Here is a 71864-nt window from a genome sequence, read left to right on the forward strand (position 1 = left end):
GAGCAACAGTCCAGTGCTGCTTCTCTGTAGCCCAGGTCAGGCGCTTCTGCCGCTGTTTCTGGTTCAAAAGTGGCTTGACCTGGGGAATGCGGCACCTGTAGCCCATTTCCTGCACACGCCTGTGCACGGTGGCTCTGGATGTTTCTACTCCAGATTCAGTCCACTGCTTCCGCAGGTCCCCCAAGGTCTGGAATCGGTCCTTCTCCACAATCTTCCTCAGGGTCCGGTCACCTCTTCTCGTTGTGCAGCGTTTTCTGATACACTTTTTCCTTCCCACAGACTTCCCACTGAGGTGCCTTGATACAGCACTCTGGGAACAGCCTATTTGTTCAGAAATTTCTTTCTGTGTCTTAGCCTCTTGCTTGAGGGTGTAAATAGTGGCCTTCTGGACAGCAGTCAGGTCGGCAGTCTTACCCATGATTGGGGTTTTGTGTGATGAACCAGGCTGGGAGTTTTAAAGGCCTCAGGAATCTTTTGCAGGTGTTTAGAGTTAACTCGTTGATTCAGATGATTAGGTTCATAGCTCGTTTAGAGACCCTTTTAATGATATGCTAATTTTGTGAGATAGGAATTTTGGGTTTTCATGAGCTGTATGCCAAAATCATCCGTATTAAGATAATAAAAGACCTGAAATATTTCAGTTAGTGTGCAATGAATCTAAAATATATGAATGTTAAATTTTCATCATGACATTATGGAAAATAATGAACTTTATCACAATATGCTAATATTTTGAGAAGGACCTGTACATTATTTGACTGTTTTCTGATGGGGTTGAAACATTACACTAATAATGTACCATAACTAATATAAATATAACTCTCCACACTTTCATCCAGCTCAACTTAAGACCTACCTTTCATTTCAAGTCACAAATCTACTTTAGGTAGTTAATGTTATTATTGCATCTATTATTATGCTAATCAAATCAGACAGACAGCTAAGTAGCATTTTTCTATTTATTCATTATTTTTGTTTGCTGCTCTATATCAGAGAGCAATATATTTAGCCTTCGACATACATTAGCCTGTAATGTTAACTACCTAGCAAAATGATTGCTCAACTGAGAGCTTCTTGAGAAAAAATGACTTTTACCTACACAGAACAGAGTTTTGGCCAGCATGCTGTAATTCTAAAATACTGCATGCTGGTTTCCATTGTCAAGACTTTATTGTGAGTTACTAGACATTCAGGAAAATGGTTGTGGCCATGCTTTTCTTTTCTTCTTCAGGCTTTAACACCAAAATAATTAAGTGGAATTAGTGAAATAGTCTAATTTGTCTGTTTGTATATCTCCCTCTCTTTCTCTCTTAATTAAACCTGAGAAACATCAATCAACAGTTGGATACGGCTTTGAAATCACATTGATTTTATGAGTACAAAACATTTAGGCAATGTGTTATGCAGTCATGCATAGATGCTGATTGAAAGAAAATGCAAGCGTTTTTCATCAGGTGTCAGGCAAAAATGCCCCCCTCTCCAGCCCTTTATTTGGAGAAACATTGCGGCCAGAAGTCGCGTAATGTTTTTACCGGCGCTATAATCTTAAACATTGTGGTTATTTTGCACCAAACGTCTGTGGCAGCGGCTGCACCCCTCCAGCACTATATGCGGGCTAAAGGGCAGAGCATGGTCGTGCGTACTGTGAGCAACGTGGACTGTCCGTGGATGTTTTCAGGTGTCATAGTCAAGCATACCAATTTCCTATATTTCTGTGGACAAATTCCTCCATTTCCCACACTTTCTGTCATGGCATCATCGGACAGGGAGGCAGGTCTAATTTCCCGGGGTAGCTTTGGAAAAACAAAAAGAAAGGAAGGCGGTGTTAAGGCCATTAAACCACTCTATGGACGAAGAAGAGGAATAGACTGGTCAGTGCGGCGCACAGCGTGACCGTGACGCTGTGCGTACTCGCCACCGGCTGCTTGGAGCTGCAGAAAACAGTTCCATATGGAGGCCTTTTCAATTTCAAGTCACAGATTAGTTTAAATTAGGATCACATGGAATGGACTCCCTGAATTGATTTGCACTGATAAAAAAACATTCTCTTGTAACATAAGATACAATGCAGCCACGCCATCCTGTAGGCCAGTAGAGACTGTTTAGCCTTGGGGAGCTTGTCTTCACTCCAATGAGGAACAGGCCCTCTGATGAGAAGGTTGAGGAGGTTCTTGATTTGAGACATAACCATTGGTTATATACAGAGGTATGTGTGTGTGGATCATGTGCACTCAACTTCTCTGGTCGACCATGGCTAGGACTGTTGTGAGTGGAACCTGTCCTGTTAAACAGCTGTATGGTCTTGGCCATCGCTGCTGCTCAGTTTCAGAGTGTTTGCAATCTTCTTATATAAGCCTAGGCCATCTTTACCTACAGTGACTCATTCTTTTTTCAGATCCTCAGAGAGTTCTTTGCCATGAACCTTCAGGGTTTTGTGGACAGCACACAGGGTTCTTCAGACTGTTTGGGTGAAAGAATAGGTCAAAATCACACCTGAGCGATACATCCCTGTTTTCTCCATTCAAGAGGCATCTAGACTTTGTCCTCACCAACAAAGTTTTTCGTACACAGTTTTTTGTACACATTTAAGTAAGCATTTTCAATGGTTTTTTGCTGTGTCATTTCATTTTATAACAATTTAGGGACATCTATGGTTTGATTTATTTTCCTTTGTGGACTGGATTGTTCCTAACATCTGGTGAGAAGTTCATGTCAATTGCAGCTTTAGAAATATATTTATTTAGAAAATTGGTGATTTGTTCAATAGTTATTTTACCCACTCCATATACATGTATACATCGTCATGACTGTCGCTTCCCTGATTCCTCCAAACCCGTTCTCCTTTTCCTTGTTATGGTTGTCTCTTTATAATTGTTATGGCCTGTCCTTCTTGTTCCCTGAACCAGATGAGGTCCATCAAGTCAAATCAGAATTATTTAGAAGACATATTTAAAGATATTTAGAAACAACAGTTGACCAAAGTACTGTACAAGTCATAAAACACTGTAAGGCGAAAAATGACATCTGACAATCAAATACATCATCTTACTAAGGTTGGAAACCCAGTGAAGAAAAATGTGCCATTTAATATGTCTTAGAAATGTGTAATGTGGCAGAGCCAGTAATATGCAGGGGCAGCTTATTACACAGTTTAGGAGCCTATAAGCCTGGTAATATCCCATATTCTCCGTTTTGCAGAACAAATCCGACCTGACATGGTAAGGCAACAAGATCCATTGTACTGTTTGTCTAAAGTGGTAGGCCAGGACACAAACAAATTACAAATCAGAATCAGCATTTTTGGCCAAGTTTGTGTGCACAAACAAGGAATTTGACTTTGGTTTCCAGCTTTCATAGTGTGCCAACATTAACTATTAATATACAAACTTTAGAGGAAATAAAAATAATGATTAAGGAGCAGTATGTGCATGTACAGTTTTCTTTGGTATACAAACAAAAAAAGAACGGGTGGTTGTGATAGAGTAAATATGGTTATTTTTGTTTCACAGCAGAGTGGTTAACTACTCTAGCTGTAAGGTGTTCACTGTGTTCTTCAACGGCCTGATGGAAGAAACTATCACTGTGGTGTCTGGTAAACTTAGATGAAAATGTTTTGTTTTTTTTAGCCAGACCAAACAGAACATCAGATGTATGGGTAAAAATGTGGAACGACTGTAATAGTGACTTAAGACAGTCTTGTTCACATTATAAAAAAAGAAATGGTAAGAAAAACTGAGGTTTGATTTCACTTTCTGTAAAACATGACTTTCACCAATTAAATGTGTATTTTTGGTATTAAATACTGTATGTTATTGCATCTTTTTTTTTTTTTTACTTTTTGTTGCTGATTTGTTTTTTGCTCAAGGTTAAGCAGTTGGTAGCACTGTTGACTTGCAGGAAGAAGGTCCTGGGTTCAAATCCTGGCCCGCGGGTCTTTCTGCATGAAGTTTACATGTTGTCTCCAGGTACTTCAGCTTTCTCCCACGGTCCAACAACATAAGTGTTATGTAATCGGAATCTCTAAATTGCCGTAGGTATTTGAATGTTTACACGGTTGTGGTGCCATTTGTTTTAAAGTGATTATTAAAAAATGTTCTCCTGCACTTTCCAGTGTATAATTGGTGTAATTGCGAACAAATGTATACACAGACCAAATATAAATATCTTCATCATTATCATCCTGCAGCATTTGTGGAACTGTTCTTCTGAACATCACCATCATCTCTACACGTGTTGTGAGGTGGGAGGGGCTTTGTATCGATCCAAAACGGACTGGGAGGCGCGTCACTGAAAAGCTTTGCCCGATCAGTCGTGCTCTCTAAGTCAGAGCGGATATGCCGACAGCGCTACTTTTAAACTCCGTATCTAAGGATTTTCTCTTATTTTTTTCCTCTGAGTGAAACAAAAACTGGACCGCCAGTGCTGGAAAATGAGAAGGTTAGGGAGAGGAAAAAGGTGAAACTTGTTCATAGTTTTTTTCAAGTATTGCTACGCCGGTTAGAGGTAAGTAAATATTGTTTATTGTAAGTTCTTGTATGAATCATTTACTGACTCCGATAACATGATGGCAGAATAAAAGTGAGTTTTTTCTGTTAATCTTAATATGATACCACTCTGCTGTGATGTTTGATATTTTTATGAAATGTCTGCCTAATCTAAAGGTAATTTTATGTGTCCACAGGAACTGCAAGAAATGAATGGGATGAAGCTGTGAGGGTTTAGTACAAGGCAGCATCATGCACTTTTCTATGCATCATCGTTATGTGCCGTACGAAGTCATTGTTTCAAGAAAACAGGATTTTCACTTGTCTGGAAATCTTGACTCTTCTCATTAAACCCTGTCGTGGTAGAAAATTCCCCTCTGACAAAACATGAACGACAGCTTTGTTCCAAACACATCATGCCACAACACCCCCTCTATTATGGGCTATTCTGGCAAACCAACAACAAGCATCATCATGTTTTTGGCTGCAGTGGGGGGAAACCTGCTGGCTCTCTTCATCCTCGGAGTGCACCAGAAGGAGCACCACTCCAGGTCCTCAGTCTTCTGCATCCTGGTGACAGGACTGGCCCTCACTGACCTCCTGGGAACCTGCCTGCTCAGCCCACCTGTGTTCCTCTGCTATTCCCAGAACACGTCCTTGATAAGTCTGGGTGGTGATAGACTGTGCAACCTGTTTGGATTTGCGGTGAGCTTCTTCGGGTTGGCGCCCACTCTCATCCTGTGCGCCATGGCCCTGGAGCGCTGCTTGGCCATCAGCCATCCGTACTTTTACGCGGTGCACATCCGCCGCAGCTTTGCTAAATTCACCCTTTTCTTTATTTACCTATTCTCTTTGGCCTTCTGTCTCTTACCGTATGGCGGGTATGGTAAGTTCAGGCAGTACTGCCCAGGGACGTGGTGCTTTGTGGATATGGATGCCACCGGGGATGACCGTGCCAACTTGGTGCTGGCCTTCTCTCTGTCCTACTCATCGCTCATGGCACTGCTGATCTTCATCGTGTTCGTCTGCAACGGCTCAGTGATTGTTAGCCTGTGCCAAATGCACCAGAACCACATGGTGCGCCGTGGCTCCGTGGTGTCGGTGGCACGGAAGAAAAGGCTGAGCTTGGCCTGGTTCGGACGTGGAGAAGAGGAGATGGACCACTTGGTGCTGTTGGCGCTTATCACTGTCATCTTCGTGGTGTGCTCCCTGCCTCTAACCGTGAGTATTACACATGATCTTCGGTGTTTTATCGCTTCTACCCAGGGCCTGATTTAGGAGGATGTGGGCCCCTTGGTGAGAGCCAGTTGTGGTGCCCAAACAAAAGAGAAAAGTAGAGAAGAAGGTAACAACCTAACGTTATTTGATAATCTAACACAAGTTTGCTTCAAACTCAAAAGGCACATTTAGACTTTGCTATCTGGAACAGTTTTCTGTTCCAGATAGCAAAGTAATCTGTAATCTGCATAGTAATCTGTAATCAACTAAAAACACCTGCAAAGCTTTCCTGAGCCTCTACATGGTCTTGGTCTGGGCCAGTGGGCTACACAAGAGACTGCTGACTGGACAGAAGATAGTCATTGACTCCCTCCACAAGCAGGCTAAGCCACAAAATATTATTGCTAAAGAAGCTGGCTGTTCACAGACTGCTGTATTCAAGCATATTCATAGAAAGTTGAGTGGAAGGAAACAGTGTGGTATGAAAAGGTGCAACAGGGATAACTGGAGCCCTGAGGGAATTGTGAAGCTATATTTTTTAAGAATTTAGGGGAGCTTCACAAAAAGTAGACAGAGGCTGGAGTCAGAACATCAAGAGCCAGTACACAGTGACAAATATTACACATGGGCTTCAAGCATCATACCTAAGCTAAGGTGAAAAAAAGAACTGGACTGTTGCTCTGTGGTTCAAAGTCCTCTATTCAAATGAAACTGAAGTTTGTATTTCACTTGGAAATCAAGGTACCAGAGTCTGTAGATACAGTAGCTGCTAATAGCTGACACTGGCCCAGCATGCTAAAGCTCACAGAAAGTGCTGGAAGCAATACCAAAACCTTTCCCCAGTATTATGCAATGCTGCTCTTAAATGTTGATTGCCTGAAGAAAAGGGTTAAAGTGGCTGCATTTTTGAGGAACTGACTGGTTTTCTCACATATTGCACAATCTGTACTAAATTAACACAATCTGTCAATAGTTTTTATATATTTATTATCATTTATAAGAAGATTGTTAGATTGTTAGTATGGTATGTTACGTAACATTGTTCGGTTGGAGGTAATATTATACCCAGCTGTATTTTGGAGTTTTTGTAATGACTGAGTTCAGTTAATGATCCAGCACTCAACAACAGTCCCCCTAACTCATGCGGTCCTTTGGGAAATTAACAGTCCATTGCTGGCTTAAAGCTTGCGGTTGTCCCCTCTGACTTGATTGGGTCGGAGATAGGTCAGAAGTGGGGATGTGGCATCATTGTTTTAAATATCTGCAAATTGGTTGTCCACATGAAAATCCAGCAAATTAAAGCACCAATGTTTGTAAAACATGATTCATTTTATACAGCACAATTCTTGGGGTGCCTTAAAACCTCTGCTGCTGCAGCACGCCTGTCTAATGTTCGGCTCTGGTTCAAACACTGACTCATGATTGTCACCACACCAAAACGAAAACATTTCCAAAAAGGTGACCCCATGGCTTGTATAAACCAGAAGCCCAACTTGGAGTCTAAGCGAATTCAATAATGTTTCTTAAGAAAATGAAACAAATTAGGTATATTTCCTGTGGTTTTTGCTGGTGACACCAAAGCAGATGTATGTTCCCATCTGTCCTTGTCAACTCTCTCATTCTTAATTCATCATAATTACATTAAAAAGATCAGTGGGCATGGAAGCTGTTTTGTAATGTGTTTGTAGGCACTGTTTAAACCTCCTTAACGGTTGTGTTATGTTCTTCTGGTTTTGGGTTTAGGTGTGTCTGAGAGTGCAATGCACATGTGTGAGTTTGTCTTGAGCAGTTGTCTGCTTAGCCACATACTTATTCTTATTTAAGAGGAGTGTACCTAACTTGAAAACCCTGGAGGACAGGTCTGGCCCTGCCTCTCCCCAAGTGTAAAAAGTTGCTTTCTTTTAGTTAGATCTAAGGTCAAATCTATTCCATTAGCCAGGCACACTAAATAATGGGTTAAAATAATGTGATAAATGTGGGTTACATAGGATTTGTTAGTTTTATTGTATTATTACCATTTGTAGTGATAAGGTAATTTACAAAAAGCAGTAAAAGGGTTCATGATCTCACCGTTTACTCATTTGGAGTCTGTGTCTGTATGCTCTTTGGTAAAATAAAGTCTGAACCTTTGACTCATCTCTGGTTCATGACACTATTTGACCTAAATCACAGCTGAAAAAACCCAGTAAAGAAACGTATAGCAATGATAAGGTGTTCACATCAGTCTGAGTAAGACTCCAGGAAACCTCAACTTTGCTGCCTGCAAACACATTGTATATGCAGGGGGTGAACTCTGCTTGCATTCTGCCAATGCAGTGAGGTAGTGAGTTATTGTTTTCATTTTAAAAGATAATCAAATGTGTCCCAGTCAGGGTTTTTTATTTTGGTTTGATATTGATTTATAGTGTTTAAGAATATGTATTTACTACTAAAGTCACTGATACCTCATTAAAGTTAATAACGTCAGTGTGCTTTAGAGCTCAGTAGCTTCAAAGTACAGCAAAACAGCAGATTACATTTCATCAATATCACACTTAACTGTCTTCTTGACAATGACAGACATTTTGTCCCAACGGAAGTTTCTGCAGGGCAGCCTTAATATGCTGCTTCAAGGCAGCGTTAGTTCCGTGAAGAAAGCAGCTACAATGCTGTGAAAAAGTATGTGCAACCTTACACATTTATTTCTGTTTGTATTTTGTCATCGCATTTAAATGTTTCAGATCATCAAACGATTTTTTAATATCAGACAAAGATAACCTGGGTTAATATAAAAAGCAAGTAAAACAAAATTAACCGCCCCCTAAACATAATTAATGGTTCTGCCACCTTTGACAACAGTGACTGCTATAAAATGTGTTTAATAACAGGCAGTGTCTTATAAATGGACTAATTTTGGCCCACTCTTCTTTGCACAATCGTTGTGATTCAGCTATACTGGTGGGTTTTCATGAATGGCCTGTTTAAGGTGATGTGAAAGGATCTCGATCAAATTTAAGTAGACTTTGACTTATCTAATGCAAAACCATAATTTTTTAAGCCATTCAGAGGCTGGTGTGCTTCGGATCATTGTCCAGCTGTGCAACCTAAGTGCTTTTTTGAGCTTAATGTCATGAACTGATGTTCAAACATTCTCCTTCAGGATTTTTTGATAGAGAGCAGATTTCATGGTGCCATTTGTTTTTTTTGTTTTTTTTATTAACAGTGGTTTTTGTCTTTGAAATCTCCTATTAATTTTGTTTTGTCTCTTTTTTATTGTTGAATCATGATCTTTACTGATTGATGTGGTGCCTGCAGTGCTTTAGGTGTTGTTCTGGGTTCTTTTGTGGCCTCCTAGATAAAAACGTCTACGCACTCTTAGTCATTTTGGTTTGTTGTCCACTCTTGGGGAGGTGCACTAAAGTTTTTCCATGTGTTAATAATGGCTGTCATTGTGGTTTGTTGGAGTACCAAAACAATAGAAATTGCTTTTTATTCCTCTTCAGACTGACACATTTTAATTTTGATTTGAATTACTCTAGATCAGGGCATGATTTGTTGGTTTTTGAGATATTTTAGCCTACTTCATGTTGTCAGGTTGGTTCTATTTATGTAACTTCTTGAGTCTATGGGTCTATGAGTAATCAGATCTTAGCGTTGCAAGTGCAACATAACTTAGCTTTCCAAAATTGTGGTTAATCACAGTTAGTTCATGTTGTAACAAGGGTAACATTACTTTTTTACACAGGGCCAAGTAAGTCTGAATAGCTTTTTTTTCTCATAATAAATGAAATCATAACTTTTTAACAGTTTTTTTGTGTTTGTCCAAGTTTTGTTTGTCTGATATTGAAATGTGTTTTAAATACTTCTTCACCATACAATATGATGTACTGATGATACTTACCCAAAGACAAGCATAGCTAGGCTAGAGTGCTTGCCCTTTGTTTTAAAAATGATTCATTGATATTTTTGCTCTTTACATATTTCAGTGTATTTTATGCTAATTGAGTACAGATTAACCTTAAAGAAAAGAGAGCACCTGCGTAATTTCTTCATTTCCTGCTTTTGTATTTGGGTTTTGTTCCACCGTCTATTGCGTTCAAGTGTTTTATATGATTGATATACTGTTGATCAGTCAGAGATACACAAATTTATTTAACTACCACGTACACTTTTATTGTTGTTATTTTCAGTTTTTATGATATTCTATTTACTGCTTCCAATCTTAGCCAGAAATCACTTTAAAAGAGATTTTAAACCTCAACGGGATTCTCCTGGTAAAATAAAAATCAGATATACTCAGCATTTTATTTTGAAGGTAATCAATTTATAGACTAGCAATTCACTGCTATCTACCCTGCTCGCGCTTCTAAAATGAAGTGCTATTTGGGAAAAATCTGAGCACAACAGGCAGCACAGGTCAAAGCAGCTAATACAGTCTCTCTTACACTCTGAATGCGATTGTAAAAGGTGAAAAATGCCTTGATTCTATGGAGAAAACATGGATTTGACTAACAAAATAACGTGCAAGGCCTTTAGTACAGATTTGCTTGCTGTGCACAGGTTGTGGTTTAAAGATGGCTCTGCAAAACATTGTCATGTGGGTGGCTGGGGTGCAGCCGACACAATCACAGACAGTGTCCCAACAGCAGGTATCAGGACTTGATATGGATCATTTTTTTAAAAAGCCTTGTTTGGGACATCCCTAAGTCACAACAAAGCGATTTGAACTATGTAAAATTTTAGGAAAAATGTTAAAAACAAAGTCAAAGACATAATAACTAGTCTAGAGTTATATTTCCACTGCATGTTGTGTATTTTTCTAAATAATTTAAGACTGTGGTATCACAAATGGTTAGGTTTTTAGATGTTTCTGTGCCTGTTTGTACATCTTTGTGGTTGTAACAGTCATGCTGTGAAGCCTGATATTGCATGTATAAGCAACTGTGACCTCCTCCCAGACAGATGTTGGCCGGTGATTAACACCAGTTGGCTTGGCTCACAGCACAGCAGATGCCGGAAAGGAAGTTAAAAAGAGGTCTGATTCAGTCTGATGCGGTACTATCAGCGAATTGCTCACATTTGATATATTTCAACATGTTATTTTGTTGACATGCACAGGGAGGCTAAAAGCTGCCTCTGTATTTCTAGCTCTTAGTGAACACATCAAGACTAAAACCACAAAAACATAATGCTTTGCTATCATGTGTTTCCGGTTATTAAAAGCAATTTTATGTAATCCAATATTCCTCAGAGAGCAAATATAAGGAGTCTCTCAGTCAAATAACCAGGATTTGCACCAGTAGTGTCGTCATACTGATACATGATAGTCAAGTAAAAATCATCAGGGACTGGAAGGTTTCTTCTTTAATATGAGCTTGGCAGCAAGTATTAATAATTGTATGATCAGAGAGAACTTTTGTTATTTTGTTCTTTGGCTCTCATCTATGAGTAAAGTTGTTAGATATCGCATTTAGAGCTCAGGTTTCAACAGTTCCTTATTTAAGTAGTGACTCTTGGAAACTAGAAGACATCTCAGAGGTATGCTTTTTTTTGGCAGTTGGGGAAGATTTATAAGTGTTAAAGAAGTGAAACTTCACTTCCTGTTATGATGCATTGAAGAAAGTAGCAAAAGACACTTGTGGCAATGGTGGTTGTGAAGCGAGTGTTGTTATAAAGAGTAACCCATAGACTGCAATTATTTATCTTCTATCCTTCCAGCTTTTCAGGTTTGTCACTGTATGCTGTCCATCACCTCTTTGTAATTATTGCGGAATGACTAGCTGTACTTTCTAAAGTGCTATAGAGCAGTAAAAGTTAATGTGATGAATTGAATTACCTGAGGGAATCTGTGAAAAATCCATTTAATTTGTTTGTTGCCGGAAGAAGTCTTTGATGGTTTGTACTCAAGTTATTGACATTTCTTTGAAAATGCATTACCAGAGGTAATATGTGGCCACTGCTTGTCAATTTTTTCAAACTAATGCTTTAAAAGTCAATCCTCATTTGCTGTAGATCACTAAAAGACTTATCTCCTTCCAAGAGTCTTTAAAGTAGGATTTTACTGAACAATTTTGACAAAATAACATGTAAACAAATCTCAGTTTCTTTGTGTTATTTAAAGTTGAAGCAAATACCAAAAGTTACAAGCTTGTTGAATAAACAAAAAACAAATATCCTCTCTTCTTTGCTCCCCTCCCCTCCATTAAATGTTACCATGAGAACCACAAAGCGCCAAACAAGCCATAAATTGGTGATCAGTACCCCGATCAATGAAGTGTTCCTCTTAATATCATTTGCTTTTGGAAAGAATGGGCGTTTTAGCTCCAGGTTCTTTCTTTTGCAACGCCATTAAAGGACAAAAATATATAAAATGTAGCAATTGTTAGGTGAGCTTAATCCCTCTAATGCTTTGACTAATTCATCTAAGTTTTCCGTTAGTGTGTATTTAACTTAGTCAGCAGACATGCAATATTGACCGGTGCGTACATCAGGTAAAATGTCAGGAAGGCTCATATTGATCCATGAACTAAATACTAATTCACTGGCTGGAAAGGGAAAGAATTACATGGACAAGAATAGCTTGAACACTTCTGTTATGCCGTACTTCTATTTCAGAATGGGCATTCACAGACAAATGTTCTGGAACACATTATTTCAACTATTTATAGGTTTTATTTAGATATGAAAAGGATATGATTGCTACGCAACGTCTAGACAGCATTTATGGATCCATCTGGTCTTGAAAAGGCATCTGTGGTGAGCTTTGGAAGAACTTTATGAGCACTGGAAATGAAAAATCAATGAAGGTTCTGAGGAAGCAGCAGACTTTGTCATTTAATTTTCTTTTACTACCAGCTGATATCTAAGCATTCAAAATGCATGTGAAGGCAGTTTTTAATAAGTTTAGTTTGTTACTCAGTATTCGGGAAATGTATTTTTCTCTGCTACAGCTCCTTCCATCATTGTTATGATCTTTTCTGACAAAAAATGTCCTTTTTGTTAATTTCTGTGTCTCCATTTTTCTGTGCAGTCACTGCTGCTGCCAGTGGCACCACCACAGGGTGGCTAGGGAGCAATGACCACCCCTAGATGACATCAACCAAATCTGTTTAGGCATCTGGACATTGTGAAGATGTAATAAAGTTCAAACCGAGCGTCAGAATGGGAAAGAAATGGGACTTAAGTGACTGTGTGGCATGGATGTTGGTGCCAGACATACTGTTCTGACTGTTTGGGCTGAAAAAGGGGGAAGAAATACAGTAAACAGCTGTTGTATGGATAGATAGGTGTCAGACTCTCTTCCCCACCGTTTTTTCTTTTTAAATGCACACTACAACAACACGCATCAACACCACATTTGAGCTGGCGGAGGCAGGCTTGGGCGCCAGGCAGCGGTTGGCGGTCGGGTGGGTGGGGCGGCGGACCATGTTTTGTGACTGCACCGGGGTGGCTGGCGGGTTGTGCTTGGCCTGGAGCGGTTGGCCTGCATGGCCCCGGTACCCGGCTGGTGCATGTATCCATCTCGTGGACTGGTGGGCTGGGGTTGCTGGCGCTGTCTGGGGGGGTCGGGCGGGCTTGGCGGTGTGCTGCTCTGCTGACTGTCGTGTCCGGGGGGGGATTGGGGCGGTGGGCTGGGGATGGCGTGGAGGGGTTGTGTCCACTTCTAGGATGTGGGGCTGGGCGGCGATGGTGGAGCTGAGCTGGTGGTGGTTGGAGTCTCTGCTCGCTGGTGTGCTTGTGGTTCTCGGTGTTCGGGGCTGGGTGCTTTGGTGTGTGCTGGCTCACTCCCGGTGGCTGCTTGCCGGGGCCTGGCCCTCTGGGATCTGTTGGGCCTCTGCTTGGGGGGTGGTGTGTCCCGGGGTCTTGGGTCTCTGGGTCCATGGGTGGATCTGCTCGGGCGTGGACGGCTGCCGGCAGGGCTTGTGGGCTCGTCGCTGCGGCTCCCTGGGGCTTCTGCATTGTCGCTGCTGGGTGGTTCCCCTGGGACTCTCCACTGCTCTTCTCTGGGGGGGTTGTGGTAGTCCCGACGGTGGTTCTCCCGGGGTTCCTGTGCTTTGGGGGGCCTTTAGATGTCTGTGGCTCGGATCTCCTCAGTGTCCGTCCAGGGACCATGGGGCAGGTCTTTGGGTCCTCATACTCGCTATTGGATATTTTTGTGGAGAAACCTTGTATACAAAAGTGCGTCCACACCCATACTCACAGGTGTTAAGCTTCAGGTGTTGACAGATACACAGATGTTCTATATTGGGCTGTACCTCTCACTAAGTACATTCATAAATATCATGCACTATTTTGTAAAAAAAAAAAAGAAAACAGCTGCAGGTGTATAAGCAAGCAGAGTGTAATCTTTTATTCTCTTCGTCCTTCTTTCTCTCCTCCACTCTTTCCTCCTTTTCTCCCCTTTTTCCCTTTTGCCCCATCTCTCTCTTTTTCAAGCTTCTTTTTTCCTTTTTATTTCAGTCTCCATGTCCTTAACAATTGAAATATTCCCAAAGAAGTTTATAATAAAGTTTCTTTTATAAATATCAAGCAGAGCTTTAAAGCATTAGCTGTGATGCTCTGCTTGTGAAAGTAAATCTGTGGGGATTTTTCTTGGCACTCAGACAACAATTCTGAGCGCTACTCTGCCGGAGAGGACACGGTAAAAAAAAAAAAAAAAAGATTTACCTTCTTGAGATGCTCTCAAATAAAAATTTTTTTATTATTATTTCCAGACCAGATACTTCAGAGATTTTGAATCTTTAAGCAAATATATATATTAGAATTTTGGCATCTGAATAAAGGATGTGTTACAAATAAAAACAAGGCTTCTGTGATATGGGTCGTAGAATGAAGACACCAAGCCAAGTCCAATGGGGTATTGCTGCTGGGAACAAGATAAGAACCAGCACATTTTTATTTGCAGGACAATGCCTATGAGACTGAGCAAAGAAAAAAACAAAAACCTGTCGAGCGAAGCTTCCTGGGACAAAAAGAACATAGAGAGGCAAATACCTATGTGTAATTAACAACGCTGCTTCTAGATCCAGCTTCACTTTGTTTATACATAATGACCATTTGTTTCCCTGTTAACCAGAACACATATATTCATCATTACAATAGTTCAAACATGGCCTGGAGCTCTTAAGGTCCATTAACAATAAAGTCCCCACCTAAATGCCTGTGGAAATAAGTAGAGTCACAAGATGACGGCACCCACAGCCAACTGGATCCGGATCAAATGAATAAGTGGGAATGAAGAGGAGGACTCTCCAAATCCGGAAAGGTCTAAGATGATTCGAGACTGAAAATATTCTGATTGTTGGCAGAAGAGAGTGTAGATGAGTCAATTTTCAGCCACGAAATGTGGAAAAAACAATTCGATTTGACATTAGTAAACTGGTGATTTTTTTTTTTTTTTTTTTACAGTTTCTCTCATTTAAATGCTTGTCAAAAACAAAAATGGACATTTAGAATCTGACAACAAATTGCATTTAATTACTGGGAAAGTCAAATAGAACACATCTGAGCTGTAAATCATGAAAACAAATCTAAATGTGAGCAATTATGTTTTGAAGGTCTGCAGCTGAAGTCAGTTTGTTCAGGCTTGTGTTGAATAACAACTGCAACTACGGGTGTATGCTGGACTGGAGCTGAGTGTTTTTTCTGAGCCAGCCAAGAAGAAATGTAATGTTCAGAAAACCATAACCATAAAAGAAAAACATTTTCTTTTAAAAAGATGTAAGGAGCAAAGAGCTGTTCCAAACTCTACATCTCTGCCAATATAACAAAAAAACATCTTCAAATGCTTTAAATAATTTTGCAAGCAAACATAAAAAGCAAATGAACAGTTTTTTATTCTTTTTTCACTTGGTAAATAATAATTAAATAAATCAAGTGGCGGAAATAATTTAGTTAAAGGTATTTCATGAATGGATTTCCAGCTCTAATTGCCTGTTTCTATAGTGTTTACAGTAATAAATATCAGGCTGGGTTATGACTGCAAATAATTTCCTTTAACAGCCCCATAGGACTTCTGCATCCTCCATATATTTGAATGACTGGAGCATCCTTGTTGATGCAGGACGAAAAGCTAATTTTAGCTCTCAGCAGAGGGAACACAATGGAAATTGAATCCTTTCACATGGTGGAGAGTATCCCGTGACCTTTGCTTGGACTAGGTTTCGGATATCGCTATACGCCATGGGAGTGGTGCAGCATAGTTATAGAAAAACACACATGCTATGACTGCTTTGTGTTCTAATTTGGTTTTATGTTCCAGGTGCTGCGACTACTTAAACCCTCAGTTAGGCTTCCCTGGAAAGATGATGCAATAAGCAGCCTGCTTTGTGATGGGAAACATAAGAGTTTATTTTCTTAATGGATGGAGGCATAATCTTGAATGTTCTTGTTCATGTTCATGCTTACGTTTAGTCATATTTTGGTTGTCCTCAGGTTACAACACTGCCAGTTTTTTTTGTGTACAATCTATTAGTTTGACTTATCTTCTCGGTTTACTTGTTAAAATCCACGCATGAGAAAATGAAGCCAATAGGACCACATCATCCGCAAAAAGCAGATCCTACTGCCACCAAAACGGATCCCCTCAACACCTTGGCTGTGCCTAGAAATTCTATCCATAAAAGTTATGAACAGAATCGGTGACAAAGGGCAACCTTGGCGGGGTCCAACCCTCATCGGAAACGAGTTCGACTTACTGCCAGCAATGCGGACCAAGCTCTGACACCAGTCGTACAGGGACCTAACAGCCCGTATCAAAGAGCCTGGTACCCCATACTCCCGGAGTACCCTCACAAGATTCCCAGAGGGACACAGTCAAACACCTTCTCCAAGTCCACCCCCTATAGTTGGAACACACTCTATGGTACCAATCAGGTTTAGCTCTGCACTTCAAGTGGGCCATTTCAGGACCTCAATACTTTTCATATCCAGTCATTTGTTTTCAGATTTGCTGCTGTGCTTGTTTTAACTCCTGTTGCAATGATAGATAGACTTATATCTGATTTATTAAGATTTTGGTAAACAGAGGGATTCATGTCTGACTGTAAGTTGCTGACAGACCTAAGCTAGACAAGGCATGTTTATTTAAATAGCACCATGCATACACAAGGCAATCCAAAGTGCTTTACAGTACTTCAAAGGGGAGACAGAAAGAAAATAACAGAGCATAAAAGCATTTCATAAACAAAAAGGTAAAAAATTGTAATATCCAGATATAAAAGGCATTAAAGTAAATGTTTCAAACAGTTAATTAGTCACATTCTTTGATCAAAGGTTGCTGTAAAAAATGTTTTCAGACCCGATGCAAGGAAGCCAACTGTTTCTGCATGCTACAAACCAAGCATTATAAAGATAGTGTAGTCAGTAGTAAACGCATCTCAGCTTTATGACTGACTTGACTGACTTCTTTTCAGTTTATTTCGTCTTCTTCTCCTTTGTGTAAACTAATGGCAAATCAGCACAGGATCTTCCCCTGTGAAACTGTAGAGAAAACATATATCTCTAAATGAAACGCAGTGTTCCAGCTGAGAAAAAAGGGCTTTAAATATGGGTGGCTGAATGTGTAAAGGTTAAGTAGCTACATCCATCATTTTTTTATGCCATCTTAATACTTGCAGGGTTGTAGCTCATCACAGGGCAAACCATGCACACGCTTCGTTCTAGGGGAAATTCATTCATGCATGTGGAGAACATGGGAAATCCATGCAAAATGGCACCTAGCAGGGATTCAATCTCAGGACCTTCTCGCGGCAAGGCAACATGGCTATAACAGCTCCACTGTGCAACTCTTAACAATTACCAAGACATTCGCCAGAAATCAGGTGTAGCCTTGTACTGCCTTTTGGTTTCCTGTCATGTGTGCCAACAGTTGTTTTTCCTTGCTATCAGCAGCTTTCCACCTTGCACAACATTACATGAATTATGTCTCAATCTTAGGGCTAGGACCCTTTTGTTGAGTCACTTTACATTATAGCTCAGGAACAATTTTAGGCATAAACATGTTAAAAAATGTGGAAAAAAAGTCTACTAAAAGTCTAGTTGCCTAATTCTTTGTAACTAAGAAATGTATGAAATATTGAATATGATCATATAAATAGTGGACAAACATATTCAATACAAAGTCATTGGATCATATAGCTCCACAGCTGCATTACCACTGTCAACCCCTGAGAAATGACAGTAAGCATTGGACTATAATCGGAAACTCTTCTTTGTTTGTCATTGTTTAATAATAGAAATTACATTTGAGCTAAATGTATTTACCCAGCACACAATGTCACACTTGTTTCATGCTCCACCTTGGGGGATGGGGGTGGGGGGGTGCAGACGTTGCAGACATCACAATTTTTCCGAAAATGTTTATGCTCAGCAAATGAAGCACATTCTTCCTTCAAAGAGCCCGAGTAGCATTGACATTAACAAAATAATTGCTGCCAGACATGGCAAAGTTGCTGGTTTGGGATTTTAGAGACCCGTGTGCAGTAAATGTTGTTTACTAAAAGTGATAGGAAGAAGTTTCCACTGCCTTTCCATTGTTCTGAGTGTCCCCTGACCTGTGCTAAAAATATATTAGATCCTTAACCTGACAATTGCACTTGTCCCTTCTTAGGTTCTAAGATTTGTTCCAACTGTATTTGAATTGAGATTTTGTTAGAGAGACAGCTATGATGCATATTAATAAAAAAGATGTGGATTAATCTTCATTTTAAAATACAAGAAAAATTGTCAGAAGAAATATTGATGGCGTCAGCCTTTGCACATATCTCCCAGCACTATAATAGACCCCAAAATAGGGTAAGTCCCAGAATTCATGAGCTCTGTGCTTCAAAACCCAAAGGGAATCTTGAACCTACATGTGTCATTTTTAACCAATGAGAAAACAACAATTGTAATTGTAAAAAATAAGAAAACATTCTATCATTTTGTTTAGCAACATAATAATGGTAGAATGCAATCATTATTTAATATTCTAAATCAAAAATTATTAATCCCACATATTTCTGACGGATACTCCTGTGTTGTATAGAAAGTCTAAATTAAGTCATTGTTGTATGCTTGTATAGGCCTGTTAGGAACCAACAGTTTTATTTTTCTGTCTCAATTTTGAACAATACTTCTGAGTTTTGGTTTGAAATCCAAAATGAATTCTTCACTGATCACTTTTCTAAGCCCATTAGGAACTTGAAACCTGCTCTAGTGATAATCAAGCATATATATAACTTTCTTATTTTAAAGGGTAACTTGTGTTGTCAGTAATAAATGGTTTCACTATGCAATGCACTGCTCACCATTCATCCCTACAGCAGGCACGATTAGACTGTTAAGGATTAGAGATTGTGGATAAACTGTTAAAGAACAGTTGATTTGATATTGTACATTAGGCAAGTGCTGTGTATTGCTGTTTTATGCTCTTGTGCAGACTCATCAGATGCATTTTCCTGCTTTTTTTCTGTTGCTCAATTAAATTTGCGTTAATGCAGTAAGAGTGCATTTTCCCTCAGAGTTGGTAGTGTTTAATGACTTTTAAATTAAAATACAGCTTTGGTTTTGGTTTAATAGTCTGATGCAATGTGTACTTATAGTCTTTAGGATTAAATGTCCATTATACTTGGCACAAGCTGGCAAAATTACTATTAGCTGAAAACTGGTTATGCAATAGAACATCAACTAAAGAACGATACATCTCCCAGGTCCTATGTCAAATCTTTGTTGAATGTTTCACCTTATGTGTCTTTTTTCTGTTTTCCACTTCATCACTTTCCTGTTCGTCTTCGAGTACACACTCGAAGATTATTCATGTATTAAAAGCAACCAGCACATGCTAATGAACATGTCTATTCAGTCTATTATGGTAATGTCCCAGAGGCTAATTTCAAACTGCAATGGTAACATGGAAAAAGAAGTCAACATTTGCTTTGTTCCATAACTTTTGATATAGTGAGGAATCGGGGGAATAATGTTTGGAATTTGGTTTGTGTGCCTAATGATGACTATTGTTGAGCACATATGTATCACTGTTACAGGGATCCATCTTTGTTATTCTGGTTGCTTGCTTCTGATGCTGCTTGGTGCTGTTCCCCAGCTGATGCTCCCCGATTAGTCAGCCTGGGACACAAACCTGTGGATCAGATCACCAACAAAACCCTCAATTAGATTATGACCTGAAACAAAACTGGACATTACTTGGACAGGTTTAATTAAGAAAAAGCAACCATCGACAAACACAATTTTAGGAAAAGTTTATATTTGCAAGCATGATTTTGGTACTTTTGGTTGTTTGTATGTTTACACCAAATATATTAAGAGGAAATGTACAATATACAGCAAGTTAATACTGTGAAAGACAAAAAATAATGTTTAACATCCAACAAAGCATTCAGATCTACAACATTGATCAGACCCAAACTGTTTTAGGAAAAAGTCTTAATTGTTACCCTTTCTGTTTTTTGGCTAAGTGTAGCCATCATAGCTCCATTAAATTAAATCACAAGGCAAAATATTGATTGTTTTGCAACTAGATTCTTGTATTATTCTACTTGAACATTTTGTCTTATATTCATTCGTTTTTCATGCCAAATTAAGTTATAACAGTTTTAAATGTTTCATCTCTGTCTTATTTTCTCATTTCAGAAAAACGTGACATTTTATTATGTCTATAGACTTTTTATGTCCACTGTACCGATCATGTTGAACAGAATTGTATTCTGGTTGTGGTTAGCACCACTGTGCAGTAGACTAGAGAAAAAGAGAGAGTTTATTTGATTGTTTGCTTGCAGAGCAGAAAGGTTTTGTACAAATGTTATCGCATCCTTACAACTCACCAGCTGTTGTTCTAAGTGATTAGAATGATGGATAAATGTGCAAAAATAGGAGTTGTGTGCCACAGTCGTTTCAAGTGGATATTATTTAATGCGAGTGAAAACAAAAAACACAGTTTATAATGTTCAAATAGGATGATAAGGTGCACACATGGCAGACATCCAGGTGGATTTCTGTGGGAATGTGCATCTCAACCAAAAAAAAAAAGATTTTAGTCAGCTCTACAAAGGCTGACCAGTGTTAGAAAGCCATTCCTTTTACTTGTCAGATAGCCTTGTTTTTCGTCAAAAACAGCCTTTATATTGAATCTACCACATCTCTTAAAGTTTGCATTTCATGCAGACATTTCCCCATGACACATCATGAGCAACACCGAGCTCTTTTGCAAGACATTTTACAACATGCTCAACTATTTTCTTGCTATATTGGCACACAACTCTATCAAAAGTGGGGGTTTCATGCTTTGACATTAGCTTCCCCTTCTTTTTCTGTGCAGCTTCTTGTTTTTGGTTTCATTTGGTCAGCAGATCTACGGCTTCTTATCTCATGCATGTTACAGAACTAACCATTGCCCTTGATTCTTTAGCTTACGTTAGAGAGCAAAAGGCTGCTAATTAAAGATTCTGCCTTAGAAAGTGTTCACTATACGTTTTTTCCAGAAACTGAGAAAGTCTTTGCATACATCAGTAAACATAATCTAGAATGGGTTCACTTATATTTTCAGGCAGTTAATTGGACTGAATGACCACAGCTCTTCTCTCTGAAATCCATTTTGGACATCCTTTGTAAATCGATATAGTAGCTAAAGAAAAACCCACTGCAGATTTGAGCTTATTTTAGAGGTGGAAAGTCACTAATGGACTTTCAAACGTAATTTCCTTGATGGAATTTGTCAGAAAATAACCACATGCTGTCTCTAAAGAATCTGCTGTATTTTTTCTTAAGTCTTGGGTTTGTTGCACTCTTATACATCCAATGTGATGGGTGCAAATTAACAGATAATGCTAACAGAAAGATGCCATATTTATAAAAAAGTCATTACAGAACCCACAGAGACGACACCCACTCATTCGTCATCACTGTGGGTTTTTTTTCCAGCACCTCAAATGTCACAAAATGTCTTTGTGGCTACTTCCTAAATGCAGCATTTGCAACGGTGAAAATTTCCCCAGAGTCTTGCTTTGGTTGCTAATGTTTAAAATGTCTGCATTACATTTCTCCACCTGCATGATAACCGTCTCCTTTAGGAACTCAATCTGCAGCAGAGATCAACATCACGAGTAGCACTATGGGTAAAAGATATGTTGCAGAAAACACCTGATTTGTACACTCACTGGATTCCTTTGTGGAAATGCTGTAAGTTGCTTTTGTTGCTGCACATCAATGTGTCGAGATGGAACAAAATGCTGCTGGTTACCTTCTATAAGCTGCAAAAGCTAGGATATTTAAAAACGTAGAGGAAACTGAGAATCCAGTATAAGGCTCTAAAAAAGGACATTTATAAAAATGTATATGAACAGTGCAGAAGAGCAAGCAAACCCCAAAATATTTGGCTGTATAACTCTGTACCATTTATTACAACTCTGCAATGTGTTATTGTCACTGATTAATCAACTTGGGGCGAGTTGGACGTCTCTTTAATAGTATTGCAATAGTAATACTAGTAAAGGTAACATTAACAAGTTGCAGTATTAGGGATACTGCAACTAGTGTAATTAATGAGTAAAATAATTTGCAGCCTTTATGGAAGTACTTCAAGTTAGATGATGATAAACTGGCGGCATGGATGCTATGTCAGGGTTTTGGTATGAATTTCAGCAGCATAAGCACCATGCATGATGAGCAGCTGAAGAGACGACACCCAGAGGCTACTGATGACACGACAATAAAGAAAACCCCAGCTCTTTGTGAAGTTAGACACATTGTCTGTCTGCTACATTTCCCCCCGATTCAATGTTGGAGGACAGCTTTTCTCCCACATTTGAATAATGTACTCTGACTGTTTAATGTGCAGACTTTGTAGAGCTGACATCAATTTTACTGCATCCCATTTTGATGTCATTTAATTGTGGAGATAATGTTAACATCTAGACGAATCATATTTAAACCAGACAAACTCATAAATAATACATCAAATTTGTTTATATTGGAAAACAAAACATTTGTAAGTTAATGGGAAACGTCTCTATTATTAAATTTTAAGTTGTAAGTTGTAAGAACGCCTGGACTGAGGCCTATTTCAGTCACCCCAGCCTCTGTAACACAACTAACCTTCTCTGGGAAAATCCATCTCAAACTTACAAGAAAGAGATCCTACCTGTTCAATCCAGTTGCTCATTACCTCCAGCCATCTGCAGTCACTAATATCTCTCTTCCTCAGTGCACCGATCTGCTGAAACCAGACCTGGCATCTCTTCCTCTACTGGTGTGACTGGTAGTATCATGAGGTTGTTACTGAATGTCAATAGAGGAGGATTCTGGGTCCTGATAGATGTGCCAATGCACCAGCAAAGCATTCAGGGATTTGTAGTGCTAGCGGGGCATGTACTTCCTATAGGTGGGCCACCTCTAGTAGACATTTGCAATTATCTCGTTGACCAAATATGACTTTGACTCCTATGACTGAAGTCAAGCCTTACTCTTCAATCTTTTCCTAATCATAATGACATGAAGATTAGAGCTTAACATGCTAACTGAGGCCTGTAGTCTGAGATTAAGATCTTTATTTTTTGCAGTTTTTCTGAGCATTTGTGGTGTGACCATAAGGGGAATTTTCAGGAGCCTCACTTAGATGTAGACACTGTCTTCAATGTTTTACTTTGGTGAATAATCTTTCTCACTTTAGAATGATGGACCAAAGTTAGTTTGAAAATAAACTCGTAACCCTACACAGATTGTTGTAAAGCAACAATTTCTTCTCTTATCTCCTTCCTCCTTTCCACTGTGTCAACACACTTTTTGATCCACACCTGCAAACTGCCCAAACGCCTGCTTTTAAAGAGGTGATAAGTCAGTTATTCCAGAGCATTTAGCGTTGCTCCTGCTTTCCATCTTAATTCTACTAAAAGAGCCAAGAGCACTCTTTCTTTTTTCCAAGGCTGTCTGTATCCATTTATCACCTGTGTAGGATTCTACTCATTATTCTGAACTAACTAGAAAACACATTAAACGTGTCTCCGGAGATGTAGAACTTTTTTAGATGATCAGTATTTCTCTGCAATCTCTCTGATAGGTCAGCTTTCCTACTGTCATGCAGTGTGTAATGATCTGGCACCGCAACAGAATCAGAAAGCCAGCAAGAGAGAGAGACAGTTATGAAGAGCCCACCAGGAGAAGTGGATGGAAAGTAATGAGTCGCAGAATGTTGGCATCCATTATGTGGTCTGTTTCCTGAAGCATGCAGCAGGTATCTGTCTCTAATAGCATCTTATGTGTCTCTGACAGGATGTCCTTATTTACACCAGACAAACTGGGTCTATATACACTCACTGGCCACCTTTTTAGGTACACATGTCCAACTGCTGGTTAACACAAATTTCTAATCAGCCAATCACATGGCAGCAACTCAATGCATTTAGGCATGTAGACATGGTCAAGACAATCTGCTGCAGTTCAAACCGAGCATCAGAATGGGGAAGAAAGGTGATTTAAGTGACTTTGAACGTGGCATGGTTGTTGGTGCCAGACGGGCTGGTCTGAGTATTTCAGAAACTGCTGATCTACTGGGATTTTCACGCACTACCATCTCTAGGGTTTACAGAGAATGGTCCAAAAAAGATAAAATATCCAGTGTGCGGCAGTTCTGTGGGCGCAAATGCCTTGTTGATGGCAGAGGTCAGAGGAGAATGGCCAGACTGGTTCGAGCTGATAGAAAGGCAACAGTAACTCAAATAACCACTCGTTACAACCAAAGCATATAGAAGAGCATCTCTGAATGGGCAACACGTCGAACCTTGAGGCAGATGAGCTACAGCAGCAGAGGACCACACCAGGTGCCACTCCTGTCAGCTAAAAACAGAAAACTGAGGCTACAATTCACACAGGCTCATCAAAATTGGACAACAGAAGATGGAAAAACATTGCCTGGTCTGAGGGGTCTGGATTTCTGCTGCAACATTTGGATGGTAGGATCAGAATTTGGTGTCAACATGAAAGCATGGATCCATCCTGCCTTGTATCAACGGTTCAGGCTGGTGGTGGTGGTGGTGGTGTGGGGGATATTTTCTTATCACACTTGGGTCCCTTAGTACCAGTTGAGCATCGTGTCAACGCCACAGCCTACCTGAGTGTTGTTGCTGACCATGTCCATCCCTTTAGGACCACAGTGTATCCATCTTCTGATGGTTACTTCCAGCAGGATAACACACCATGTCATAAAGCACGAATCATCTCAGACTGGTTTCTTGAGCATAACAATGAGTTCACTGGACTCAAATGGCCTCCACAGTTACCAGATCTCAATCCAATAGAGCACCTTTGGGATGTGGTGGAACGGGAGATTCACATCATGGATGCAGCCGACAAATCTGCAGCATCTGTGTGATGCTATCATGTCAATATGGACCAAACTCTCTGGGGAATGTTTCCAGTACCTTGTTGAATCTATGCCATGAAGGATCAAGGCAGTTCTGAAGGCAAAAGGGGGTCCAACCCGGTACTAGCAAGGTGTGCCTAATAAAGTGGCCGGTGAGTCTATGAATACAGACTAAAATGGTTTAGGAAAGTGGGGAAATGTTTGGTTTAATAAGCAGTTCAGCTTAAAGAGTGGATTCTGACTAGATCGTGACAAATCTTAGAGATTTATGATAATTAGTCAACAGTCCCTTGCAAAAGCATTTATACCCCCTTAAACTTTTTTTATATTCTGTCAAGTAACCACGAAAATCAATGTACTTTTGGGGGGGACAGACCAACACAACATAGTGCATAACTGCGTTTTTTGTATGACATCCATTTGTCTTCTGCCCTATTTACTTGAATGCCCCTAAATAAAATCAAGTGCACCCTATTGCCTTCAGATGGCACTAATTACTGCATTAAATATTTTAATTGGTTAAACTGCAGTATAAATAAGAGTAAATCCAAGCAAAGAGAATATTCCTGAATAAACAGCACCATGAAAACCAAAACAGCAGTTGTAAAGAAGTTTAAAGCCCAATTATTTTATAAAACAATATCCTCAAGCATTGAACATCTCAAAGAGCTCTGTTTTAACCCATCATCTAAAAATGGAAAGAGTATGGCAAAACTGCAAAGCCACCAAGTCATGGCCGTCCACCTAAACTGAGGCGAGAATTAAACAGAGAAGCCTCCAAGAGCCTCGTGTTAACTCTAGAGATGCTGCAGAGGGCCACAATTTATGGAGAAGAATCTGTGGGCAGGACAACTGTTAGTCCTGCACTCCACAAATCTGACCTTCATGGAATAGCAGTAAAACAGATTAACTGCTAAAAGGAAGCCAAAGGCATTTCCATCTGCAGTTTACCAAAAGTTGTGTAGAGGACACAGCAAACATATGAAAGAAGGTACTTTGGTCAGATGAGGCTAAAATGTAACATTTTGAGCTACTTGCAGAACCCTATGTGTGGAGGAAAACTACTCCTCTGAACAAACAAGGCCTACTGTGCTCATATTGTGGGGATATTTCTCCTTAGCAGGGACAGGGAAGCTGGTCAGAGTGGATGAGAAGATGGATGAAGCTAAATATGGGGTAATGCTGTAGGAAAATGTATTAGAGGCTGCAAAAGACTTGATACTGTGGCAAAGTTTACCTTCCAGCAGGAAAACCCTGATCTAACAAGCTCTGCAAACTGCAGATGGATTGGCCTTATAAGTCCAAAAAATGACAAAGAACTTTGCAGTGTCTCTAAATATACAAATTACCAAAAGAGATACTTTTCTTAGTTTTTCTAATCTACAGATACTACAAACTTTTATTCTATAATAATTAGTTTCGGATACAATTAGTTTGTTATATTTTTGTTTTAAGAGTCATGTAGACAAGTCATCAAGACAAATTTTATAGGAGTGAGGGAAACAGTTTGTGCATGATTGAGGATTTTTGGCAAGACTCGAAAATTGCTGTTTACAAACAAGCTCTGTGCCCCTTTGGACTGAGCTTGCGCTATTCTGAAAGTAATTCCAGTTATTTTAGCCGTAATTGCAGCAAAAGGTAGTTTCTACAGTATTGACTCATAGTTGCTAAGAATAAATGTCACACTAGATTCCTGTTTATAAAAACAATCTGAAAACCAAATATCATTTTCGTTCTACTTTACAGTTAATGCACTGCTTTGTGTTGGTCTATCACACAAACAACCAATAAAACACAGTGATGTTTGTGGTTGTAAAATGTGAAAAAGTTCAAGGGGTATGAATACTTTTGCAGTGCACCGTCTACAATATTGGTTAGGTTTTCTTTTACTCAGAGGTCTTTCCATAGGAAATATACTTGCAGAAAGTCAACAACTGTCAGTTTAATGTATAGGCTGTTTACATAGTGCATGTGTAAGCCTATTTGCTTTTGCAGGCCTAATATATCCATAAGCATATTCATAATATGGACATTTAAAGTTCACCTCCATGACCCTGCTTTCTTTTCTGTTGCACTCTGCTTCTGCTCTGCTCTTTAACCACTCAGTGATACATTATTATGCTCCTGTTTAAGGAGATCCTGACATGTCATCTGTCTTGGCCCCACACCCTGGAGTGCTTGGAGAGAGTGGCTTATGATTTGCTGTACCTTTCCATGGGGCTTAAAGCTTGCAGAGAGCACCATAAGAGGCAGGGTGGCATGCAGTAGCAGAAGCCAGAGCGAGGGTGGTAAAGGTGGAGTGAGTAACGGCAGAGATGAGGGCAGAGCGCATGAGCGTGCATGTGTGTTTGAAATGTTTTTGGCAGTGCTGCGTGATTAATTAGTCGGGAAGATAGCTTTGTGTGGAAATAACAAATGGCTGAACCAGAGCAGGTTCTTGATCAAAAGCCAAGGCTGTCAAGGGATTACTCGCTATTGTTCCAGAGTACATCTTAGATATAAAATTTGTCTGATTTTATTAGACTGAGATGTTTTTTTTTTTTAGATTTAATCAAATATTTGCTTTTTGCTTTTGTCAACAAAGTACTTTTTTCTTTCTGATTTTAGTACCGTGACACTCCTCCCTTTTCTTCCACGGAGCAGAGTTGGTTGTATACAGACATATTACTCTCAGTCACCCTTGAAGAGAGAGCCTGTAGAATCTCATAGCAACATACAAAGCAGATTGGGTACAGGCTGGTGCTCATCAAACTGCTAGAAAAACAGCTTTATTCTCTAATGTTTACATTTCTCTTGTATGTCATTTGCCCAGTAATAGGTGACACATCAATTATTCAGCCACACTTTCACCATGAGTCATGCGCTGAACCTGCTTTGGTTATTAAAATCCCAGAGCACAGATGCTAAACCAGAGTAACATAACTTGGTAATTCATCTGCCACCTTATTGCTACGGGCTGCACGGTGGCACAGTTGGTAGCACTGTTGCCTTGCAGCAAGAAGGTCCTGGGTCCCAGCCGGGGGTCTTTCTGCATGGAGTTTGCATGTTCTCCCCGTGCATGCATGGGTTCTCACCGGGTACTCCGGTTTCCTCCCACAGTCCAAAGACATGCCTGTTAGGATAATTGGTCTCTCTAAATTGCCCTTAGTTGTATGTATGAGTGTGTGCATGGTTGTATGTGTGTTGCCCTGCGATGGACTGGCGACCTGTCCAGGGTGTACCCCGCCTCCCGCCCATAGACTGCTGGAGATAGACACCAGCTTTCCCGCGACCCACTATGGAATAAGCGGTAGAAAATGGCTGACTGACCTTATTGCTATGACAACTTCAATTATTGGCTTATTTCATGCCGCATTTGTTTTCAATTCTTTATCTAGGAAGGGATTTAAAGAGTGATAATATTTATGAGGAATGAAACACTACTGAACTACTGGTTCGCTGATTTTTTCTTATAGGATTCTATCATTTCAATTTATTTTTCATTACTTTCTTTTAAATACAACATGTTTTATGTAATGTGTACTAAATATTTCAAATTTGCAACAAAACAAAAGCAATACAAGTTTTCAGTACCCTTGAATGCAGTATGATTTAAAGTTCAGTTTTGGAGTTGAAATAAGGAGTGTTCATTCAAATGTGGTATGCAGTGCCATGAAATGGTATTGGTTGCCCTCAAACGTTTTCACATTTTTCCACAACCACGAACCGCAATATGTTTTATTAGGCAATTTTCACCAGCTGGTGAAAAGCCTCCTCACAACATGAGGGTGTCACCTCCATGTGCCACAGTGTTAATGGTTTATTAAGGCTGACAGAGTTAGGTTTCCTCATACATGGCTTGTAACAACCTGTAAACCAGAATTTGTATTGCTTTCATTTTAAATATGGCCTTCTTCCACCTGAGCTGTGCATTGTCATAGCTCCTCAAGAGTTTCTATGGGTCTTTTGGCTGCTTCTCTGATTAATGCCCTCATTACTTGGCATTTCAGTTTTCACGCAAAACCATGTCTTGTTAGGTTTGCAGCTGTCCTTTTTTGACTGAATAATCCTCTGTGAAATGTTCTAAGCTATGGATATTGTTTTATCACTGAACCCTGGCTGTCTGGTGTATGGTCCTTCTGATGCTGTTAGTTTATTAGCAAAAGTTATTTTATTTAGAGCAAAGGAGGCTAGTTGCAAAGGCATTAATATGTTTATAATATAAGAATTAGAAAGTCATGTATCCTTTACCTTCCACTTAAAACTTTGTTTTTACATAAAATTCCAATAAAATAAATGTAGGTTTTTGGTTTCAACATGACGAAATCAAATAGGGGCCAAGAAGAAAACCACCGATTTGTTGAAAATGTTTCAGTGTTTCTCAGTTGGTGCTGATATTGGCCGGCAGGACATACTCTAAACTATAAGGCGGGGAAAAAGTGAACTGCTTTACTCAATTAAAACAAGCATTAGATTTAGCCTCTTTTCCCTTCAGTCTTGTATGTCACACCCTCATGCTTAAAGTTACATTAATTTGTTTGATGTTGCAGCAACTATTTTTAATTTGCATGGAACCATTTTATATTGCGATATCAATATGGTTCAGTCCAATGTGACAGTACGTTGAGTTTGAACCTTGGAAACAGAAGAACACACAAAAGTATTTACAAAGAGCTGACTTGATTACGATGTAACTCCCTGGATGTCTAAATCTCTTGCTATTTATAGCAGTAAATACAAAAACTGAAGGATGAAACAGCACCAGGTAAAAGTGGGAGATACTAACTTGGCTTGGTTTTTGCTGTCTTTCTTCTAATTCACATATTTAAAGTGAATACACGATATGTTGTGCAAAGAATTGCGCAAAAACTCTTAAGTGTGTTAGGTAATCAGTCTGATGCATTCTTGGTTTTGCAATTAAAAAAATTACACAGTAATACTTAGTAGACAAATCAACAACATCTGGCTATTCATTTTGTTCCACTTTGTACTGTGCATGTTTTGTCTTTTATGTCAGGTTGTGGCCAAGGCTGAATTAAGAAAAGGTTTGACTCCAGAAGCAGTTGTGAATCAACATAAAAAATGAATTACTTCTAAGCTGAACCAAGTCTTTCTTGTTCTGAAATGTTCTTTGTACCTCATTGACTTCGTGAACAATCATTCGCACAAACAAACACCTGAAAAGGATTTAACTTTGTCCTCCTCTATGATGATGATGTTAATGCTGTTAAAACATTTATGTTAAAATCTTGTTCAACATCTACGTTCAAATTACCTGATGATCCATGTAGCTTAAATCCTGGCTGGTCTCCTGCAGGTGTCTCTGTGGGTCAATGCAACCAATCCCCTCTGTGTGAGACTGATGTGCAGGTAGAAGACAGTCAAGTCTGTGGTAGTTTCTTTTGTCCTCCGTTTGTACTCCCTTTGGTCCTTCACACATTGTCTTTAGGTTATTAGATTTCAGTCCAGGCCCTAGCAACAACAAAACATTTACAGCAAGGGACAAGGGCTCTCAATCGACACAGGCCATTAATTGGGCTACTGTTTGTTGGCTATAATGTTAAGAAAATGGAGTATTGTTGATAGAGAAGAGAAGCAAGGTGACAAGCTTCCTGGGCCAGCTGCTGCTTCTCTGCCTGCCTGCCAGCTGCTGCGGTTGCTGTCTCGGATGCCTGTCTACAGTCTGTCAAACTTCAAATGTCAGTGCAAAAGGAAACCTTGTAGTTAGGTATTGCACAGTCATGTTTACCCGCATTCAGGACATGTTGTGGTTGTGAAACAGTATTTTCACAATGTGCATGTTTTATTAAAGCCACATGCTTGTATTTGGTAGCGCTGCCTGCCATCAGAATTAGGTGAACAACAGTCTGAAGGCTCACACATACTGAACAAGCAATCATGCTATCTTGCTATAATGCAGGGAAATGTTGCATTGTATTTACTGTGGCAGACAATCAGCTTTGATAAAGTGCCTTCTACAAACAATATTGTTACATGCTTTAAAACATGTGAGAACTGCAAAACAAAGGTCAATTTATTGTTCTTTACACGTTTTCAGATCTCTCTGCAAATAATGATCTTAAAAGTGTGGCATGCATTTGCATCCCATCTATATGATTTAATAGTTTGCAGAGCTGTCTAACATATCTTCTTTCGGAATTGTCCTGCATTTTGCTCCATCCATCCTTTCATCTACACTGAACAGCTCACCTGTTGCCAGCGCTGTTTCACAGTGGGTATGGTATATTCGGTGTTAGGTTTCTGCAACATGTAGGTCAAAAAGTTAAGGGTTTGTCTCATCTGACCAGATCTCATTATGTTTGGCATGTCCCCCACATCACTCCAAATTAGTTTTTTATTTAGCTTTATCTTAACAGTGGTACTATGCTTGTCACTCTTAGAGGCCAGTTTTGTGGAGTACACAACTACTAGTTGAGCTGTGAATCTCTGTAGCTCCTCAAGAGTTACCATAAAAAACTTGGCTGCCTCTCTGATTAATACCCTCCTTGCCCGGCCTGTAAGCTGAAGAGCACGTACATGTCTTTGTAGGTTTGCAGTTGTGCCATACTCTTCATTTTTAAGATATGTTTTCGGCACTAGTGGCCTTTATTTTGTATTTTTCTTTGACAGTAGGTAGACAGGAAAGAGGGGTAGAGAGAGGGGGAGACATTTGGCAAATGTCGCCAGGTCCGGGACTTGAACCCAGGACAGCCGCTTCGAGGACTATAGCCTCTGCACATGGTGGCGCGCTTTCACCCCTACACCATCAGCGCCACGCCCTACTCTTCATTTTTAGATGATGGATTGAACAGAGCTCTATGAGATGTTCTAAGCTTAGGATATTGTTTTATAACCTAATTCTGCTTTAAACTTCACCACAACTTGTCATGTTCCTTGGTCTTCATGATGCTCTTTATTCACTAATATTCTCTAACAAACCTCTGTGGCCTTCACAGAACAGCTGTGCCTATACTTAAACATATGTGCTTGTACATACAGGTCCTTCTCAAAATATTAGCATATTGTGATGAAGTTCATTATTTTCCATAATGTAATGATGAAAATTTAACATTCTTATATTTTAGATTCATTGCACACTAACTGAAATATTTCAGGTCTTTTATTGTCTTAATACGGATGATTTTGGCATACAGCTCATGAAAACCCAAAATTTCTATCTCACAAAATTAGCATATTTCATCCGACCAATAAAAGAAAAGTGTTTTTAATACAAAAAACGTCAACCTTCAAATAATCATGTACAGTTATGCACTCAATACTTGGTCGGGAATCCTTTTGCAGAAATGACTGCTTCAATGCGGCGTGGCATGGAGGCAATCAGCCTGTGGCACTGCTGAGGTCTTATGGAGGCCCAGGATGCTTCGATAGCAGCCTTTAGCTCATCCAGAGTGTTGGGTCTTGAGTCTCTCAACGTTCTCTTCACAATATCCCACAGATTCTCTGTTCTTTTCGTGCTTGTCTCAACTTATGTCTTTCATGTTGACTGAGGTGTTTGCTATTGAGACACACCCTAGGCATTGCTGCACTAGGTAGAGACACATATAGCTCACATTAAAGACTGCCACTGCACCCTGGCAAAAGGAAGTTGGTGCTACAGTGTAAGGACGCACTTTTTAAAATGTACATTCCTCATCCAAAAACACTGGTGACGGACAGAAGGGGGACACCTCATAAATAATACACATACATGACATGACTTCATGTCTCACAGAACATGCTTCATTTTTGTCATGTTTAGACCCATGTCAAACACTTTTTAAAATATACTACCATAATGGTTGTCACGTTGTGGTTTTGGATCGGACCAAAGTGCAGACAAGAGCTCGGCAGGATCATCTTTGTAATTCAAAGATTTATTTATAAGGTCAAAAAACGTAGCAAGATCACTGCAGGTTTCCCAAGGCAAGGCGTGGCAAAAACAAAGCATAATCATGGACCAGAACGAGGTGTGACAAACACAAGGAGCCAGCCACGAACAAAGACACAAAACCAACTTATAACAGGTGTGACAAGGAGGCAGGGAAGCAGAAGGACCAGGTGAAACAAATACAAAGGCTGAGGATGGGCAAAGTAACTAATAAACAATAAACAGAAACACAGACCAAGCAAACCTATAGACAAAGATAAATAATCAAATGGGGAATAAGAAAACTAGAATAATCATGAACTAAAGTAAACAGAGAAACTAGAGGGAACATAGGAACAACAATAACAACCTGAGAACAAACAAAGAACCCATGAAGAAAACCTGAATACAAAAGTAAACAAACCTAACCACACTGACTGAATTAACTGGAAAGGAAACAGAAAATAAACTAGTAAACAAGAAGAGTGCAAAGGAACAAATAATAAAACAATTAAACGCAAAGATACTAAAGAGAAATAAAACTAGAGAATCCAGGGAAGACCAAGAACTATAATAATTACAATAATAATAAACCATACAAAGTAATAAGAAAACAACCATAAAATAACTTAAGTAGTAAACACTAGGAGGCGGAAGAGGGAGAGTCATGAGTCTCTTCCACTGTTATTTTGTGGGTTTGACTATAAAACATTCAGGAACCATTGAGAAATAAACTGTATGACATCAGCTAAAGCTTCATAAACTGAAACAGTTGTGGTATAACAAACCTGTCTGGGGACGTTTGGCTGCAGTGAGTCTTTGACAACTTTTAGTTGCAGTCAGATAACCTGGGAAACTGGCAATAATCTTAATCCTGGGGGAAGACATTCAAGGAGGGATTTCAATAAAGAAGATAGAACATTATCTGAAGACATTTCCCTCAGATCTTAATTTATACTTTTCCCAACTTAATTACCAGGTAATGTACAGAAAAGACCAGAACTGCAGGTCTTCATAAACAAAGATTTTAGTCTGGGTGTTTTTAAATAATGCGATCTCACATGTTCGTGCATTGATATTTTTAATCAGTGATAACCAAAATCTGTATCTAATCATAACCTTCTCTTCTCCTCAGATTGCTGGCTTTATCAATGCCATTCATCCATTTTCTGGAGACAAAGAAAACTTGGCAGCTTTCCGCTTTTACGCTCTCAACCCCATCGTGGATCCCTGGGTCTTCATCATCTGCCGTAAGTCTGTGTTTCGTCACCTTTGCTCTCTGCTGAGCTGCCGGTTCGGCAAAGGAGCCATGAAGACAACGGCACACTGTGCTTTGTCTTTACCGCTTGATAACACCATACCCCGCAACCCTTGAACTTACTGACAAAAATGACTCTTTACCACAACCCAGAGCCTTAGCTGGGAATGATGAAGGACTCCAGGCAGAGACTGTCCTGTCTGAAAAATTGTTTAACAAATCTCTGAAATGAAAGGGATCTCGAATGTACAGTTTGTATTGAAAGAGAAATGGTATTCTGAATGTGTCTGTCACCTTCATTCTGTTTCAACACTGTAAAGGGAACTGTGCCATAAAACAAAGCCCAGTACCTTCGCATGGATTAATGCTTTGAATCATATCAAATAAGCACTCAGATAAACTGATGTGGATATTTAACATGCATGACTGCATGCCATCGTTTTCTTTTCAGCTAACAATTTTCCTCAACACACAGAGTTAACCTTTTATCCTCTACAGCATGTATAATATCAGCTCAAGATCACTTGAAGCGTTTTAGCTCATAACGTTACCCTTATCAGGGATAGGGAACTTTCAGATAGACATGTCTTATTAAAGTGAGGTATAGGTAGAAATTGGTGGGCAATAACACAGTTATATTGGGAACATGTACAACAAACTAAAGTATAAAAGGTCTTAATCCAAAATCCCAACTCAATTCTGCTTGAGTTCAACTAGTCTGCATTACTTTACGTTACATTCTGTTCAGTTAAGTTTATGTTGCACAACGTCAGCCTATGACACTGTACAAGATAAACGGGTTCGATTCATATCCATAAATATATAATTAAACGAATCCAACCATGTAGATACATTTGAATTTGTACCTACAAATTCAAATTTTGTAAGGGGAGGGGGGGGTGTCTCGGGCACAACCTGGAAGTGTGAATCCAGGGCTGTGATTCATACGACCTGAGAGCAGCAAAAACACAAGCGTGGTTAATTCAATGTTTGCACAGAATTTACAAAGTTTCAACCATGAACTAGGGAGCTTGGTATCTCGGAGGCTTGAGTTACCACTCAACGTGGAGCATCAGGCGAAGAATGCTTGTCCTGCAGCTCCTTAAAAATGCTCCAGCCCAAGATTGGATACAGGCGTGCAGAAGCAGTCTGCAAACCACGCCCACCAGAAGAACCTCTGCGGGAAGACAGGAAGATTATACAGAGTAGCAAAAACAGATTATGACAACATTCCTGTAGGGTCAGACAGAATTATACTGTTTACACATGTATGTGATCAGTTCCACGTTTTGAGCATAAAAATGTTGCTAATTTATGTTTACTAAAACCCCTTGTAACCTTAAAGTTCTATTATATTCTATAAGCATATGTGTGTTCATCTCCGCAGGTGAACACACAGTTCAATGTCAGTGTTTGTGCTTGTAGAAAAAGGTTCAGTTTGAAAACTTCAATTATGTTTAAATGACTGACACTAATAACTGCTAAAATTGTTATTTAATATAGTATGAAAACGTTTTTTTTTTAATTGAAGCATTTTATTTTGATGGCCTGATGATGACCTGTAAGTTATTCAACGTTGTGTAAATTGCATGGATAATTGACCTGTGACATCTGCAAGATGCTCTTTGTTTTGTTCATTCTAGCTTGCTGTATAGAATTATCAGAAGATCTTCAATTCAATTAAGTCATCTCAGGACACATTACAAGACAAGCCAGTCCAGTTATGTACAGTTATATAAGTAAATCCAATATGCTCAGATTCAAGTCCAACCGGCTTTTTTAAAAAGATTTTTCTTGGTACTAGTGATCTTTATTGAGCGGTAACTTAACAGGAAAGAGGGTAAGGAGAGAGAAGGAGAAGATATGCAGAAAATGGCCCGAGATGGAGAATCAAACCCAGGACAAGCGCATCTTGGACTATAGCCAGGCACGCCTGCTCTACCAACTGAGTCATCCAGAACCCCAATAACGCACTTCTTTACAATAAAAATGTTATAGCAGTTTCATCCAACTACAGAACATTTACAGCATTTCAGGCTGTAACTATTGCCAAACATTTTTCCATCTTAAGAAATACAGTTGACCAAATGTAGATATTCCTCTTGAAGTGAGCAAATGTTTCAAATTTCTCTTGTAAAGAATCTGTACAACTGTATAAAGAGGTTTAAAACCTCATGTCCAATTTGGACTGATGGAACAAAAGATCAAGAGAGTCTTGAAAGCCAAACTATCAAGAATGTAGAAAGATTGTTTTAAATACAGATGTTGAGCTTAGGCTGCTTTCTGGCTTTCCAGAAGAATCGTATAATTAAAAATAAATCCTAAATACCAAACTGAGGAAGTTTCCTGAAAGACATTATAGATATTTTAGCATACACTGTACCACCTACAGCAAATAATGATTGTAGTAAGAAAAGATCAAATCTGTTGTACATTTTTTATTTTGTTGCCTTGCAGCAAGAAGGTCCTGGGTTGGAGTTTGGATGTTCTTTCTCTCCTTTCATCATTCCAAAAATGCATGTTAGGCTAACTGGCCACCATAAATTCACCCTAGGTGTAAATGTGCACTTGCATAGTTTCTTATGTGGTAATGTGTTGCCAACTGACAGATTGGTGACTTGCAAGGAATGAGCAAGTATGTAAAATAGATACTTGCATTAAAATTTGTAGGGTTTACTGAATGCAAATTAAACCAAACTATCAATTCAGTTTTATTTATATAGAGCCAATTCACAACACATGTCTCAAGGCACTTCACAACAGTCAGGTAGATACACTCCAATTAATCCTAATCATTGAACAGTGCAGTCAGATTCAGTTATTTATTCAAATTGGATAAAAAGTTTTTCTATCTAAGGAAACCCAGCAGATTGCATCCAGTCAGTGACTTGCAGCATTCCCTCCTCCCGGATGAGCATGTAGAGACAGTGGACAGTCACTGGCGTTGACTTTGCAGCAATCCCTCATACTGAGCATGCACGTGGCAACAGTGTGGAGGAAAATCTCCCTTTTAACAGGAAGAAATCTCCAGCAGAACCAGGCTCAGTGTGAGCGGCCATCTGCCACGACCGACTGGGGGTTTGAGAGAACAGAGGAGAGGCACAAAGAGAACAAAGAAGCACTGATCCAGGAGTACTTTCTATGGGAAGGAAAAGTAAATGTTAATGGATGTAGCTCCTTTAGTCGTTTAATCCAGAAAGAAAGAACAGATCAACTCTGAGCCAGTTTTCAAGGTTAGAGTCTGAAAGAGAGCACATAGAGTTAGTCACAGTAAAAGCTCAGTCAATTTCCATGTCTAGGAGAGAGAAAGGGTTAAACACTAAAAGACAGGGCCATGTGGATCATCTGTAGAGGGTGAGCATTAAGTTGTTGCCAGCAGAAGCTTGGACAATTCCCCTCTCCAGAAAGGTGTCACAGGTAGACACAGAGTCAGGCCAGGTGTAGCTTCTAGGAAGACAATAGAGAGAACATAAAGTTAAAAGCTGAAATAACAGCAAATAATGCAAAATTGGAGAGTAGTTTGAGAATGTAGCGAAGAGGGTGAAAGTGGTCATTATGTCACTCAGCAGCCTAAGCCTATGGCAGCAGCAGGTATTTTTAGGCCCACAGTACAGTAGTTAAATGCCTGAAGATGCCATCATGTCATTGAATTACCACTTTATAAGAAATATAGAATACCCCACATGGTTATTGTCCTAAATGCACCGGATTTCACTTTTCTGTTCACCATCACCGATTTCAAAGCTACCTGGAATGATTGGTGTTAAAAGCATTTTGTTTTTGGAGACATCTGCTGCTTCAACAAGCATTGTGAGAATTAATAATTTGTGGATTTATGTTGACGGTTATTTATGATTGTTCACTGTGCTCTTTGTTATGAAATTATCTATTTTTGTTGAAATGCATGGTAATTTGTTTTTTGTACATTTCACAGCATACAGTCACCTTTTTTCTTTCCCATGCAATCTGTATGTTTCCTCCTGAAGTGTATGAAGTTATTTGATCTGTAAGCAAGTATAAAAGGTGTAAAAAGGTATTTCCACTTGCTTTACACATTTTGTTCATGTGAAATAAAATAAAACCTCATGAATGAGTCTTTGTTTTTAACATGAGATGGAGTAATAAAATTTTCTGTGCAACCTAAGCCCATTTCTTTTTTAATCTGGTATATTTCATAATGCACCCCAATAGAGCATTTTTATTTTACAAAGGGATATAAAAGAGGCCAGGGAATCTATTACAGGCTGAACATTGTGCTGAGTTTTTGTTTGTTCACTATTGATAGTGTAATGGTGTTGCCAGAAAAGCTAGCGTTTTTTGTATGCAGGTTTACGAGAGCTGTTGATCAATTTACCTTTTCAATCCAAGAAATTATACAGTGATTTAAATTTGACAGCATTTTGATAGTTACTCTAATGTTTCAGAAATTCAGCAACAGCGTATACTTCATAGGCACATCTGTTGTTGACTTGTACAAAACTACGAAGCATTAACATAGCAAAAAAAAACGTTATACAAAGTTGACAGTTTCTCATTTGAATGCATTGAATTATAATGTAGCCCATAAAGAAAATAAACGGGAAGAGCTGTTAATGGAGCTGTAGCTCCACCAAGTGGTAATCCAATGTTGACATCAAAACGAAATAATCATAAATATCATTTTTACATTACATGCAAACTGCAGTGTATTTTATAAGGATTGTGTTTGACGGTTCAACAGAAATTAGCACATATGCCCGTGTAAAATTTTTTTTTTCAAAATAGTTTTTGAATACAAATCTGAAAGTGTCAGGCATTTTTATTCAGACATTTTTAATCTGACACTTAAATTACACCCAGTGCAAATATTTTCCTTCAGGTCACCTGATTGTTAAACAGCTGTATTTATAATGAAATCGTACTACACACAGGGAATTTCTGGTTACTAAAGGCCTCAGATATTTGTCAGAGAACATTAGTGAAGCAGATTAAAACAGAAAAGCAGCCAAGAGGCAAATGGTAACTCTGGATTGGCTGCAGAGATTCACAGCTCAGGGGGGAGCAGGATGAAGACTGGTCGAGCACTTCACAAATCTGCCCTTAATTGAAGAGCGGCAAGAAAAAAAAGCATTTGGGAGTCCTGTTTAACAAGGCATGGAGGGACATGTTTAAAAGGTGCACTGGTCAGATCCCTTTCTCTGTGGAGGAACACCAATACTGTGCACATCATTCCCAGGGGGGGACACAGAGGTGGCAGCATCATAATGTGGAGGTACTTTCCTTTAGCAGAGATGGGAAAGCTGAATATAAAAGCAAAACAGTTTTTATTAAAAATACTCTAAAAGTTTCTTTCACTTCACAATATAATTCAACCAAGTTTGTTGTCCCAATCTCAGAGTCAGAGTTCAAAGGCTGTGGATACTTTTTCCAAGTTACTGAATTTTGCCTTCTAGAGGCAATAGAAACTGGCAGAAGAACAGCCAACAAATCACCACAAACCATCAGTTGCAAGAATTTAATTGGTGACCCAAACACCACATGAAGGGTGTGAAGTAGTAACATTAGATTCTCAAGCAACAAAGAGATGGTTGTGGTTTGTTTCAAAACTAGCTGAGGGACCAACTTCTAAACTACTGCCAAGAAAAAATATTCCACAATGTTTCATGTGACATTGGAGTTTATGTTAACATTGTTTCCATTGCCTCCACATGTTTTTTTTCTTGACTCAACATGATCTTTTCACAGTTGATAGCACTAGTCTGGGAACAGCTAAAGAAGCACCATGTTTGACAATGTTGAGATCTTCAGCAAAGGCCATTGACTTTTCATATACACAGGGTTTTTTCCTGATTGTCCATAGAAATGCAGGGCACTCTTGTACTTATACAGCAACAATCAGAAAATGCACTTCCCTTTTTAACCTACCAAAACATTTTCTGTGAATAAATTGTTTTTCAACAGATTAACTTTAAGGAGGCAAACAGAATGATTTGAGAATGCTCAAATGAAGCAGGTATTCACAGCACATGTACCAGAAGTTTAAAAACCATCTATTTGTCTTTAACATATCCTGACATTCAAATCTCAACTCAGCCGAAGCTCTACTATTATTAGTCTCCTGGCTTAAAGAGCTTGATCACAAGGGCTTCGTAAGGCTGCAGCTTGATGGAGTACAGGGATGTCAACCCCACGCGGTTCATGCCCGTGCTAGCCACAAACACCCAATTTTCAGGCAGGCTGGGAGTCCAGGCCGGATCCAGGGAGAGGGGCTCAGGCCAGACGTTGAGCAGAACTAGGAACTGCACGCAACCCCAGGAGCGAAGGAAGGCCAGGACGGGAGGAGAGGAAACAGAGGAGTTGGAAAACGGGCTTAAGGAAAAGCTGTTGGTAGTGTTAAAGGGAAGGAATGTTAAGCGGCCATAGAGGAGGGCTTCTTCTCTGGATTTGGAGTGGATGAGGGTTGAGAAGAGGGCAACTTCAGAGTTCGGTGTCTTCTCATCCTAAAGGGTGGAATGGTGAGGAAACATGGCAAACCATTACAAAAATCACAATATTACAACAGATTTACTTGACTAACATTCTGGAATCATAGTGAGCGTAGAACTTTGAAATATGGCATAATTTCTACTTCATGTTACTCTGTGGGGATCTAACAGTTCATCTCCTTACATGAGGAGATCATTAGGTACGTTGTTTTAAATCCATTACAGATAACTGCAAGACTTGAGATTTTACCCATGTTCGGTCGATCTCTTCCTTATACTTGAAAGCAGGTGATCCTGGCAGAGTCATCATCAGCACCATGAGTAACCTCTTCAGCTCATCAGATGCTTCGCCTCCAAACTGCAAGTATTACTGAATGTTACTGTAATCCAACCAACACCAAAATTAAAATATCTTAGAAATCTCAAGCAGAACTTTTACACCCATTTTAAGAGGTTACATTTTAGCTCATCTTAAATGGTAACTAAAAAGGTAGATCCCCAAAAAATTTGAATACTGAGTAAAAGTGCAATATCTTTTGCCAGTCATCTCAGAAAGTGAAACTCATAAAATCATTCCACATCAGAGGTTGAAATATTTTACTGTTTCTTGTAATTTTGATAATTATGGCTTACAGGTAAGGAAACCCAAAGTTCAATGTTTCAGAAAATTTAAATTACTCAGATCAATCAAAGAAGAATGTTCTGAAATGCTTCTGAAACATATGTCCCTTTCTTTGCACTCAATACTTGCCTAGGCCTCCTCTTGCATGAATTACTGCATCAATGCACCACGGCATAGAGGCGATCGGCCTGTGGTTCTGCTGAGCTGTAATGGAAGCCCAGATTGCTTTGATAGCGGCCTTCAGGTCATCTGCCTTGTTGGGTCTGGTGTCTTTCATCTTCCTCTTGACAACAGCCCAAAGCTTTTCTATGGACTTCAGGTCAGGGGAGTTTGCTGGCTAATCCAGAACAGGGACACCATGGTCATAGAACCAGCTTTTGGTACCTTTGGCAGTGTGGGTCAGTGCCAGGTCTTGCTGGAAGATAAAAATCAGCATCTCCATACAGCTCATAAGCAGACAAAAGCATGAAGTGCTCTACATTTTCCTGATAGATGGCTGCATTGCCTGGACTTCAGAAAACACAGTGGACCAACAGCAGCAGATGACATGGCACCCCCAAACCATCAGTGTGGAAACTATCAGTGGACTTAAAGCAACATGGATTCTGTGCCTCTCCACTCTTCCCCCAGACTCTAGGACCTTGTTTTCCAAATGAAATGCAGAATTTACTTTAATCTGAAAACAGATCCTTGTATCACTGAGCAACAGTCCAGTTCCTTATCTCCATAACCAAGGTAAGACGCTTTTGACCTCTAGTTGAGGAGTGGCTTGAAACTAGGAATGTGACATTTGTAGCCTATGTCTAGTATTCGTCTGTGTGTGGCGACTCTTGATGCACCGACTCCGGCCTCAGTACAGTCCTTGTGAAGCTCCCCCAAATTCTTGAATAAATTTCACTTGACAATTCTCTTAAGGCTGCAGTTCTCCCTGTTGCCGGTGCACCTTTTCCTACCACTCAATTTTCTGTTAATATGCTTTAATACAGAACTCTGAATAACCAGCTTCTTCAGCAATGAAGAAGCTAACCCTCCTTGTGAAGGGTGTCGATGAGCGTCTTTTGGACATCTGTCAACAGTCAGAGTGACAGACCGTTTAAAGGCTCAGGCTGACCTTTGCAGGTGTTTTGATGTAATTAGCTGATTAGGGTGTGATGCCATGAGTGTCCAATAATGAACTTTTTCACAGCATTCTAATTTTCTGAGACACTGAATTTTGGGTTTTCTTTACCTATAAGCCATAATCATCAAAATTACAAGAAGAAAAGGCTTGAAATATATCGCTCTGTGTGTGTAATGATTCTACATAACATGAGTTTCACTCTCTGAGAAGACTGGCAAAAACAAATTGCACTTTTACTCAATATTCAAATTTTTTGGGATGTACTTGTAGATTTTGAGTCTTAAAAAAAGAAAAGACAAACTGATCTTTAAATTAAGTTCTAAAACCAACCCATGCAATTGTTGTGAGGGGAAACATGTTTGCAGTGTAAATACAAGGGAAACAAAAAGACTTGGCCTTTTTTGAGGCACCTGATATAAAGTTAACAATGTAACATCAGACTAACATTTAAACAAAGGGTAGACAGCATTTTATTTTTATTTGAATGCATTGACCACAAAGTATTAAAGCATCTGAAGTAAAAAGAATATCTGCAGTCACTGGAAAACCCCCAACCTTTATTTTGCCATTTCCAGTAAAACGTTTGAGCGGGCCGGCATCTTTAAACACAGCAAAATTATCTTCACATGACTGACTCTAGGTTTACATTTCCGCTTGAAAAGAGGCCCAGATATATACGAGAGATCTATAATTCACCATCCGTTTTCAATGTAGCCACAATTGTTATTAATAAGATTGTTTTTTTGTTTTTTTTTTCTTTAGATGTTTTATCAGTTGAGAACATTTGGCTTTTCTATTGCAGTGTAGCTGAACTAGAAATATAAATACTCTTAATCACATACCAGGTTAGGTCAAGTTAAAAGTGTTTCACAAGTGGTCTGATGTTTGTCCAAAGAATATGTCAACATGAGTTAATGTCCAACTCAGTGACTAGCTAAAGGCCTAGCTCATACAAGTACAAATTTTGCCCAAATCACAGACCCTCCACCACTATGATTAACAGGTGATTTTGACAATCATCGACAAAAATTATCCACAAAAATGCTGAGTCGCTGAATTATTTTAAATCAAGGATAAAAACCCATTTTTTTTTAGAATTGCCTTAATTGTTCTATTTTACCTATTAACTGACATCATAAATGTCCTTTATTCAGCCACTGCAATGCACTTTTTTCTCCGAGTTTTCTTTTTTTACGTTTTCATAAAGCACTTTGAATAGTCTTGTTGCTCAGATGTGCTACGCAAATAAACTCCTCTTGTTGCTGTAATATAGCTAATTACCTTAACTGGTGACAAAGGATGTTTTGATTATAGGTGCAGCTTCCCACCAAAAGCTGCAAGAGCAATGTGCCTGGAGGCAGGGAGAGAAAATGCCTGTGCATGAACTGTGCCCCATGCTACTGTGTTTTATTAAAACAAACCATGCGCCATCTGGTCCTGATGACAATTATTAGGGTCATGTATAACCAGTCTGCAGCTGCCATTCTAATATATGCCAAAAAAAATAAAAGATTAATGCATTAAACATCCAGACAAGGTAAAATATATATATATATTTTAAAATCTTTACTATACACTTAAGGAATTTATTACAAACACACACATAACCAGGAGACCGCAACTATAGTCCTTAAGAGCCATCGTCTTGCAACCTCTGAGACACATCCTTGCAATTTTGCAGAGTCCTAGTCATGAGTCATTCTTTTAGTCAGCTGTGCTTGAGCCAGGATACATGTAAAAGTTTCAGGACAGTAGCTCTTGAGGACTGGAGTTGGAAAACACTGACCAAACACTAATTTAAAAAAAAATAAAAAATGTCTTACAGTCCAGCTGGTCCACATGTCTTCCTGTCCCGTTTGCAGCTGAGTCGCGATAGCTTTAGCAACTTCCTCAGAAGACAGAGGCTGCTGCGACTTTGGTAAGATGGACCTCATGACCACATTTACCAGCGTAATGTTGCTTCGAGTCCAGACAGTCAATGGACGCAGAACATCTGACGTCTGTTTAACCAACAAAATCCTGCAGAAAAACATGGACTTTCATATTTACTTTCTTACACAAAACAAACTAACAAAAAAGAAATCCAACACTTGATAAATTGCACCTTTCCTCCTGCTGAGTGCTGAATTCCTCAAAGACTGCTCTCCACCCCAGCAGAATCTGAAATGTTTAATAGGAAAAACCCGAATTTAGGAAAATCGTTCTAATACCTATAGAATAAAGACATATCAATAAACTTGCACATTCACCTCCACTGAAAATGCTGGATCAGTGTCACAGATGACAAATCCGGCCACACCCTGCTCCAACCAAAACCTCAATAAATCCTGGGGAAAAAGAAAAAAAACGTAAGCATTTCGGTGTCACAAGCAGTTTCATGAGCATTATTTTCACCCATACAGTAGCTGAATGGTTTGATGGTGTGTTGGAGTTTCCGATTATCTCATTGCCCAGCATATTCACTTCACATATGTCCAACACCACTCTCAGATCTGAAACACAATTCTTGTTGTTAATGCAGGACACTCAAGATACAGTGAGACTCAAAACCTTCTTTTTCTCACCTGCTTTGTTGCCTTCTGTGAGCAGATGTTGAATCTGAGTCTTCGTTTCCAAGCTTTCAGTGAGCTCAGTGAGATTTGCTGTAGATGCCTTTTTATGAAACACACCCTGCAGGATTAGAGCTCCTACTCCCACAGACTTGAGGTACGGGAGGTGCTCACACACCACTGTAAAGAACATAAAAGATGCTTTGATAACTTATTTCTTCACTTTTAACCATTTTTCTGTCTCAACACTCTTGGAATGTGTATATTGTGCAATACATCAACAGATGTTTGTGAGCCTAAGATATATAGGAAAGTCCTATAAATGTTATTTTATCTATTATGTAGCAGACAAGCAACTCATTCACTGTAAATAAAAAGGACACCATCTTTTAAGTTTTTAGGTATTATGACTAAATAAATTATGTGGTCTTTTAAACTTCCTAAAATTAGTTGAAATAATATATTAGATGTTATTTATCAAATTAAAGCAAAAATGTTGAAGTGGTGGAAGGAAACTTAATGTTAAGCAGTATCTTGAAGTAATTATCTTCTGTGTAGTCCTCATCGGTCTCTTTCTTGTATCACTGTGTAGGAACTTTGACCCACTTTTGTACACAACATCAAAGATAGCAACATGGATAGTCGTTTTTAACACAGCTCTCATACAGACCTGCCACCACATTTCACTGATTTAGATGTGATCCTTTACTGAACAGTTTCACTGCAATTGCTTTTTATTTTTTAAGCCACTCTGTTGTAGATTTTCTTCTATATCCAGTTCCACAGTCCAGCTCACACGTACGAGGAATTTGCTTTGGTGGTAAGGTGATACCTGTATGTTTGTCTGTGTGTGACATAAATTTGGAAATTTATAGTTACAGTATTTCTCAATTGTTAAAACACTATTTTTGAAATGTTCCCTCAAGTTTTCAAAACTTTAAACAATAATCCCATAACTCAAACTACTTTCCCAAAACATCTGCTTATTGACTCAAAACAGTGTCACCCAGGCTCAGAAAGCGACAATGTTGTCAAATCATGCCCCAAGCACAGCAAAATGTACAACACTACAAAGCAATCTGGAAACACCATAAGGAAAAAAAGAAAACAGTTCTCAGAACATCATGCTGTCAAAATAATGTTTTGTATTTATCCACAGCAGGCCGAATGTATCATGTCACAACCCACAGAAAACTCATATCCATGTAGAGGTTATAGTAACATAAAGTAAAAGTAAAAATACTGTAGACAAACATAAAATGAGAAGAAGTTCATCATGAGCAAACAGTATATGCAAAATGTCATTTGGCCACAGCATCGTTTTTCCACCTGGGTCAGCCCACATAACCTTATCCACATCACAGGCCATATTTTCCCTGGCCAAACAACGAGGGAAAAAGCCCCTAGCATGCCAGATCCAGGCTTGGCATGGCTCCACACCTTCCTCAACTGGCTTATATTGGTTCCCTCATCATTAGCCAAAGGTGGAATCAATTTTGTAATTGTGTTTAGCTACTGACACCCATGGTTTTCCTCTCCACTGTCCCTACATGCATGTTCAGTATGAAGGATTGCTGCAAAGTCAATGCAAGCAACTGTCCAATGTTGCTACATACTCATCCAGGAGTGAATGCTGCGAGTCACTGACTCGATGCAATTTGCTGGGTTTCCTTAGATAGAAAACTTTTTAATCAGCTTGAATAATAAACTTAATTTGACTGCAGGGTCATTTGGAATTAATGTATTTAACTTGGTATATGTATGATTCGATTGAATTGACTTTGTAATTTACCTTGAGGGGACATGTGTTGGGAATTATATATAAATAAACTGAACTGACTACCCAACAATAGTCTAAAAGGGAATAATGCCCAGTTCCTTTTTCAGTTTGCAAGCAAAAGATTTCAGAGTTGTAGTTCTAAAACATTATAAGCTTAAAGGGCAATAAAATAGCTTAAAGTGACACCAAGATTTTATATGTAGATTAGAAATACTGACAGGTACAGAGCTTGAAATCTGTAACAGTTTCATTTCTGTCCCTTAATTTACATTGAAACTGGTGAAATGTTGTGACCCAAAACAGAATATTCCTCACAGAAATAGGAATGGCTATGTATATTCTGTTTCAGAGTAAACAGTTAAGTTCTGAAATTAAGCCAATTGAAATGTTTCTTCTGATCATTTTATGTGATCAAGTATCAAATCAGTTGATTATGGGTACAGAGAGATTATCTGCCTGATTTTGAAATTGCTACTTATTTTGAGATAAATAAAATACTGTTAAGCCAGATCAAAAAAAAGGACAGTCACCATATGTCACTAAATGAAAAGAACAAAAAGCTAGACAATCCACGTTTGTTGGGGTCACTATATAAAAACAAAACTGAGCCACAAGAGCACCTAAAAAGCAGTTGTTTTTTTTTTTAGGGGACCATGCGACGAACCCAGTAAATGGTGCAAAACTGGCAGTGGCAGACTTGCTGAGAGAAAGAAACATAGTAATGCCTACACTTGTAAAATACAGTCAAATCATCAGCATTTCCGATGTGCAGAGTAGTTTTTTTGCCCAAACATCTGCAGTTTGGATATTGTTCCAGATTTGTATTTTTTGCAGTTTTTTTTGTTTTTTTCCTATTCATTTTTTAACTTAATTTCTTAAAAACTGAAATACCATGATACACTGGTGCAATTTTGTTTTGGTCCACGGTTACATAAAACTTTTCAAGAAAGATATTGTTTTGGCATAAAGTAATCAGTAAATATGAAAATAAAAAGTTATTTTAACTCACCAGAATCGACTTCAGGCAATTACGTTTTAAAGGAGCTCAGACACATCGAGTTTTACCATCACATCAAGTAAAGCAGTTGGATTTAGATTTTTTTCCACCTCTACATGAACAAATTTTGTATTCTAACATTTTTCATGACTACACATTTGCTGTGACAGTTCCTCTTGTTCTTACCGTTGATACCCTCTGACCCCTCGGCCTGCACGTCCGGGCTCAGCTCAGGCTGGATCTGGTAAAACAGACACTTCTGCCACCATTTCAGCGACATCGGAACCGGCTTTGGGCTTATGACGACGATGACGGCAGCGACGGCGAGCATGGACATCCAAGCGAGCCAGAACAGCACCACCAGGTAACAGCGTGCCGCCCTCCATCCGGAACCTCCCGCGGTGGTCTCCAGCTGTTCCCTGTTCATTGGCTGCCACTGATGGATCGGCACCGGGGCGAGCAGAGGCGCAGTCTCCGAGGCGCCCTCGCCGGCCGGCAGTCCGGCGCCCGGTAGACTGCCGTAATCGGTCTCTGCTCCGGCGTTCAGAGGCATGTGGGCCGGGCTGCAAGTCGGTGACACACAGGTAACAGGAAAAAAAACGACTGAATGTGATTAAAGGTCACAGTGCCGCTTGTCCCCTGGTCATCCTAATCCTCTCTGGGCCTGGTACTCTGCCCTGATCTGCTCCCACCTGTTTTACTCAGGTGATTTAATCAGTTCATTTACTCCTGTCTTCCTGCTGGTCATGTGGCTCACAGACCAGCCCTGTTGCCCCATTATGGCAACACAATGTGGACGTCTTCAAGGTCAGTTTTTTCTCACATTTGACGTTTTAAAGACGACAGCAAAGTCTCATGTATGTCCCTTTATACATCGTACTTAGAGGTTGAATTAAAATATCATAGAAAGTTTAAGCCATTAGTTCTGTTAAGTTTTAAAATTATGTTAATAAAATCCCAAAATCCAGTTTATAAGGAATGTTTAATTCTATATAAGACATATTTCAAAAAAGATTTTTTATTTAAAAATGAATCTAGTAATCAAACTTTATTTATAGAACACATTCATTAAAAATAAGACACAAAAATAAAAATAAATAAATAAAGACAAACATTCTTAAAAGAGTAAAGTATGTGCGACCAAATCTACAAAAATAAATAATACTGTGAAACAGATAATATAAAACTTGCTAATAACTAAAATCTAAATAAATTAATAAAAAACATAAATGGATACATAAAGTTACTTGTTAAAATATAAATACAATTGGATAATAAATACCTATTAACCCTAACTACATTGAATAGACACGTTTTAGTGTGCCTTTATAATAATCCAGATCCTCAGGTCTCAGAACTGTCAGACGTGTTATATATGTTATGGCCCACACAATCATGGGAAAGACTGTTCTGTAGTTTACAGTTGTCTATCTGGCAGTCACGGCAACCCTCCACAAGGAGGGACAGCCACAAAAGGCCATCGCTAAAGAAGCTGGCTTTTCAAGAAGTGCTGTTTCCAAGCACGTTAATGGATAGTTGAGTGGAAGAAAAAAGTGTGGTAGAAAAAGGTTCTCAAGTAACAGGGATAACAATAAATTCAGTCCTGAAACTGAAACGAAGCTTTAGCAAGGTTAACTAGATAATTTGCCAACATTACAAAACTTAACAAATAGATGCCTCTTGTATTTTGTAGCAAAAATGTGAGACTCACTGTCCTAGCTCAGTTTTCCAATTCACACAGTTGCGTTTTTTTTTTTTTTTTTTTTTTGCTGTTTAACACCCTAAAATAAATGTGTGGTTGAGGATTTGTTAGCAAGACGTTTTTTTGTATTGCAAAAATGTAGATGTGGTGAGTCCCACAGTGCGTTGTTCAAAAAACCTCTATAAAAGTAATATTTAATAAGGAGCATCGGTGTTACACCAGGTTTCCTGCCTAACTTTTATGCATGCTGACATTTCTATCTTATGAAGTTTCAATATGATCCACATTCCTTGGGACAGTCATCTGTTGTTAAAATTCACCTTTTTAATTTTTACATTCTTTTCCTGTTGTTTTTATTCATTTTTCCACCTTATCGTTTGTTAAACATTGCACAGTATTAATAGTTTTAACTTCAGTCTAAAGAGAAAATACTGACATGTTTTTTTAAATGAAAGTGTTCAATGAATTGTAACAATCACCAATATGTTATCTTTGCCTTTTTTACATGGATGTGCAAATAATTTAATGGTTGCTGGCCTCTGTTTGAACTTCTGATACATTTTCCAACTTTAGTTAAAAAACTGTCTGATACTGCAGAATTATTTGACAGTACTAACAAAAATGTATTAATAGGAAAATCCAAAATTGTTTTTAAATATAAAAATTTAGGTGAGTGCAATGAGATTATTTTTTATAGAGAAAATATGAAAAAACACAATTTCCCTGCTTCTCATCTTTTGTAAGTCTCTGTGATTGCAACTATTATAATAGATTTTATTTGTCTTGACAAAGTAAAAAACAGTTTTGAAAAAAAAAGATCTCTTTTCATGGTAAGAAAAATAGATACATTGGCTGGTTTTAGTGTGGCGTCTTTCAAAACAGCCTCCCAGTTCATCAGAAGGGAAATTTAATCCCCAACTTTGCACTTCTGGCAACTCCAGGCTAAAAAATAAACACCTTTTTGGTTTGCTGGAACATCAACATCAGCTGCATGTCTTTAAATTAAAAACTCAACCAGTACTCACATTTTTTTCCTCCAAAAGATCCTGTGCTTTCTTTGCCTTCTTGTTTACTGTTGTTCACCAGTACTTCCAGTTTAGCAGAATGTCTGAGTTGTATATTTCTATGATCTGACTCATCAGGATTTTGTAAAGCAAGAGCAGGGGCTGTCAAATACAAGCTCTGCTTATTTAATTAATACGGAGGTGCAGAGCCTCTCCACACCATTGCAACACATTCTGAAGACCTCATGACTTCTAAACATAGCTCCCCGAAGATCATCGTGGGCTGTAGATGGGTTTAACCAGACCCGGTATGTTTTCTGGCAGTAAACAGAGAAAAATATCAGATATTTAAAATATATTTTTTCACCAGCGTTTGAAGACGATGGATAGATGGAATTTCTTTATTTATAATACACATTTTAATGAGTAGTGTTCAATATAAGACCTTACCCTTGGGCAAAGACTTACAACTGAATAAGCATAAACTGATACAAATAAAAAACAAATTAAATTACTCAGGTTTAGATTTGACAAACATATCACTGCAGATAGTTGGGGTAAGGAGCCTAAATAATTCTCTGTAGTCTTATTTACAAGTTTATGTTAGAACTTGTATTCGTGAAAGTCCTGTCAGGTTGCATATGTCTGTTACTGACATGTTTACACAAAACAAAAAGAGTTCATTGCAGACATTCTGACCTGCAAAAGCTCAAATTCCAGGAAAGAACCCATTCATTCATTCTTTTTGACACTCTCTTTCTCTTCTTGTGTATCTACCTCCGGCTTTTTTCTCCCATAGTTAATGTGTCTTTAACAACTTTTTGCTATCCATTTACCTCTGTTTTTTAAACCATCAAGCAAACTAATTATTTCCAGAGACAATCTACAAGACTTTTACTGATGATTAACAAAGGCAGCTTTATCAAACAAGCGAACTGATTTGTTTTGTACTTTGTGTTGCTTGACAATGAGAAGTGTCCCATCATTTGTGATTTTGCAGTTCATATTGACAGTTTGTGTACCTCACCATAGTCATGCAGAGTAAGTCTTCTAGTTTATAGAAAATAATTGTCAGTGTCTCTCTTCCAGGAACTGTATGGTTACATATTGTTAAATGTCAGGCAAAGGTTGATATTAAGACAGTAGGTGTTTTAGAGAGGGATTGTCCTTTTTGTCAAATGTTTTTAATAGTCCTGAATAGTTTATGTTGCTGCCATCCTCTTATATTTTATAAATTCAATTTCTGAGGGCCCCTTTAACACCAGATTAAACCCAGACTTCGACTAGCTTCAGGATGGTCTGTACAGGGTTTTAAGAATACAGTAACCTCCTCATTACAACATGGTAGAGATTAAGATGTTCCTTAACTTTTTTGAAAGGGCATTAATGGTAATGCTAGACCGTGATCAGTCTCAGGCTGGGATGGTTGCACTCTAAGTTATCATAACACTCTTGATATGTATTCAGCCATTGCTCTGGTTTTAACCAATTAAATTTCAATTCAGTTCATTTAAATAGCGCCAATTCACAATGCATGTCATCTCAAGGAACTTTACAAAGTCAATTCAATTGAATCATACAGATTTCAAGTCAGGTACATACATTCCAATTGATCCTAACCAACAGTGTAGTCAGATTCAGTTTATTATTCAAATTGGTTAAATTTGGTATCTAAGGAAACCCAGCAGATTGCATCGAGTCTGCAACATTCCCTCCTGGATGAGCATGTTGTGACAGTGGACAATCGCTTGCATTGACTTTGCAGCAATCCCTCATACTGAGCATGCATGTAGCGACAGTGGAGAGGAAAACTCCCCTTTAACAGAAAGAAACCTCCAGCAGAACCAGGCTCAGTGTGAGCGGCCATCTGCCACGACCGACTGGGGGTTTGAGAGAACAGAGCAGAGACACAAAAGAATACAGAAGCACTGATCCAGGAGTACTTAATATCGGAAAGAAAAGTGAAACATTATTGGTAGTAGCTCCTTTAGTGGCTTCATCTAGGAGAGAAAGACAGCTAAGCAGATAAACTGCCAGTTTTCAAGTCTACAGTATGAAAGAGAGCACATATAGTTAGTCACAGTAAAGGCTCATCCAGTAGCTACGTATGTCTATGAGAGACAGGGTTAAACACTGAAAAACAGGGCCAATTGTATCATCTGTAGAAGGAGAACATTAAGTTGTTGGCAGTAGCAGCTTAATCAATCCCCCCTCAAGGAAGAAGAAGAGCTCGGCCAGATGTAGCTTCTAGAAAGAGAAAAAACAGAAAACATAAAGTTAAAAGATGAAATAACAGCAGATAAACCTGAAGACTCTGGTCAGGTCAGTGAATTAGTTTTATTGGATCTGTCATCAGCTTTTGACAGAGTCGACCAAACCATTCTGTTAAATCGACTGTATAATGAGATAGGAATTTCTGGAACCCTTTTTAAGTGGTTTTCTTCCTATCTGAGCTACAGAACCTTTTCCATGTTTGCAAATAACATTTTCTTATGTCGTTCCTTTGTTGCATGGTGGTCCTCAGGGTTCAGTCCTGGGCCTAATTTTGTTTCTTTTGTACATCAGCCCCTTTGGTAAGATTATCAATTGCTTTAAAGATGTGTTTTTCCATTTGCTGACGACAACTGCTCCTTCAATGGTTCAGGATAACACAAATTAGTTCACTTACTATATTGTGTCTCCTGTATTAAGGATTGGCTAGCTTAGAACTGCCTTCAGTTAAACTCTAGTTAGACTGAAACCCTGATCATTGTTCCTAAACAGAAAGTCCCTCGGATCAAACAACACCTCGGTCTTCTGGGCTCCTCCTCTCAGCCCATCTTACAAACCTTGGTGTTGTGTTTGACCAATCAATGTCTCTGGACAGCCATTCAAGACCTTTGGTTAAAATGAGCTTTTATCATTTAAGAAATATTTCTAAATTGGGTGCAGTGGTCGGTGACGCAGTTGGTAGGTTCTGGGTTTGACTCCTGGCTGGCGGTCTTTCTGCATGGAGTTTACATGTTCTCCCTGTGCATGCATGGATTCTCTCCGGGTACTACGGCTTCTTCAAACAGTCGAAAACTAACCCTAAGGACTGCAGATTTGGTGGTGTCTTTTAAAAAACAGCTAAAAACTCATCTTTTTAGGCTTGCGTTTGGTTAGTTTATTTTTGATTTTATCTTATCTTCTTCGATTTTACATATATAAATATATTATTCCAATTGTACTTTGTATTAGTGTTGTGAAGCACTTTGTGATCTGTGTCTTGAGAGGTGCTATATAAATAAAATTTTACTTACTTACTTACTTGGGCGACCTATCAAACTTAGAGATGATTTTTTAAATTTTGCCCTGAGTTTTAGAGCTTTTAATGGACAGGCCCCCCAATACTATAGAAATGTTGATCTCTTTTTCTTCGGGTCTCACTCTTTGGTCCTCGGCCCAGAACCTCCTGAAGGTCTCTAAGACCCGGTTTAAAACTCTGGATCACTTGTCTTTTCTGGTAGTAGCCTCCAGGCTGTGGAACGCCCTGCCCATCTCTCTGTGTGGCCGACATTGTTGACTCCTTTAAGAAGCACTTTAAGACAAGCTTTTAGGTAAATGCTTTATTTATTGTTTTATTAGCTGTTCTTACTGCATTTGTCTTATATTAAGTCTATATACTGTATGTACAGGGGTTGGACAATGAAACTGAAACACCTGGTTTTAGACCACAATAATTTATTAGTATGGTGTAGGGCCTCCTTTTGCGGCCCATACAGCGTCAATGCGTCTTGGGAATGACATATACAAGTCCTGCACAGTGGTCAGAGGGATTTTAAGCCATTCTTCTTGCAGGATAGTGGCCAGGTCACTACGTGATACTGGTGGAGGAAAACATTTCCTGACTCGCTCCTCCAAAACACCCCAAAGTGGCTCAATAATATTTAGATCTGGTGACTGTGCAGGTCATGGGAGATGTTCAACTTCACTTTCATGTTCATCAAACCAATCTTTCACCAGTCTTGCTGTGTGTATTGGTGCATTGTCATCCTGATACACGGCACCGCCTTCAGGATACAATGTTTGAACCATTGGATGCACATGGTCCTCAAGAATGGTTCGGTAGTCCTTGGCAGTGACGCGCCCATCTAGCACAAGTATTGGGCCAAGGGAATGCCATGATATGGCAGCCCAAACCATCACTGATCCACCCCCATGCTTCACTCTGGGGATGCAACAGTCTGGGTGGTACGCTTCTTTGGGGCTTCTCCACACCGTAACTCTCCCGGATGTGGGGAAAACAGTAAAGGTGGACTCATCAGAGAACAATACATGTTTCACATTGTCCACAGCCCAAGATTTGCGCTCCTTGCACCATTGAAACCAACGTTTGGCATTGGCATGAGTGACCAAAGGTTTGGCTATAGCAGCCCGGCCGTGTATATTGACCCTGTGGAGCTCCTGACGGACAGTTCTGGTGGATACGGGAGAGTTGAGGTGCACATTTAATTCTGCCATGATTTGGGCAGCCGTGGATTTATGTTTTTTGGATACAATCCGGGTTAGCACCCGAACATCCCTTTCAGACAGCTTCCTCTTGTGTCCACAGTTAATCCTGTTGGATGTGGTTCGTCCTTCTTGGTGGTATGCTGACATTACCCTGGATACCGTGGCTCTTGATACATCACAAAGACTTGCTGTCTTGGTCACAGATGCGCCAGCAAGACGTGCACCAACAATTTGTCCTCTTTTGAACTCTGGTATGTCACCCATAATGTTGTGTGCATTTCAATATTTTGAGCAAAACTGTACTCTTACCCTGCTAATTGAACCTTCACACTCTGCTCTTACTGGTACAATGTGCAATCAATGAAGACTGGCTACCAGGCTGGTCCAATTTAGCCATGAAACTTCCCACACTAAATGACAGGTGTTTCAGTTTCATTGTCCAACCCCTGTATATATTTTATTTGCACTCTGTAAAGCACTTTGTGATTTTTATCTGTGAGGGTGCAATATAAATACAGTTTATTATTATTATAAACCTGTCATTTGGAATGGTTTTTAATTTTATCCACCTTGACAAAAACCATCTGAAATAGAAAATAACCCCATAGCATTATGCTGCCACCATCATGTTTCACTGTGGGTGAAGACAACCTTATCTTATGGAATTGTGGCCCAAAAGAATCACAGTGTTGAGAGACTTCATGTCTTTCATTGGATAAAAAGGACAAATTCTCTGCAAACTACAGTGGCTTGTAAAAGTATTCATACCTCTTGAACATTTCCACATATTGTCACATTACAACCACAAACATAAATATCTTTTATTGGAATTTTATGTGAAAGACCAACACAAAGTGGTATACAATTGGAAAGTTGAATGACAATTATACATGATTTCTTTTGTTTTGTTTAGAAATAAAAAACTGAAAAGAGCATTGTGCAAAAGTATTCAGCCCCCCTGAGTCATAACTTTGTGGAACCACCTTTTGCTGCAATTACAGCTGCAAGTCTTTTAGGGTAAGACTCTATCAGCTTTGCACATCTAGTGACTGAAATTTTCTTCTTTCTTCCCATTCTTCTTTGCAAAACAGCTCAAGCTCAGTCAGATTAGATGGACAATGTTTCTGAACAGCAGTTTTAAAATCTTGCCACAGATTCTCGATTGGGCTTAGGTCTGGACTTTGACTGGGCCATTCTAACACATTCATATGTTTTGTTTTAAACCATTCCATTGTAGCCCTGGCTTTATTTTTAGGGTTGCTGTCCTGCAGGAAGGTGAACCTCCACCCCAGTTCCAAGTCTTTTGCAGACTACAACAGGTTTTCTTCCAAGATTGCCCTGTATTTGGCTCCATCCATCTTCCCATCAACTCTGACCACCTTCCCTATGCCTGCTGAAGCGAGGCACCCCCAGAGCATGATGCTACCACCACCAGATTTGACAGTGGGGATGGTGTGTTTAGAGTGATGTGCAGTTTAGTTTGGTTCTCCGCCACACATAGCGTTTTGCATTTTGGCAGAAAAGTTCAATTTTGGTCTCGTCTGACCAAAGCACCTTCTTCCACATGTTTGCTGTGTCCCCAACGTGGCCTCTGGCAAACTGCAAATGGGACTTCTTATGGTTTTTTTTTAACATTATCTTTCTTCTTGCTACTCTTCCATAAAGACCACACTTGTGCAGTGCACGACTAATAGTTGTCCTGTGGACAGATTCCCCCACCTAAGCAGTGGATCTCTGCACTTCGTCCAGAGTCGCCATGCACCTCTTTGCTGCATCTCTGATCAGTGCTCTCCTTGTTCGGCCTGTAAGTTTAGGTGGACGGCCTTGTCTTGGTAGGTTTACAGTTGTGCCATACTCTTTCCATTTCTGGAAAATTGATCGAAGAGTGCTCCGGGAGATGTTCAAAGCTTGGGAAATCTTTTTATAGCCTAAGCCTGCTTTAAACTTCTCCACAGCTGTATCCCTGACCTGTCTGGTGTGTTCCTTGGACTTCATGATTCTGTTTGCTCCCCCATATTCTCTGAACAAACCCCTGAGGCCGTCACAGAGCAGCTGTACTTGTAGTGAGATTAGATTTCACAGAGGTGGACTCTATTTAGTCATTAGCAATCATCAGGCAACTTCTGAAGGCAATCGGTTGCACATCCATGTATAATTATCCTTCCACTTTACAATTGTATACCACTTTGTGTTGGCCTTTCACATAAAATTCCAATAAAATATATTTATGTTTGTGGTTGTAATGTGGCAATATGTGGAATAGTTCAAGGGGTATGAATGCTTTTGCAAGCCACTGTATGTTCTTTGATAATAGATGCAAATGAGCCAAAGTCAAGAAAATTGTTCTAGGGCAGCTAAAATTTATTTTTAGTTATTCAGATTCTTTATAATTGACGACAGTGGGAACTCTAGAGCGGACTGAATGCTGAAACTAGATCACAGTTACATCACAAAACCCTGGCATTTTGACAGAAATGCATACAATTTCAACAGCCACCGTAACTAAATGTTGAGTGTTACCCTGTGAATTAGGAAACCCTAATGGACTGTTAGTACTTTGCTTGTAAGATTTATACGGAAAAACACAGTCTCCATATCTTAAGAATCAACACAGTGAGTGTCCAATCCAAACATTCTTTTTAATTGACCAGGAAACAAACGTTTGAGGCCAAACTCAGACTATATCACAGGAAGAATCAACTTCTTAGTTTAGTGCTCATCTAAAATGTAAAACTTGAAGCTGGTGTTGACTCCGTGGTCATGATGTTAGTTTGAGTCCTCCTCGGATCCCCCAATGTCCTGTAAAGTCATAGTACAATGAGTAAATCTGATTGGAACATCTAAAGGTTAAATTTTTAATCTGGTGATTGATTGCTTTAGAGTATAGGAGTTTATACATTATGCAAAAAACACACATTTCAAGTTCCAGCTAGAAAATTGTTCAAATTTACACAAAATGTAACTTTTTCATAAAACATTAGTTGATATTATTTATTGCTCGAAGCCTGCTTATCATTGTCATTTTTGACTGGGCAAAAAGCTTAATACCTTCAAAAGCAGTAAATGTGTTCCAAAAAGCAGTGATGACTAAATGTAATGCATTCATCATGTGTCTCACCATAGGTTCCTGAGTCCTGAGATTCATGATGTGTTTCTGGTAAGCGGCTATGATACAGTCTCGCCTGCAAACACAGTCAAAAAGATTGAGTCCACACGTTTTTGCTTTGATCAAATAAAGCTGAGTATGTTATGTAATATTAATCAGGATGTGATTTATCTCACTTGCTGGTGATGCCTCCCCCTGGTGGAAGCCCTGGCATCTCTTCTGCAGCCAGGAATTTTATCACATACAAAAGGTCGGGGTCTTCATCTTTGGACCGCATCATCTGGATGATTTCTGCAGAGGTAACAATTTAAGCTGAAAAATGCACGGCAGATAATAGTTGTCTCATCAAGGTGATCATAAACTTCTGCACAGCCAATCACCTTCCACTTTCGTGTCAATGTGCTGCTCCAGCTCCGCCTCTCGCTGCAGTGCCTCTTGCGACAGCTGGGGGGCGCCAGGGAAGCACACGATGATGATGCTGATGTTGTCCAAGCTGCCCTGCAGAGGGAGGCAGAGCACTTTTACTACAGTTGAGCCCAGAATGATCATACTCCTGACTGATGTAGACAAATTTTTAATTGAGCCAAAACACTGTGCCCTGTAGGATTTTTATTATTTAACATTTTTAATAATTTTAGCCAGTGATCAGAGCAAATCAACACATATACAAAACAAACTACTTTATATGACTGGCCTTTGCTTCATTCCAATTTATTTCTTCTCTGTCAAATAACTGTGTAAATGTGACTACAATCATTTAAAGAAATTATTTAAGAAGTATAAATTATACTGATGGGTTTGTATGACAAAAAAGGTTGATCAAATTGTTGCCATATAAACCAAATATATTAATAATAATAATAATTTTACAGGGATGAGCCTAAAACAGAGCAATAAATAAAATCGAGCAACAATTAATAAGTTGCTTCTCTCCTCTTTTAATTATAAATTTCCAATGTTACATTTGAATAACATTAACTTTATAATTTTGTTTCTCTTACTCTATAATGCTGTATAATGCATCTGATATAAACCAAGCATATTTATACATACAAGAATGGATCAGTAACTATTTATGAGTAGGTGGTCAGATTTGAGCAATTAATTCATAGACTATATTGTCGTCTGTTGCATTTCCAGCTTTGTGATTGTAAAGGAATAATACATAATCTCATTGGTGATGTAAATAGGCTCTGACAGTCTGTAGCAATTTTAAAATGCAAGTTACGCCACTGCTGTGTTAAAACTGCAGACCTGTGAGCACTGAGGGTTAAAGTGTACTGGAACAGGTAATCTTTCAGATACACTAAGCCTTTTTGAGGTGAAATAAATAGCTGCTCACAGTGGGCAGGATTAAAGCTCAGAAGGGGAGTGTCTTTCACTGTTCTGCTGAGCTCTTGTCAACACGCTCACATTTAGTATTAATCCCAACCATGTGCAGCTATTTTTGCTCCAATCTAACGTCTAAGGATCTCTCAGTGCACCTATTTATAGGTCAGGCAAAGGGCTCATCTGTATTTCGATCAACAGTTTCTTAAACCTGAAGTAGAATCCACTTACGTAACGATAAAGCACGTCACTGAGAGCCGGCTTAGCTCACCTTTTCCTCATTGTAAGGCTACTGATTCATAAATCCTGCTGCTGTAGCACCTAGACTGTAAACAGCACTGAGTTGAGTTTTAGGCAATTTGCTAAAGTTCTGCTGAGCAGCTACATGTTCACACATGCTTGGAAGTAGCTCATCTTCAAATCTTCCACTGACCTTGTTTTTTGAGATGTTTTTCAGGAGTATGTGACGCACAATTTAAAGCTTTACTGTAAAATGTAAATCGCAATAAGACCCATTACAACAAGCTCATAAAATAATTAAAGAAAAATCTATTCAAGATGTTTTTACTCATGTAATCCTTGCCTGACATATAACAATTAAAAATAACTCGTGTTCAATGGAATGATGACCACCAGCTGTGATTTGGTTAGAGCAGAATACAGACACACACACTCGATTGTAGGCTTGCTTGTTTTAATTATCTTTATTACTACCTTGGATTGATAATAATTAGATTTGGCATTTATTGTTAAAATGATTTTAGCTATGCAATGAGATGCAATTCAAATAAACTAATGGAAAAATTACTACAACATTGAAATCTGCCGCCGTGTGGTTTGATTGGATATTTGATTTGCAATCTTGCAAACTTACTATATTGCCCTTTTTTTTTAAAATTAGCAGCAGGGTAAGAAAAAATCTATTAAGATGTTTGTTTTAGATGGCAAAAAGCAAACCTCATTCCTTTTCTTTTGTTTAAAAAGTACAAAAATAGATGTCAAAATCATTGGCCTTGTAAAACAATCCAGACCCCGAGAGGCATCATAACACCTTGATTCACACAAGTGTTTAAATCTGCAGAATGTGTTAAACATTTCAGAGATGCATTGATGTGCTACAGGCTCTTTGATAGAGGAAGTGTGTGTCGCTAACCTTGCCTCTGATTTTTAATTAAACTCCAAAACATGCATTATAGTACTTGTTCCTGGTTAATGTATTTATTGATGGAAAATGTTAGGAGTTTTTACTTTGATTTGATCATTTAATCACACTTGGGAGGAAAAAACTATATTTTTCAGTATCTGAACTGTTGATCACCAATCAACGCCAATCAGGGGAAAATTGTTTGATTCTGATATCAGGATAATTGATTGGTCCAGTTTTAACCGTTTTTTTTAGCAGGTCTTTTTTTTGGATCTTTTTTGCCACATTTATTCCAAGGGACGATTCCTAAATTTGTAGATTTTTGTTCCTTTTATCTGTCAGTGTACTCTTTTAGACGCTCCTTTCCAAAATACCAAAACTACATCTTAATCTCAAATTAGACACTGATATGGATATCAATAGGTTCCACTGTAATGTAAGTTGGCCTTATGTCTCACCTTATAGAGGCAGAGATCAATGACTTGGGTACAGATATCTCTCAGGTCATCGCACACCTGAAGACGGTTGCGTACAAATGCACACAGTTCCTCATTCCCGATGGCGTCCCACACGCCGTCGCATGCCAGAATGAGGAACTCATCTTCAGGCGTCCTTTCCAATTCGTACACTTCCGGCTCTGGCGACACCAGTTGCTCTGTTTGTGGCCTCCAGTCCACTTCCTTAAAGTCAAAGTCCCCCAGTGCTCTGGAAACAGCTAGCGAGCCATTAATCCTCTGCAGGGTCACCGAGCCTCCGGCGTTCTGGATTCTCTCCTTTTCCCTAGGGTTGAACGGCTTGTGGTCCTCTGTGTAGAAGACCACCTGGCCATTGTGGCAGAGGAAGGTGCGTGAGTCTCCGCAGTTGATGAAGTAAATATAACGTGGAGAAATCATGACAGCTGCTGCGGTTGAGCCACTTCTGTCCCAGCTGTCCTGGCGAGCCATTTTGTGCATTTGACGATCAATGTCCAGGAATCCCTCACGGATGCCCTCCTTCACCTGTTCTGGGTCCTCGTTTGCTTTGATCCCACCTGTTGAACACAATATATTTGTTTACCTGGAAGCAATATTTCTGAGAGCAATTATTAAGTCTCAGGGTCAACAAGTGTCCATAATGCACCATAAAGTAGATGGTGTCTACGTGCCAACTGGTTGTTTGGAAGCCATGTGTAGAGATTAAAAATGCTCATGGGAATCTAACCACGTACTTTGATCTAATGAAGCTAAGATTGAGTTTACTGGCAGCAAATACTTCAGGTGGCTCTGGCTTGAAACAAATAGTTAATGGAAAAGCATTTCTGCCCCCCTGTTAGGTATAGTGGTGGATATGTGATGCTGTGGGCCTGTCTTCCCTCTGCAAGCCTCTTGGATTCAGATTTATTCATTCATGGGAGGCCGAAAACATGTTTTTCAAATGCTTCTAATATTTATTGAATCTGCTCTAAACATTTGTCAAGGTCTCCTTTACTAGGTTTATTGTGCTCCTGGTCCTTAATAATGTTCTTCCCAAGTACGTTTTTTATAAATATTCAACCATATCCAATGTTTTAGATGAATGTTATTATTATCAACCATAATTGTGTACCTGTTGTCAGGATATGATCCAGCAAGTTTCTGGAGCAGTACTGGGCCACTGTGATGCCTGCATGTCCATCAAAAACAGCAAAGTACGCCCAGTCATCCAGGTCTCCCTTCAGCTGGGGCATGCAGGTGTGGGCGTCCTCCATCTGAGCCCTCCAACCCTGCATGCTTGCCACAGCATAGTTCAACCCCAAATGAGACCCCCCCTCTGCAACGTGTTTCTCCAAGATGGGGCGGTCCAGGTAAGGGCTCTGCATTGTGTCCTCATCTAAAGTGTCCTCTTCCACACAGCCCCTTTCCCTGGATCCCCCTTTAAAGAAGAACGTTACTATCTTCTCCGTCTCTTTGACCAGCTGCCGGAGAAAGGAGGGTACCTCCACATTGCTGGCACGTCTGGCAGTCCTCATGACGCTGCAGAGCCTTTGTTCAAGCTTCCTGTTTGACCTGTTGGCGGCCCGTCTCCTCCTGGTGCCGCTCCTCCGGCCGTGTGTTTTCCTCAACAGGTCCAGGGCAACAGTTTAAGCTGTGCCAGTTCTACCAGGTAAACAATTGGTGGCGTCCTGTAAGGTCCGATTTGATAGAAAAACAAACAAATAAAACGAGGGATTCCTGTTTAAAAATGGAAGCACTGTTTGTTCATCCTAACACTGACTTGTAGAATTTCCATTTTCCAAGATCCTTTAGTATGTGTCACCATCAGGAGTTTCCCTTGCTGTCTCTTCGTATTCCCTCCACTCCTGTCTCCACCTTGCTCTGATGCACACTCCCGTATTTGTTAATCTGTTTAGTTATTCCTCTTCTCTGCTCCACCCACTGCCTCGCACCTAATCCCGCATTCTTTACTCTGGAACTCTTTACGTTGGGTAATCACCTGGCCAGTGAGGGACAACAGCTAACCCGCGTCTGCACACATGCCATGGATTATTAAGAGGACATTTTACGCAATGCAGAGGAATCCTATTATCAGACTCTGCAAAGGGATTGAGTGTTCTGTTTTATCTTATTTTCTGTTTTATTCACTAAGCATCTTGCTGCTCTGTTTAGGGAAATGGCATTGCTGGCAATATTATGCATGTTTCATCTGCTGCGGATTAAAACATTGTTGGAAGCATGAAGGTTTTATGGTTCAGTAGTATTGCACCAATGTTTAACAATAGTCCCTGAACACCACAGCTAAAACTACACAGAAAAATATAAAATGTTCAAAACAAAAACAAAGACTAGATGGAAATTGCAATAGATGTTTTTTGATTTAGGATGTATGTTTTTTACATAATATAAATAATCTGCTGTAGTCTGAAAGACAAATGTTCCATGTTACTAACTTAAATGCAGACTTCAATTTTAATAGTAGTTTTGTTTTACTGAGGCACACACCTCATGAGGGACTTTGAACTACTCCTCTTTATAGAAACTAAACTAGCTTTAGGTTCCTTGGCTGCCACTTCAAAGCTTCAGCTTCCTCAACAGAATTCTGTATGATTGAGGTCTGGAGAAGCCACTCCATGACCTTATGTGCTTTTTCTTTTCCACGGCTTTGTTGCTTTGCTTGTATTTATGGGGGGTCATTGCCATAGTAGACAACCTATCTACAGCCCATCTTTGGTATTCTGGCTGAATGAAGAGGGTTCTTTTCTAAGGTTTTCTGTAATATTTGACCCTGTTCTTTGGCTTCTCAATGCAGCAATGCCATCCTTTATCCCTAGCGGAAAAACAGCCCTAAGGCTCAATGTCTCCACCTCCATGCTAGATTATGGGAAATGTTTTCTACAGGTCATAGTTAGCATTTCTTTTCCTCCAAACACAGTGAGTCAAGTAGATTCCAGAGACCTCTTTGGTCTTGCCCAGGGTTGTGAAGATGTTATAAAGGAAGAAATTGACATATTGCACAAAGTATAGCTTACAATATGAATTGAGATCATGGATTGATGGAAAGTATTGTTGTACAGGGTTAACAGTAGATGCACCAATTAGGGTTGTCAAAATATGAAATATCAATATAATAGATATTTAAAAATAGTAGTATTCAAAGATACTCATTTAAGTCAAAATCAATATAAACTGACCCATTCGTATTTGCCCAAATTGTCGCACTTCTTCCGGTTTAACTCTGCTAACATGGCGAATACAGAAAAACATTTTTGACCCTCTTTACCCAACAAGGCAAACACCAAAAATGTTGTTTAGAGGTACTTTCCCTAATATGCAGATGGACAGGAAAAAAAACGCCACGACACGGATGTTTGAGAGCAAATTAATAAGTCAGTAAAGCTCCAGTATCTGAAACACTGAAGTAGTAAACCTCCTGGATGGCACAAACTAACGCTTTCTTTTTAAATATTAGCTTCACAGACACGGACAGCCCAGTAATGGTGCTACATCGGTTTGAGTTTCTGCATCGAGATGACAGGAACACAAAAAGGAGTACGATGGAAAGAAGTATAATAAAATACTTCTTTCCAAGAATGGACAGTCTTGGTGTCCATTATTGAGATAATATAATACTTTTTATACAAAAGTAATTCCAATGATCCTTTGTTTGCCCCTCTCTGCAGTAACATTTATTTGTATCAACATCAAATTAACAGGCAAATAGAAGCACACAGTGGCACACTAAAGATAAGCCACCAAAATAAAATAAAATAATTACACAACTGAATCCCAGGTATACACTTTCATAAAGGATATTAACACGTAAAGTTCTTGTCCGTTGTTTTGCCAAACAGAGAAGTGACACTTAAATTATATATTTTTCTAAACAAGGGCTAAATTGTTCCATACTTATAAAAGAAAGTTAATATATTGTCTTCAATGTCACCAAAAATCTGTTTCTTAACCTTGTTTCCTTTTCTATTTAATAAATGTGATCAAATCAAAGGTTAGAGATATGTACACATTGTTAGATACAGAAAAATAGAGCTATTATATTAGAAGAACATGCTGTGATATATTTATATTGGTGAATGTTGTGATAATGACTTGCGCAAAATAATAAAAAGCATCTCTGCTTTGGGTTGATAGCAAACACATAACCCAAATAATGAGTAGTCTAGCTAGCTACTGGAAAAAAAAGAAAATCATTATTTTCTTCTTAACAGCAAGGTTTTATTAACCTTGGCCATAAAACAACTTATTGTAGTTTCCTAATGACATCTTATGACCATTCTGTACGTTTTTATGTTGCACCAACATGCTAGTCTCACTAAAATATATTACAGCATTAAAATTAAAATTTATAGCAAAGAGAGAAAGTGCCTGTGACACGCTTTTCCCACAAATGCAGAAATTGAAAGAAAACATCTTAATATTAAAGGAACTGGTTAGTAATTGACATGATATTAGGACTAAAGATGTGATAAAGGACAATTGTGACAAAAAAAGGCATATTTCGTTGTTAAATTTTGCACGTCCAAAGTCACTCGAAAATGACGTCAAAGGGGAAGTTTCCGGTCATTCACTGTGTGAGCGTCAATAATAAACGGTTCAGGGAGAAGCAAGGTTGTTAAAAACTGCGTTAATATGGTGAAAGGTGCATTGCTGGTAATGGCAGCAATACTACGACAGCAGCAGTTAGTCTGCACTAATTTCCTCAAGCAAAGAGGATCAGAGCTGGAAAACTGAGAGGGACAGATAGGCTGCTTTAAACAAGAAACTTCTGAATTCACAAGAGAAATAATGTCAGAGGTCGGGATATTTTACAGACGGAAGAGAATGTTGAAGCAGAGTCTATAGCCAAACTGTTCAGAGCATCTGATGGGAAAAGATCGTCTAAGAAAATGTTGTTGCTGCTGTTGCTAAACGGATCAAGACTCAGCAGGTACAGTGCCTTGCAATATTATTCGGCCCCCTTGCGTTAATACTTTGTAGCTCCACCCTTTGCTCCAATTACAGCTGCAAGTCGCTTGGGGTATGTCTCTATCAGTTTTTCACATTGAGAGACTGAAATTCTTGCCCATTCTTCCTTGCAAAACAGCTCGAGGTCAGTGAAGTTGGATGGAGAGCGTTTGTGAACAGCAGTCTTCAGCTCTTTCCACAGATTCTCGATTGGATTCAGGTCTGGACTTTGACTTGGCCATTCCAACACCTGGATACGTTTATTTGTGAACCATTCCATTGTAAATTTGGCTTTATGTTTTGGATCATTGTCTTGTTGGAAGATAAATCTCCGTCCCAGTCTCAGGTCTCTTGCAGACTCCAACAGGTTTTCTTCCAGAATGGTCCTGTATTTGGCCCCATCCATCTTCCCATCAATTTTGACCATCTTCCCTGTCCCTGCTGACGAAAAACAGGCCCAAACCATGATGCTGCCACCACCATGTTTGACAGTGGGGATGGTGTGTTCAGGGTGATGAGCTGTGTTGCTTTTACACCAAACATATTGTTTTGCATTGTAGCCAAACAGTTCGATTTTGGTTTCATCTGACCAGAGCACCTTCTTCCACATGTTTGGTGTGTCTCCCAGGTGGCTTGTGGCAAACTTTAAACAAGACTTTTTATGGATATCTTTGAGAAATGACTTTCTTCTTGCCACTCTTCCATAAAGGCCAGATTTGTGCAGTGTACGACTGATTGTTGTCCTATGGACAGACTCTCCCTCCTCAGCTGTAGATCTCTGCAGTTCATCCAGAGTGATCATGGGCCTCTTGGCTGCATCTCTGATCAGTCTTCTCCTTGTTCGAGATGAAAGTTTAGAGGGACGGCCGGGTCTTGGTAGATTTGCAGTGGTCTGATACTCCTTCCATTTCAATATAATTGCTGGCACGGTGCTCCTTGGGATGTTTAAAGCTTGGGAAATCTTTTTGTATCCAAATCCGGCTTTAAACTTCTCCACAACAGTATCTCGGACCTGCCTGGTGTGTTCCTTGGTCTTCGTGATGCTCTCTGCGCTTTGAACAGAACCTTGAGACTATCACAGAGCAGGTGCATTTATACAGAGACTTGATGACACACAGGTGGATTCTATTTATCATCATCAGTCATTTGGGACAACATTGGATCATTCAGAGATCCTCACTGAACTTCTGGAGTGAGTTTGCTGCACTGAAAGTAAAGGGGCCAAATAATATTGCACGCCCCACTTTTCAGTTTTTTATTTGTTAAAAACGTTCGACACATCCAATAAATTTCATTCCACTTCACGATTGTGTCCCACTTGTTGTTGATTCTTTTAATTTTAATTTTATATCTTTATGTTTGAAGCCTGAAATCTGGCAAGAGGTTGACCAGTTCAAGGGGGCCGAGTACTTTCGCAAGGCACTGTAAGAACACTTCCTTGTTGCAAAAGTACACTTAGATATCGACACTTATTGTTAATTATTTTACTATTAATGATAATCTGAAATCATTATTATTAAAATAAGATAAATTTCACACGCATACAATATACTGTATTTAAATAAATGTTTTTCTAAAGATTCTAGTACTCCTCCATGCTGCTCAGCTTCGCCTCCAGTTGTTTTACTCAGTGCCGTTTATATACTGTTCTGGATTTATCTGCTCCGGTCAGTTCTGGTCTGGTCTGCTGCGAACCCCGGAGGAGCTCCAAGAACCATACACAGATAGTGCAATAAAAGCCAGTGATAAATGCAGTAGCAGGTCCAAACCAAATCATTCTGCAGAAGTTAAACCAGTTAAACTGCTTCACTTTTCGTTTTATGCATCCAGATATTTTGCTGTTTTGTTCTATAATGGGTGGATTTACTGAGTGCAGCAAAGCTGCATTTGTTGCTTAGTTTGGTGCAATTGATCTAATGTAAACAATTGCTAATATATATACGTGTATATATAAATATTTGCGTGCATTTATTGATATAGCAAAATCTGGTCCATCTTTAGTGACTTATTTTGAAAATCTGGATGTTTTGCTCGTTCTGTTTCCTGTTGTTACGATTAATTTATATTGACTTTAGCTGTACTCCATAGACTCTGGTCAAATTAGATGACCGTCTGCACGCCGCAGCACTCATGCTCTGCTACTTGATGACAGCTGACCTTTTTCTCCTGGCTCTGCTGCGTCTCTCTGTGATAGTGACTGAAATATATCTAAAGAATCATCAGATTCTTCGCTGCTGTTTGTGTTGTCAGCCATTGTAGCAGCAGTCAGTTTATTTGCTGGGATTCCCCTTTGACGCCATAAAACGGCGCAAAGGAGTAGTGGAAGTGAAATTTATGAACATATATCTCAACAACTGTCATTTAAGCGGCACGAATATACATTTTGAAATATTTTATTAATGTTTCCTTTCCATAAATGTAATTGGATTTATCATAAAAAGTCACAAGCACTAAATGACACATTTAATATCTTCTTTTTTTATTTTGTGTAGTAGCAGTTACGTAATACATTTAAGTGGTATGAATATTTTCTGCAAGTATTTTAACTTTTCAACTTTCCTCGTTCATAATGTGTCTATAAAGAAACAGAGTAAACATATTTCCTGTCATGTTTCAATTTTTGGCAGGACCAGCTTTACTCTGACACTTCACTGCCCCCTACTTGACGTTGTTGCTTTGACCTCTTTTGTATTTTACTGTATTTGTTCAATAATTGCATACAACAACCTGAGAGATAAATATGTAACAAACTGAAGCAGACTTTACATGCTGGTTTATTTTTGTATTATGATGGAGCCTGCATTATTATCTGTGTTTGCTGCATTATTAATGACTTATCTCTCCCTATCTTCTCCGTCTCTTCTTCCTGCTCCTAAAACTGAAACCACGTGATTAGAAACAGATAGGCATAGACTGGCTGTGAATGGAAAGACGACAGCAGAGGCTCGTGCTCCTCTCCCTCCTTTGTAGCGTACACTCCTTCGGCTGCAGTACCAAAGATGTAAAAGGAGATGACGAGCAGAGGCAGCAGAGGGGAGGATGGTAAAGTGAGGCAGGGCGGGGTTGCTGAGTAACAGAGGCAGGAGAAGAAGGAAGCTGCTTTTACGGAGGAAGAGAGTGAATCCACACAACCTGTGCCGGCAGCAGATGAGGGAGGGGGGGCTTCCAGACTGGATAGGCCCAGCAATGCCTTGATGGAGTATGGGCCAGGTTTTAGGATTCTCCCAATGCCGTAAGTCTAGATTTTGTTTGTTTCTGTGCATGGTTGCACAGTGGAGATCTGTATTAGTCCATCACACAGATGTGAACAGCCCACCTCAGCATCTTTTTATCACCAACAGCCTGATTATCATATGTGTTAGCTCACCCTCTCTTCCTCTTTTTACCTCATTTAATGGATCGCTGCAGTGCAGATGCACAATCGTTTTGTTGTTACCATGCCTCAGTTTGCAGGCTTGCAGAAAGCATTTGCATGTAGTCATGTTAGCATTGTAAAGGCTTCTAATGTGCTATGAATTTGTGTGCACCCAATCTAATCTAGAGCTAAGTTACAGTGTCTGAATATTTGCCTGTGTTCACACAGCTGCTGAATAGAATATGTTGCATGCAGTGCAATGGCTGCCTGGTTGATTTATACACTGGTGTCATGCTGGCAATCTAATGTAGTGAAAGCCTTTTACTTCTGTCAGATCCACTCAATATTCAGTGACCTACAGTATGCACTTAGGAGTGATGAACAATTTGTGTTCCCTATTCTGATATTTTATATCAGCTTAGTATTTGTTAGTCTTATCGGCATGTTTTAATGTGAAATGCCACCAAGGAGAGAATTATAGTATTTTTACAATGACATCTTCTGTTGTACTGCAGTATTTATCGGGGTTCTGTGTTCTTGGTTATCTGCAGTACATTTGTGCAAAGCCTTAGAGTGGAACACTTTAAAGATAAATGTTTTTAATCTCAGTATCACTTTATATGAAACGTTTTTCTTCCAGAGGAATATGGCTCTGTGGCATCCACTCCAGACTCCACACCTCCATGCACCGATGGTAAGAATCACTCACCTAATCCATCCATCCATCCATCCATCCATCCATCCCTTCATCCATCCCTCCATCCATCCATCCGTCCAGTAACTCCTTTACTTTTATCAGTAAAGATCTGCAGGTCAGAATAACAATATCACAGCCTGAGCATTTTACAAGCGGTAGATTTCACTCAGTCATTAAAGCATGTTTCATCTTAAAATGGCACACTTTTTTCTACCTTTCATCTGTCAGAAGCAACAGAAAAAGGTTCTTTGTGATCAAATAAACTACTTAGTGTTAGGAGTATTTAGAGACACCTTGATCTATGTCATTCTAGATTGATGACTGCCTGTCTTGATTTGTATCCAGGCGGCAATGAGGAGTCAGAGATGTGCGAGCTGCAAACAGCCAGAGAGTGGTCTGATGATGATGATGAAGAGGAGCAGGCAGGAGATCCAAATGATGATGAAGGACAAGCTTCATCCCCATCCATCTGGGGAACCCCTCGCCAGCACTCCTTAGAGCTGACCTTCTCTTACATTGCCATCGCAGAAGCCGAAGCAGTTGGGACCTCACGCCATCAGCGTGAGAGACGCCGGGGTGTCCCACGGCTGGGTCGCACTCCTTTGATTCGAACTGACACGCTGGAGATGCTCTTGGACTCCCCTGATATGGACTGGGAGTCACAGGCTTTTCTCTGTCAAGATGAAGAAGAGGCAACATCAGATTCTAGAGCCCAGGAGCGAGTGGAACCAAGTACAACAAGGCCTGTGGAAAGAAGAGAAAGGGAACAAAGGGAAACTATTACAGTGCATCCTTCTCCGGAAACTGTGGACTCAGAAAGTCAAAGGACAGACACAGGAGATGGACAAGAAGAGAGTGCACGCCAGATTGGCAAACATCCTTCTGAGATCCAGTCATCTCAGCAACATAGTCCCTCACAGACAGTCCAGGGTAAGAAATAGAAACTTAGATTTTTTTGATTATTAAGCACTTAAATTATTTCCCAAGTTCAGCTTTGAACCTTCTAGAAATAACTATAACTATAATGTTCTTCCTTAAAATTTCCCCCTGAAATAAATTAATATGAAAGAAATTTTCTATTGTTTTTGTTGGAATTCTTAAGAGTTGAAGACAAATTGGTTTTGCTTCACAAATGTTAAGTATGTTTACTCCTGGCACTGTCAGCTTTCAGCTCATTCCTGCTGTCTGCAGCCAGAGCTAATTATAAAGCCCGACACACGATGACCTTTTTCTTCAAGGGGTCCTTCATTTCATGACTAAGACAAGCAGAATATGACTTTAAGCCACATTGCTTAGTGAACCCAGAGGTCAGAACCCTTGACAAGATTTGAATTCTTACTATTTTTAACAGAACACACTCACTGGGCACTTTATTAGGTACACCTTGCTTGTACAAAGCTGGACCCCCTTTTGCCCTACGAACTATCTTAATGTTACATGACATAGATTCAAAACGGTGTTCGAAACATTCATCCCAAAGCTGCTCTGTTGGATTTAAATTTGGTAACTGAGGAAGCCGTTGTTTAAGTTTAAGATCTGTGCTTCATGGAATGGTGTGTTATCTCGCTACAAGTAGTCATTAGAAGATATGTAGACTGTGGTTACGAAGCTATAAATATGGCCGTTTAATAAGTGTGCCAAGAAAATATGCCCACATCATCACACTACCACCAACACTCTGAACTGTTGATACAAGGCTTTGATCTAGGGCTAAAACAATTAATTGAATTGATCGTGATTTATCAATTATTGAAATAGTTGTCAGCTAATTTAGTATTTGAATAATCGTTAACTGGATTTTACAGACTAAAACAGGCCATTTGCTGAAAGAACAACCCACTCAGAGCAATAATTAGGCCAAAATGATACAAAACAATCTATGTTTTTCATTTAAGATGAAAAACCTTATTTGTCGATAAATAAATATGCTGTATCCAGAACTCCTCAAGTGGCATAGTTTTAGCTTCAC

General features: G+C 39.3%; 4 protein-coding genes and 1 long non-coding RNA gene across 6 annotated transcripts in view; 2 read left to right on the top strand and 3 right to left on the bottom strand.

Moving 5' to 3' along the window:
• The first annotated feature begins 4319 nt into the window (after positions 1-4319).
• On the top strand, positions 4320-36942 carry ptgir (prostaglandin I2 receptor). Its single transcript, XM_047390658.1, has 3 exons — positions 4320-4503; positions 4682-5705; positions 34017-36942. The coding sequence occupies exons 2-3, from the start codon at positions 4872-4874 to the stop codon at positions 34254-34256; spliced, it is 1074 nt and encodes a 357-aa protein (XP_047246614.1). The 5' UTR covers positions 4320-4503; positions 4682-4871; the 3' UTR covers positions 34257-36942.
• Positions 14530-30663, bottom strand: LOC124883527. Its single transcript, XR_007042227.1, has 2 exons — positions 30290-30663; positions 14530-19800 (listed from the first exon to the last, which is right to left on the bottom strand). It is a non-coding gene; the product is annotated as an uncharacterized LOC124883527 (long non-coding RNA).
• Positions 36943-38919: 1977 nt separating the features above from the next.
• On the bottom strand, positions 38920-50505 carry si:dkey-202g17.3 (4F2 cell-surface antigen heavy chain). Of its 2 annotated transcripts, XM_047392636.1 has the most exons (9): positions 50399-50505; positions 47858-48234; positions 44910-45074; positions 44746-44837; positions 44595-44672; positions 44450-44505; positions 44169-44364; positions 40854-40961; positions 38920-40618 (listed from the first exon to the last, which is right to left on the bottom strand). In XM_047392636.1, exons 2-9 carry the CDS (start codon positions 48222-48224, stop codon positions 40229-40231), a joined length of 1452 nt encoding a protein of 483 aa, XP_047248592.1. In that variant the 5' UTR covers positions 48225-48234; positions 50399-50505; the 3' UTR covers positions 38920-40228. The 2 variants fall into 2 exon arrangements, with proteins under 2 accessions (XP_047248592.1, XP_047248591.1); XM_047392635.1 differs by lacking the exon at positions 50399-50505 and having other exon boundaries at positions 47858-48371.
• Positions 50506-57190: 6685 nt separating this feature from the next.
• Positions 57191-62926, bottom strand: ppm1na (protein phosphatase, Mg2+/Mn2+ dependent, 1Na (putative)). The gene is made up of 6 exons (XM_047390934.1): positions 62014-62926; positions 60888-61459; positions 58337-58454; positions 58133-58247; positions 57969-58032; positions 57191-57649 (listed from the first exon to the last, which is right to left on the bottom strand). The coding sequence occupies exons 1-6, from the start codon at positions 62414-62416 to the stop codon at positions 57617-57619; spliced, it is 1305 nt and encodes a 434-aa protein (XP_047246890.1). The 5' UTR covers positions 62417-62926; the 3' UTR covers positions 57191-57616.
• A 5393-nt stretch (positions 62927-68319) lies between these two features.
• The window catches only part of rtn2a (reticulon 2a), a 23294-nt gene continuing 19749 nt past the window's right edge, over positions 68320-71864 (top strand). Inside the window, exons 1-3 of the mRNA XM_047392669.1 lie at positions 68320-69075; positions 69839-69892; positions 70241-70825. Coding sequence (XP_047248625.1) covers positions 69045-69075; positions 69839-69892; positions 70241-70825 — 670 coding nt within the window. The 5' untranslated portion in view covers positions 68320-69044. The remainder of the gene's footprint in view (positions 69076-69838; positions 69893-70240; positions 70826-71864) is intronic.

The sequence above is a fragment of the Girardinichthys multiradiatus genome, chromosome 18, assembly GCF_021462225.1.
Source record: "Girardinichthys multiradiatus isolate DD_20200921_A chromosome 18, DD_fGirMul_XY1, whole genome shotgun sequence".
Classification (NCBI taxonomy): domain Eukaryota; kingdom Metazoa; phylum Chordata; class Actinopteri; order Cyprinodontiformes; family Goodeidae; genus Girardinichthys; species Girardinichthys multiradiatus.

Bases quoted from the DNA above. Each gene is read 5' to 3' on its own strand.
- ptgir (XM_047390658.1), top strand. From the start codon at position 4,872: ATGAACGACAGCTTTGTTCCAAACACATCATGCCACAACACCCCCTCT. The intron at 5,706-34,016 runs GTGAGTATTACA...TCTTCTCCTCAG, and splicing joins TGTGCTCCCTGCCTCTAACC to ATTGCTGGCTTTATCAATGC.
- si:dkey-202g17.3 (XM_047392636.1), bottom strand. From the start codon at position 48,224: ATGCCTCTGAACGCCGGAGCAGAGACCGATTACGGCAGTCTACCGGGC. The intron at 44,365-44,449 runs GTGCAATTTATC...GTTTTTCTGCAG, and splicing joins AGCACTCAGCAGGAGGAAAG to GATTTTGTTGGTTAAACAGA. The intron at 40,962-44,168 runs GTAAGACATTTT...TAATACTTGCAG, and splicing joins ACATGTGGACCAGCTGGACT to TTTGGAGGCGAAGCATCTGA.
- ppm1na (XM_047390934.1), bottom strand. From the start codon at position 62,416: ATGAGGACTGCCAGACGTGCCAGCAATGTGGAGGTACCCTCCTTTCTC. The intron at 58,248-58,336 runs GTGATTGGCTGT...TTACCTCTGCAG, and splicing joins CATTGACACGAAAGTGGAAG to AAATCATCCAGATGATGCGG. The intron at 57,650-57,968 runs GTGAGACACATG...ATGACTTTACAG, and splicing joins TCAGGACTCAGGAACCTATG to GACATTGGGGGATCCGAGGA.